General features: G+C 34.2%; 4 protein-coding genes and 1 pseudogene across 7 annotated transcripts; 4 read left to right on the forward strand and 1 right to left on the reverse strand.

Annotated features, from left to right (window-relative positions):
• Window positions 1–5,159: 5,159 nt before the first annotated feature.
• LOC121219929 (myosin-16) lies at window positions 5,160–18,847 on the forward strand. Of its 4 annotated transcripts, none has more exons than XM_041098698.1 (26): window positions 5,160–5,496; window positions 5,585–5,701; window positions 5,823–5,966; window positions 6,053–6,198; window positions 6,280–6,436; window positions 7,845–7,903; window positions 8,344–8,503; window positions 8,611–8,760; window positions 8,853–8,986; window positions 9,078–9,224; window positions 9,319–9,420; window positions 10,901–10,958; window positions 11,038–11,139; window positions 11,899–11,936; window positions 12,098–12,224; window positions 12,314–12,484; window positions 12,656–12,787; window positions 12,874–12,983; window positions 13,109–13,169; window positions 13,491–13,668; window positions 13,877–14,079; window positions 15,163–15,369; window positions 16,377–16,586; window positions 17,454–17,593; window positions 18,111–18,309; window positions 18,503–18,847. In XM_041098698.1, exons 1-26 carry the CDS (start codon window positions 5,494–5,496, stop codon window positions 18,659–18,661), a joined length of 3,414 nt encoding a protein of 1,137 aa, XP_040954632.1. In that variant the 5' UTR covers window positions 5,160–5,493; the 3' UTR covers window positions 18,662–18,847. The 4 variants fall into 4 exon arrangements, with proteins under 4 accessions (XP_040954632.1, XP_040954634.1, XP_040954633.1 ...); XM_041098700.1 differs by having other exon boundaries at window positions 5,161–5,496; window positions 18,059–18,309; XM_041098699.1 differs by lacking the exon at window positions 5,160–5,496 and having other exon boundaries at window positions 5,576–5,701; window positions 18,059–18,309.
• A 2,503-nt stretch (window positions 18,848–21,350) lies between these two features.
• On the forward strand, window positions 21,351–22,659 carry LOC121219930 (NAD(P)H-quinone oxidoreductase subunit H, chloroplastic-like; annotated as a pseudogene).
• A 5,182-nt stretch (window positions 22,660–27,841) lies between these two features.
• On the forward strand, window positions 27,842–28,954 carry LOC107939949 (uncharacterized). Its single transcript, XM_016873336.1, has 2 exons — window positions 27,842–28,121; window positions 28,239–28,954. The coding sequence occupies exons 1-2, from the start codon at window positions 27,842–27,844 to the stop codon at window positions 28,952–28,954; spliced, it is 996 nt and encodes a 331-aa protein (XP_016728825.1).
• Window positions 28,955–55,198: 26,244 nt separating this feature from the next.
• On the forward strand, window positions 55,199–56,436 carry LOC107939953 (LOB domain-containing protein 16). The gene is made up of 2 exons (XM_016873339.2): window positions 55,199–55,498; window positions 56,272–56,436. Exons 1-2 carry the CDS (start codon window positions 55,199–55,201, stop codon window positions 56,434–56,436), a joined length of 465 nt encoding a protein of 154 aa, XP_016728828.2.
• A 6,400-nt stretch (window positions 56,437–62,836) lies between these two features.
• Window positions 62,837–63,771, reverse strand: LOC107939952 (LOB domain-containing protein 29). The gene is made up of 2 exons (XM_016873338.2): window positions 63,462–63,771; window positions 62,837–63,382 (listed from the first exon to the last, which is right to left on the reverse strand). The coding sequence occupies exons 1-2, from the start codon at window positions 63,738–63,740 to the stop codon at window positions 63,011–63,013; spliced, it is 651 nt and encodes a 216-aa protein (XP_016728827.1). The 5' UTR covers window positions 63,741–63,771; the 3' UTR covers window positions 62,837–63,010.
• Between the last annotated feature and the right edge of the window lie 8,318 nt (window positions 63,772–72,089).

Raw genomic sequence — 72,089 nt, forward strand, 5'->3', positions numbered from 1 at the left:
GGTCCATGATTAAGCCCGGTCTGGTATTAGACATAATACGGGCTAGGCCCAATCAGGCCTAAATGAACTCAACATATAGCACCACAAACTAAAGGTCATCGCAAGGAATAATATTTGACTTTTATATTAAAGCCGATGTTTAAATGTTTTTTTACTTTTGTGGTTGGTGAAAATTATCAAAACACTTTTATTTATATCAATCATTTGAAAGAAATATAAAAAATTTGATTAATTTATATTTTACATATAAATATATGGGCAGATTATTTACTATTTTAACTAAACTAAGCAAAGGAGAGAGAGTGTTACATCTATAATCGAATTATGGACATAAATGTGGTATTGAAATCTAATGGTTCTTGGATTGATGGCTTTGTGATAAGGCATCTCTAGGTCTTCTTCCTAGGATGATAGATTTGGATAAACAATGTCCCTACCCTTTTCTACTTCCATAAGCGTAGGGTTTTTATTGAATCAATTCCATTCACAATAGTCATTACATGCAACTCCCTCTTCAGAACAACAAACCCGAACAACAAACCCAAATGAGCCTATGTAAAGAGCTTTCCTTGGTCTCCTTTTGCCAACGATTTGAAGCCAAGTTGTTTCTGTAGAGAAATAAGGAGCTCATGACTCTTTTTATTCACCTAAGACATAAAATAAGCTTTTGAAAAAAATAGGTTAAGGGAGTAACCGAGAGACTAAGAGTTTGATAGTGCACAAATTTTTTCAAGTTAGAAACGTATATGTGTGCATTATTTCTGTAAGCAATCAAGAGAGTCTAGAGTTGCAAAACTAAGCTTTCAATGGGGAAGCTTAGTGGGGAGTGATCTAGTCTTTGTACAACGGTGAGGTCACTAAATTGGTGAGAGTTAGACCAGTGTTAGGACTTAAATAATTGGTTGTACTGTAAGAAAGATAGTAGATCATTGCTCTAGGTAATGCCTCACAGACATAGACTAAGGTCGAACTGCATAAATCATTTCGGTGTTTAACTTTACTTTTTCTACACTTTGGATTTCATGGTTGAAAGTGTGGTCTCGGTTTCATTACCATCTCATTAAGCCTGCAATCAGATTCCAAGTAAACATGCGAAGGAAGTTGTCTTATCAAAGGGCCGACACTCGTAACTCAGGGGTCTTTCCAACACTAAATTGATCTACCAACCGCCACAAACCACACTAGATTGTCCCGAAGTAAGGGCCAACCCTTAGAGAGAGCCCTCCAAAGAAATAAACCCCACGAAATACTATCCGACAACAGCTCCTTCATACCATACTTTGAACGGAGAACCCTGACCCTTAAGGCATTATCATTTGAAATCAAATTAAACCCCAATTTCATCAAAAATAGATTTGTTGTGATACTCCAAACAATGAAGCCCAATACCTCCACAAGAACGAGGCTAACAAATTGAACCCCAATTAACTAACGTTAATTTCTTCCTTCCATTCAAAGATCCCTAGATAAACTGTCTGGCCAAGCACTCGATCTCCTCACAGATGCCTTTAGATATCATTACAGACTGCATAAAGTAGTTCGAAATGAATAGAAGCACAAATTGTGTTATGGCGGCTCTCCTAGTTGGAGACATTTTAGAAGATTCAAATAATGTGTGATTAGATCATTTTATATAAAAAATTCATAAAAGAAACCCATTCAAATGTAATAATTTATATAATTGGTAACATTTTGTGTAATTGTAAAATTATACAAAATATTATACAAGTTGCAATGTAAATATAGTTGAGTACAAAGAGTATAATGGAGTACAAAACATTATAAAAGCTGTAATGTATTTTGTTTGACCTTGGATGGATGTCACGATCGACTTACAAAACCATCTAGATGTAGTAAGTCTTTTTAAAAAGGCTAAAATACATCCTATTTTGTTAAGACGCTCATAACTTTGGTGGAAAGATGGAGACTAGATATTTTTTACATTCCATTTTTCATGTAACAATGACAATCATTTTGGAAGATGTAATCTTAATCATGGTTCTTGGACAAAAATTTTATGCTTGAAAATGGGTTTAGGTAAAAAAATTAGATCCATTTAAAATGTGAGTGGGGCTCAAACTTTAAAGACCCGAGGCCAACTCAACTCAACCAATTTTCTATGTTTATAATAAATTATAGGGATAATATAATTTTGGACCCTAAACTTGACTTGATAGCTAGATTTGCTTTGGTACCTGTATTTTTTTTTTACTTTACTTTAATACTTGATTTTGACAATTAAATCCATTTTAATTTTTAAACTTGAAAAATATAACTTTCATTTTAAAAAAATACATGTATAAATTTTCAAATGATCTCGAATGCCCAACTTGGCAGCCAAAGACTATTGATGAAATCCTAATTTTTTTGTGAGTAGGGAGATGATGGTAAATTAGTAATTCTCGTTTGATGTAAGTAAAGGACCCAAAAATGGAAATAGAGTGGGCAACTTTCCCTATCTGAATCACAAAGGACCTGAGGCCCATAGAAACAAACATGGCCCAAAAGTTTGAAACTCGGAAGACCCTTTTCTACCCAATCCAGCTGTTGATTAGACCCACCATTTTCAACCATTGATTCGTTTACTTTCCAGTGTACAATAACTATGACTTACTCATTGGAAATTACGGCGGTCAGCATAAACGAATCAAAATCTTGTGCCGAAAGTAAGCTGCCAATTGGTCGGTGTTGAAGCTTCTATATTGCCTACATAAGCAGCACTTGTATACCTCGTCTTCCTTTAAATCAAATTCCTACTTCACCCATTATTCTCTCTCCTGCTCATCGTCGAACATCAATGGCGGCCTACCATTATAGGATCACTTCCAAAGCACTTGTTATCATGTCGGTGTTGATTTTAGCCTGGCAACTAGTTGCAGCTCGTGTGGTTCCTACCGACCATTCTTCTGCACCAGTTATCGGTTGTAACGCGAAAGGGTATACCCCTGTTTATGGAGAATCATGTCCTCCTCCAAATGTGCTTCCTACTGAACATTCGTCGGCACCAGTCATCGGTGGTAACGTTACAGGGCATACCTCTGTTTATGGAAAATCAGGTCCCTCACCAAATTAAATAAACTCTCTTATGGTTTTCTCCATCTCTATCTCTTTATATATGTATTATGTATGTGTATGTGCATGGGTGTTCATGTAACATGTTGGTGGATTGGTTTTAGAGTTTTTATATGGGGTTCATCTGTTTGAGCCTTCAGGTGTAATTGTTTCATTTTCAATTCAATGAAATTGCTTTACAAAAAAGAGAAAAGAAAAGAATCTGAATCTGAATTAATTTTAGGGTTCCAAAAAGAGATGATAAAAAGGTGCCCGAGAGAGAGAGAGACGTGGTTTCTTTTGTCATGCATATTTCTTTTCTTTTTTTAACTGATGAGAACTTATCGTACTTATCGTACTTATCGTAATAAGTCATTTACGAATCAAGCGGTTATCAGCCTATCATTACCAACTCTAAACAGTAGACGCCATATTCATATCAGATTTGGGCACCACAAGGCCTACTCCGGCAACAAAATATAGAGGGTAAGCTTTGGGCAAGGGAAAAGAAGACCTGGCAATGAACCCAAACGGTGGCAGGAGCGGCGGCTGGACACGGAAAAGATCTATTTCGGAACTGCTTCGGGAACCCCAAGCACTGGTAAGAGATCAAGAGCAAGGGGAACAAAAGAGGCAGCTGCGACGGGACATGTGGGATTTTCCCGGCATCGTTACAAAGCCAAAAGTGCCTCCTCCACCGCCGCCATCAAAACAAGGACCCAAGGAAACTGTTAAACCAAAAAAAAAAAGTAAAAAGAGAGGAAGAAAGATGCAACGATATTGAAAGTTTCAACAAGAGGAACAGAGAAACCCCCGCCGGAAGGAGGAGACAGGTGGCGTTGAGCGGCGGCCGGCCGCGCCACCGACAGTAGAAACCTAGATTTTCTAGGTTATGTAGCGTTTTCCTTTGATCTGTTCCAAATTAACGATGGGTGAGGCATCCACGCAAGTTGAAGTCTGTGTTGCCACCTGTAAAGCTTTAGTATCTGTTGGTGGGTCCAAAATTTGGATCAGGCTCTTTACCCGACTCGCCTAAATATGGGTGTATTATTTTTGGTTAAGCCCGGTCTGGAATCAGATATAATTCGGGCTAGGCCCAAATTAACTCAACAAAATATTGTTTTATCGATTAAATTAACAAAAATTTACGTATATTAATCACTAATTCAATAAAAATATATGTTCATTAGTTAAAAGTGTTTGTTACGTGTCATATTAGGTTCGGGTTTAACATTTTTAATCTGAATCAGATTTGGATAAAATTTTAAATTTATTTTTTCAATCCAGACTCAACTTAAAAAAACGAACTTAAAAATTTACATAAACCCGACTCAACTTAACCCATGATCAAATTTACATATCAACAATGATATGATCAAAATCCTAGTAAGATTATTAGCTCTTTAAAGTATTTGATAACCTTGTAACACTATGTCTAACATCCTCCAAGTAAAAGAACAATGCTTGCAATATGCTAGAACACCAAAATTAACATTTCTAGGAAAACAATATCTTGAAAAGGGGAAACGTAATTACCGCCCACCAAGAAAATTTTAATTTTGAATAATTATTTGGTATATTGCAAAATTTAATTTGAAAATGCACCTTTATAAATATAATTAGATTTAATTTTGAATAATTATTTGGTATATTCCTAAAGAAAACACAAATTTTAAATATACCATAAAATTTTAATTAATATTTAACAAATAAATATAATTTAATGTCGATTTATTTATTTAATTTGTTAATTTATTGTTTTTTTTGGTTAAAATAAACTATAAATTACAGATTTGAAATTTAACCCTACTTTTACTTTTAATTATTTAGTCTTTTTATTTTTTAAATATTAAAATTTAGGCCTAATTTACTGTTAAATTTGTTAGTGTGACATTTTAAAATAAAAAAAATACTCACTTACTAATCATGTAACTAAAAGAATGACATGAATCTGAAACACACAAAAAAATTAAGGGGTTAATAATTGACTTTGTATTTTTAAGTCTGAAAATTAAGGGACTAAATTCTAAATTTATGAAAAGTACAGGAACTTGTGTCAAATTTTAGCCATTTTCCCCTACAGAGTGTGATTGTAAGGGGCACCCTCACCTTCTCCGTTGAAAACGTATAAAAGGAAAAGGAAAAACGAACCACACGAGGCTCCAAGAGAAATGGCGAAATCCATGGAGTGCTCCGATTATCGCGTTTTGCTCAAACCAATCCCAATTCCAATCTCGACCCAACCAACAACATGCTCTTCCTTCTCTGGGAAAGAAAAAAAAATCTTTATTTCTGCCTTGTTTTTCTTTTACTTTCTTCCTTCGAACCCATCAATGGTGACATTCCTGTTGCATCGGCTTTTGGGTTAGAACCCTTATCCAAAGTGATGGGTTTCATTTGATTTCAATCAAACTCCAAGGAATTTTACATTCACTGTAAGGAATGGTAGGTAGAGTTCATGTAATTTTCTTCAAAGCATACAATAAGATTACTAATTTGATCTCCCTAAAAACTGGTGCTGTTGATGCCACAGGAAATTACTGTAGGTTCCCATGTATGGGTTGAAGACCAGGAATTGGCTTGGGTTGATGGGGTTGTAACTAGTGTTAATGGAAATGAAGCTGAGGTTGAAACTATTAATGGGAACCAGGTAAGACAGATTTATGCTTCTTAAAAAGCTTTACATTTTGGTTCAGCTTTTTCAGTACTATTAATTGCAATGGATCTTAATAACCCAGTTTTTCAATTTTTTTCATCATAATGTTGGTTAGGTTACTACAAAGTTATCTAAATTGTATCCCAAGGATATGGAAGCACCCGATACGGGTGTTGATGATATGACTAAGCTATCATACTTGCACGAGCCTGCTGTGCTTCACAATTTGGCCACCAGATACGGAATCAAAGAGATTTATGTAAGATCAACCTCATTTTTGGTTTTGAACCATTAAGTATTGCTGCTATGAATCTGCTAGTGATACCTTTTCTGACCTTGTGGCAGACGTACTGTGGGAACATTCTCATTGCCATCAATCCATTCCAAGCAATCTCACATTTATATGATACTGAATTGATGGACAGCTATAAAGGGGCTCAACTAGGGGATCGGAGCCCTCATGTTTTTGCGATTACTGATGTTGCATATAGGTAACTATGTCTATGTTTTGTCTGTGTATAGTTTAAAGATAATGGAGCTGGTTGACTAAGAATTGTATAACTTTCAACTAGGGCTATGAATAACGAAGGCAAATCCAATTCTATACTAGTCAGTGGTGAAAGTGGGGCAGGTAAGACTGAAACCACCAAAATGATTATGCGCTATCTTGCATATTTGGGTGGCCATGCTGCTGCTGAAGCACGGACTGTTGAACGAAAAGTTCTAGAAGTAAGCTGGATGATCTAACTCTATTCTGAACTGAAGTAAGCTAATATTTCAATCTTTATCTTTGGCTTAGAGTCAAGTAAATGCTTGAAGCACACAATATGAGGACTAAAAAGTTTTGGAGCTGTCATTATGTAATTAATTAAGGCAATAATACATCATTGTTCTCTAGCGTGTTCTACAAGAGGTGTTAATGTGGTCATAGTTGTTGGGTGCAATGACTATGTTATGGTGTGATGTTATCCAAGAGTAGACTTAGCTATGCCTAAAAGTATTGGTGTTAAGACATATAGAAAACTATTTTGTGTTTCATGCTTTGTGCTTTAATTTGTAAGACGCAACAATCTTATTACAGCCTTTTTAAACACAGGGGATCTACTCATTGGATTATGGAAAAAATAATCTACTTATTTAACAGTGTGACAATTCCTCTAACATCGTCAAATGAGTAAGAGAAAAGTACACAAAAATAATATCCTTTAAATTTCCTTTGATTTCCTCTTCTAAGTTTATCTAGAAAGACTAGAATGAAAGAGTATCTCTAGGATAAAGACTAAAAATGGAAAAAAGGGTATATTTCCTCAAAATTTTAACCCAGGTATTATCCTTAAGATACTAGCATATAATGAAGAATTAGCATTGTGTGAGAAATCTTGCGCTTTAGTAGAGGGGCCTAACAAGCTCAGAGAGGATATAGAATGTGCAGTAAGGGAGCAGATGTTGGCATTTTAGCAGTAGTTTACAAGCTCAGAGAGGATAGAAAAAAAAAAGGGCTTGAACAGTTGCTTTTTTGCGTCTCTATATTCAGCTATTTTTCTTTGTCTTTTGGGGTCCATTTCTGAAAACTGCATGCGAATCAGTAAGATGGTTATTTTACTTGTTCAGACTACAAAGTCAGATTTTCATGTAATTTTGCCTTCATGCTGGATTCCACAAATGTTGATCTGGAGATGTAGCACACTATGACATGGTTGACAAACAAAAATATTGAATACAAATCAGATGAGGCAGTATGTAATATGTTAACTTTCTTGAAACCAGATGATTAAATGCATAGATCTTGAAAAGTAATAATTTTGTTACCATTTTATTGTTTTCGCATTTGTTTTAGTTATATCTTCGCCTCTATTTTACCTTTCATGAAAATCTATATGTACGTTTAACGAATTCTGGATCTGTAATAAACTACCTGCAAATAGAATCAGACACCCAAAAAGTACAAGGAAATTCAACTTTACGTGTAATAGTTATTCATTCTAGTTTTTCTTTTGACAAATCAATGGCGCCTAAATCTCCTTTTCCATTCATGTAGTTAAAATTTGAAATTATTAGTAGGTAACCTGGTTCCTCATTTTTTTCGTATGCATTTTTATCTACTTCTGAATGTTATGCACTAAATGTCTTGATGCAGTCAAATCCTGTTCTTGAAGCATTTGGAAATGCAAAAACTGTCAGGAATAACAACTCAAGGTGAGAAATTCGTGTTTGAAAACTTTCCAGTTATTTGGCTAGTCATTGAACCCAAAATTTTAAGTTTTATTGACTGGTTTGTGCCAAAGACTAACTTCTTATTTTCATCTTCTCATGCAACTTGTATATTATTCATTTCTCCCCTTTCAATTTATATTTTGTTAGCTTTTCTAGTTCAAGCTGTAAAGGTAAAAAGGTTGTTGAATAATGGATTTGCTTCCGTAGTGGCATCTTTGTTTAAATCACTACATTAGAAGTTCTTATCAAGCCTGATACTTCTTTTGAGAAAGTCAAACTAATAAAATCTCTTAGCTTCTCTCTCCTTGTAGCAAAAATTCTTTCTGCTGATAAGATTGAAGTGTTATAGTTTCAAATTTCAATGATCACTTGTTCATCATGTAATTTGCATAGTTTCTGACATTCTTCATGAATTGGCACAGTCGTTTTGGAAAATTTGTTGAGATTCAATTTGATGCATGTGGACAAATATCAGGGGCTGCCATCAGAACTTATCTCCTAGAAAAATCTCGTGTTTGCCAAATTTCAGAGCCTGAACGGAACTACCACTGTTTTTACCTTCTTTGTGCTGCACCACCGAAGGTTTATATTTAGCTTGATTCTACATTGTTGATTGCATAGCTCTTTAATAATTTTTCATGAAACTTTATCATAGCATTTCATCTGACCAGTTTTTTAAGTCCTGTCAGGAGATCGAGAAATATAAGTTGGGAGATCCTAAGTCGTTTCATTACCTTAACCAATCTAGTTGTTATGAACTGGTTGGTGTAGATGATTCCCATGATTATCTTGCCACCAAGAAAGCTATGGATATTGTTGGGATAAGTGTGGAGGAACAGGTCTCCCATCTGCTATGTAGCTTTGATGTATTTTGCTTGCCTGTCTTCTTTATGTAACCAGACTGGGAATAATATCTCCTTCTCTTTTTCAGGATGCAATTTTCAGAATTGTGGCTGCAATTCTTCATCTGGGCAATATTGCATTTGCTTTGGAGGGAGAAGATTCATCTGTGTTAGAGGATGACAAAGCCAAATTCCATCTTCAAGTTACAGCAGAGCTACTCATGTATGGCTATGTCCTAGGTTTTCTCTTGGCTTGCTGTTTCCTTTCCTATCCTGTCTCTCTGCATTAGGAGATCCACTGATCCTCATTACAGGTGTGATCTTGAAGCATTGGAAACTGCACTGTGTAAGCGCAATATGGTCACTCCAGAAGAAGTTATCAAAAGGAGCCTTGATCCACTTGGTGCAGCAATTAGCAGGGATGGTTTAGCAAAGACAATATATGCTCGTTTGTTTGACTGGTAAAATGCTAACTTCTGAAGCATTTATGCAGTTCCATAACTCATTTTAAACTGGATGGGTTTCTTATCAATGCCTCATTTGTGTTGCATCCAGGTTGGTTAAGAAAATTAATGTCTCTATTGGGCAAGATCCTGACTCAAAATGTCTCATTGGAGTCCTTGACATATATGGTTTTGAAAGTTTTAAAACTAGCAGGTAATGCTCAAGGACACCAGTGTATGTATTCTTGTCTGGGCATGAAAAATAAAAACCTTGTAATTTGCATCATCGATAATATTTTATCACTTTAGCTGTAGCTGCAATTCATTATTCATATTAAGTTACCTGTATCAGAAACAACCATTTTTTACATAAAAATGTGCTTTTGCAATTCTAAACTTCTAATTCCCATATTATGAATGTAATGCTACCCATCGTCCAATAAAGGGTTATTAACCAGTTATGATCCTGCAAAAAGGCAGGATCCTAAGTACTAGGTTGGTTTCTTGGAAATATATATTGCAGTTAGTAGATTTTCCTAGAGTAGCCATTTTCAAAGACAAACTGGCAGTATTTTTATTTTGGGATGCTTGCAGATCTAATGCATTTACTGCCTTACTAGACGATGGTCCCTACTCTGCATTAGAATTAGGTAGCTAATTTTTAAACCAGTTACTTTTCTCTCAACATCCAAGGTTAACATCTATCTACCAATAATGCATGGTTATAAGATGGGCTATCAAGAATTCATTTGAAAACTCCTTTATTCTTTTTTCTGATGTGAAGTTGTGATTGGGTAAAGAAGTTGGACATAGACCTTCTAATACTGAGTTGTTTCTTCAAGCATCTTAACATTTTGGAAACAATGGATCTGTGTTGTCAAGGGTGCAAGAAACACTGTAGGCATTAAAACAACTTTATAGTGCTTGAGATGCAAGGCAAAAATGTGTTTTTCCAAGTGAAGTAACATGCATGTGTTTTTGTATGCGTGATTGTGTAAATATAAAATAAACTTAAGATATATAGTGACAGTTTTAAACTTAAAAGAGTGGTCTAGCTTATCCTATAAAACATGCAGATTTCCTTTTCCTGTTGTTAGCCAACATGTATGATTTCCTTGTGGCCCCATGTATGTTGTTGAAAATTCAAACATTAGGAAGTGGAGAGTTTGATATTAGCCCTTTTTTACTAGTAAAGATACAATTAATAAATAAAAATTAAAATTAAAGAGCAGCCCTAGGTCCATGTGTGGTCAAATGCACCTCGTTAAAGGGGTATGAGGAGCTTTTGTTGTTTGAAGCTAATGCAAAACGCCTAGCTGAGATTGGGTGTATACCCTAATAACACTGCAATGGATTGCATATAATCTCTCCTTCACTGCCTTCCTGTAGTGTGATATTTTAAACAGTCTCTGTAGTTTTAACCAATGGACAAGTGTGGACTAAGGGGCATAATGGACCATATTTTTTAATTATTTTAAGTATTATTTTTGGGGCTTCTGTATTTATTTTTTATCTTTTGGGGATGGACAATTTCATTGTCTGAGTTGTTTAGACTTACAAGTTACAAGAACTGTTGAGATATTAAAGAAATCCAAGGCTTAGTTGTGATTTTGAGAAATTTATGAATTATAAAGTAACAGAAATTAATAATATTCAGGGCTAATTATTTTGGTTTTATGCATTATTCTGTGCAGTTTTGAACAGTTCTGTATAAACTTCACCAATGAAAAGCTGCAGCAACATTTCAACCAGGTATGAGGTTAGTCTCATGTGACAACTTTAGTTTTAGTTCAATCTTCCATTCTACGCACTGATATGGTTATACAATCAGCACGTGTTCAAGATGGAGCAATCTGTATACCAAGAGGAGGAAATAGATTGGAGCTATATAGATTTTGTTGATAATCAAGATGTTTTGGATCTTATCGAAAAGGTTGCATACTGTCCTTTTAACTGTTCACAGCACTTTGAATTTGACAAGTGTATCTACTTTTGTCTTTGTTCTTCACCTTCCAGTTATCGCTTAATCTTTGGTAGTCTCCCTACTGAAATTTTACCCTAAAGAAAAAGTATCTAAAACCCCTGGAATGAAACATAGATGTCACCACATAAGTGAAAGGATCTTGTTGGGACATGACACTAGTCAGTGTTATAAACTGAATGTGTTGAGAAATGCTTCATACTGGGGCTAGCATTGCTTATTTTATCCAGAAGATTAAAAGTGTCATAAGCATTTTTAGATTTTGATGGTCAAATTGTGTATGGTTTCATTCAGATTAATGTATATCATGATCTCTAATCTGTTCATGTATACTTATGGTGCATTTGTCTTAACTTCATGATTTTCACAGTGGTCTATCCGCCTTCTATATGCAAAGTGTACATTAGAAAAAAAAAAACATATAATCACAATATTATCAGCATGAATGGTAAAATATTATCGCAATATTATCAGCATGAATGAGTATGAAAGAAAAAGAGGTAATTGCATGCTTTAAGTGGTGGACATCTTTCAGCTTTATACATACGCATTAGTCTTTTTTGCCAACTTGTAATGTATATCCTTCTGTATCCTGGTTTTGAGTTATTATAGGGGTATATTTTTCTGTTCCATATTTTCTTAGTATGTGCACAAGATCTGCTGAATAGCAAATTTTTTTTCACAGATTTCTAATTTCTAATGCTTCTGCAGAAACCAGGGGGGATCATTTCTCTTCTTGATGAAACATGGTATGAAAACTTTTTTTTTTCACAATTACTGTGACATTGAAGCAATGCTGCATTTGAATTAATGTATTTCCTAATTCAGTATCCTGTTCATATGTGATGCTTATGAAGTGTAATGTTTTCTTTTTTATCTTCTTACATGGTTGGTATTTTTTGTTATACAGCATGTTTCCGAAATCAACCCATGAAACCTTTGCCCAAAAGCTCTATCAGACATTCAAGGATCACAAACGCTTTGTAAAGCCAAAATTGGCTCGCACAGAGTTCACCATTGTCCATTATGCAGGAGAGGTTAGTTATGAGTCCTCGTTTTTACCTGTTAAGAGTCTCACAGTGTTAGTCTTTGCATATGAGGTCTATTATTCTGTGAATATTTTCAGGTCCAGTATCAGTGTGATCAGTTTTTAGACAAAAACAAAGACTATATTGTTCCTGAACATCAGGAGTTGTTGAGTACTTCCAAATGTTCCTTTATAGCTAGCCTTTTCCCTTCACTTAATGCGGAGACACCTAAATCTGGCAAGTTCTCATCTATTGGTTCTCGTTTCAAGGTATCTTAATTTTGCTAGCATTTCCATAAACTAGTCATGGATTTATATTTATGCATATATATTCTTAAATGTGTTGAAAAATAAATGATTTGTTGAGCCATGCCATGTGTTCTGAAGATTTCAATGTCTCAGTGAAAGGTGAAATCTTATGTTTTGGCCTCGTTGCTGCAGTTACAGTTACAACAGTTGATGGATATACTAAATTCTACCGAACCCCACTATATAAGATGTATAAAACCAAACTCTGATTTAAGACCTGAAATATTTGAGAATGTCAGTGTCTTGCAGCAACTACGTTCTGGTGTAAGTATACTTGGTATTGCATCACAATATCACAATTATTTATTTGTCAATTTGTGTGCATTCTAAACTAATTGTTAGTTGTATAGGGTGTTCTAGAGGCAATCAGAGTCAAGTGTGAGGGATACCCTACTAATAGAATCTTTAGTGAATTTCTAGAGCGATTTTCTATTCTTGTGCCAGAAGTTTTGAAAGAGAAGTGAGTATTCCTCTACATAACTGATCAGAAATGGGAAAAGAAAAACATATGCATTTTTTTTTCTTGGATCTAAAAGATGCTGTTTGGTTAAGTTCTGCTTATGAAGTTCTTGCATTCATCTTTAGTGTTGAAGAAAATGTTGCATGCAAATCAATTATGGAGAAGGTGGGGCTTTCAAATTATCAGGTAATTCAAGAACTTTCCTTTTTCATTCTCTTTTTGACAACAGAATTGAGATTACATCGATAGAAATGAATAAGTGAAATGGTTACATATATCAAACCTGGTTAGGCACAATGTTTGAGAAATTGATAGCTGGAGGGCCTTGAGATCATGATCATTGTTTAAGTTTTTTACAGTATTTACCTCACTTCTAGAATGGCCATAAAATGTATTTGAAGGCAACTTCAGCCTTTGCTTCTTGAAAATATTTGTGGTTATAGATGCTCGTGTATTGAGATTCTGTTGCAAGATGATGTATTCTATGAGCCATGAGTTGTTTTGCAGATAGGGAAAACTAAGATTTTTTTGAGAGCTGGTCAGATGGCAGAGTTAGATGGACGCAAAGCAAAATTACTTGGAGAGTCAGCAAAGGTTATTCAAAAGCAAGTTAGATCCCGTATAGCTCGTAAATGCTATGTTCGTATCCAAACGGCTTCTATTTGTATACAAACTGTTTTGAGGGGTGAGTCTATGTGCTAAAATTAAGTCATATATAGAACCAGTATCGTTCAGCTTATTTATCATGTTAAGTAATTTGGTTCCTATCAAATATCTAATTAACCCAGGTTCTTTTTATTTTTCTTCTAATTTTATTTTGTTGTCGTCGGCTTGTAGGGATGATCACTGCATGTAATAATTTTTTGCATTGATCTTATTTTTGTATCTTCTAGGACAACTAGCTTGTGAATCACTTAAATTCAGGAAAAGAACAGCAGCTGCTGTCAAAATTCAGAAGTCTGCCCGCAGAAAATCTGCTAGTAGGAAGTACACTAATATCAAATCTTCAGCAATTGTCGTGCAGACAGGAATACGTGCCATGGTTGCTCGTAATGAATTCAGATCTAAGATGCAAAACCATTCTGCAACTATACAGGTTATTGTCCAACTTTTCTTTAATGCCTAAAGAATTATCTTATCATGTTTACAAGTTGATTATTTCAAGCAAAACCCTGTGGGTATTATTGGCGATGTCATAATGCTGTTTCATCCTATGCGATAAAAAAGGTATCAGTTCTTTCACAAAGCATATTACAGTGGGTATTGTTTTACTTTGTTTGTTAAGTTTGTAATTAGCATTTAATATTTGCAGAACTTATTGAACTGCGTTCTGGCTAACTCTCATTTCCTATACCCTTAACATCAAGCGAAGCTTTTAACTTTTCGACAACTTTATTTATTGGTTTCTTTTTTCATGTTCTATTCTCTTTCCTTGTCTGTTGTCATATCTAAATGCTGTATATATGCTTTCTATCAACTATCTCCTTTATTAGCTTCGGCCAGTAGAATTCCACCCTCCCTCATCTTGGTTAGCTTTGTGCTAGGTGGCTCAATGTCATTCTAAAGCACCTTCCTTCGAAAAAGGAGTTCAGAATTGGACTCCTCCCTTTTCAAACTTAAAAAACAAACTGCTCGTAGATATGTGCTGGGTCAAAGTCTTTAACTGTTTTCATATGTTTGAATTATTTTCTTCTGTAATAAAAAGCTGCAAGTTAAAATAGTTGAGTAGCTCTACTTCTGTAACTTCTCACCAAATCGTTGGTGAGCTTTGGGTTCTTTAGCTCATTACCTTTGTTGCACTTCAAAATAGCTGTATGTACATTAGGAAATATCAAAAGGAACATATAGGAGGGAAACTTGGTTTCTTCTTATTTCCCTATTCTTATGAGTTCACTACATATTAATGCACTATCACTGTGTAGGCTTGTCACTATTAGGCACTTAAACATGCAATGTCACTGTCAGTGACATTCTGCTGATCTTTTTCTATATAAGTGCTTAACATAATTCAGTAAAATCAAGAATTATTCTGGGTTGAGCAATTCCTTTTTCATCTGTTCTCATAAGACCCATTGTGGAATCATACTTAACCAAAGAGTGGAAGTAGTAGCCTCTAACTACTTTAGAGTCTTAATCTCCTTTCTTTGCCTGCAATAATGTGCATTGCAATTTTTCTTAGGCTGCTACAGAAGAAGAAGAAAAGGACAGTGGAAAAGAAGAAGAGGACATTGGAAAAGAAGAAAAGGACAATGGAAAAGAAGAAAAGGACGTTGGAAAAGAAGAAAAGGACGTTGGAAAAGAAGAAAAGGATGTTGGAAAAGAAGAAAAGGACAGTGGAAAAGAAGTCGAGGAACCCGAAGATAAAGAGCCAGAAAAGCAACCAACTGTAAGATACATAAACATGTCTGAAGATACCTGCTAGCCTTCATGTCCTGTGTGCTAAATGTGAATGTTGATGTTCTCTATACTTTGACCCTAAAAAAAAAGTTGCAGTTCATTTAGTTATAGGTAATATATTGGAGCTCAGGATAATTTTCTTCAAAACTGTTTCCGGAGATCTAGATTTGCACAAATGCATAGTAAATTTTATCTACATTGGATTTTCTGTACTCTTCTTCCTGAGAAGAAGTATTAGACTTTTAAATAGATATCTTTGAAAATATTACAATACTTGAAAACACAAATAAGAAAAAAAGTTAATTTTAAATTTATGCCACTAGAGGTTGGTATTAGGATCAAGGAAGACAGGAGACTGAAACTAGGAAACTTTATAACCAATAAAAATTAAAATTTTGCTGGCTTTTTTTTTCTTAATTTTGAAATAATTTTTTACTGACTTATTTCTAATGCAGTTAGGAAAATAAAAGTAGATCTAGAATTAGAAACTAAGCAACCAAAGTTCAATAGTTTTAGTCAATAACTGTCGAAAGATATAAACATTGATGTCCTTTTCTGTCCAAATGAAAGGTTTTGTCTAGATAAATCTGTATATCAGTTAAAGGCGGTGAGCACTATAGATTATATGTATTAAAGATCATATATACAAACATAAATGTATATGCACTCATCTATGTATGCATATACAACAATTATCTGCATGTGTGGTATCTTTTAGTGAAGACACTTTTAAGCAGGGTACTTTAAAGTTTAAACTATGAATTTCTGAACTGTCTGAGAATTTGAATTTCTGCACTGTCTGAGAATTTGAAAGTTGAGAAATGGAGAAGGGTTTTCCTCCATTGCTTTGAATTGGATGATGAGAAGAAAATGCTTAGCAGACATTATGACAGTGTTGATGACGCTGGCTGTTACGAGGGTTGACAAATTTATCATGATTAAATTTGTGTCATTTAGTTTTCATGATCTCTAACTGAACTCCTATTATTTGTATAGGTCGAAGTACAAGAGAAAGAAGAGCTACCGGATCCTCCAGTAGCTGTACTTGAGCAGAACAAACCTGACAAAACCTATGTGTCTCCTGACAAAGAGCAAGAGGTCACGGAGGAATCAAATGAACCGTATCATATTGTTGAAGAAATATCAAGCCCCATCCAAGATGTTTTAACAGCTGAGGAGCTTCCATCAGAAGTTGAACAGCTAAAGGTACTGCTACGATAAATCTGTTCTTTGATTAATCCATTGTTCTTCACATATGCTTCTCAATTGTGTTTCCAGATAAATGCAAAGGAATAAAAAATTGTGTGGCCTAATAAATTTTCATTAAAAAAACGTTGCATGCTATCTCAAAGTTATGGTGAATTACTCCTGACCTGTAAAGCGGCCTAATCTCAAAATTGTGATGTGAGAGAACCCTGCAAAGTGTGCAGATATAAGGAATGATGAATGTGCAGAAATTAAACAAAGCATCAGAAAAAGGTTAAATAACATAGACACATACTTTTGAGTTATTATTAAAAAATTTGAATTTGGAATGACCAATAAAGGAATAGATGGTCCTTTATCTTTCAGGTTAGAACCTAGTGAGCACTTAACCATCTTTGTAACTTCTCAAGCTCATTTTCCTCCGGTCCTGGATTGGTGGAAATAAAATCGAGAACTTCTGAATATCTAACATTAATTTCAACTTTGCATCTTATGAAACTCTGCTACTAAGCTATGATAGTGTTGCTTCTCATGCCACTGATGGAAACCTTAGCAGCACCCATGTCCCATTTTCTAAGCACAAGGAAAAAAGGTGTTCATTTGAGATTTCCTTTTTTTTACATCAATTAGTTCCAGTCCGAATTCTTAAAACTGAAGACCATGCTTTAGCCACCCAGATGTTCATTGAAATTGCCATTAAGCCATGGGAAACAAAACATAAGTTATTAGGATAGAGTTTTTTCATTGTATGTTTTCTTGTTTGGCTTGACATGCTTCACCATATCTTAATTGAGATAACTATTTACAAGCTTTGAATTTTGAACCTTTTAATGTTGTTTTCACTAAGAGTGCTTTTTTATCTTACAGGTCCTCTTGATAGGAGAAAAGAAAAGAGCTGATGAATATCAAAAGAAACATGCTGAAGCCCAAGAATTAAGCGAGCAAAGACGCAAGAAATTGGAAGAAACTGAAAAGAAAGTACATCAGCTTCAAGAATCTTTGAACAGGTGGTGTTTTTTTATCACCCTTTACGATTTATCATACAATTTACTGATGTTAGCTGGATAACTTGCTATGTTTTTTGTTTAGAAATTGTTCTAGCCTTATATTTATTGGGCAAACAGCATATCCTCTAAGAAAATACAATGATATATGATTAAAAAGTTTTAAATTTTACGTAAATATTTTTTTATGGTTTGAGATCATTGATGAAATCACACTCTGTTCAAGATCAGTGGTGCAACTTGCTTTTGGTGAAACAACACTGCAGGGAAAATGGGGATATCACATGAAAAATACAAGGGAAAGAAATCATTGGAAACGATAGTTACCGAGTAGAGCTGCATTACATTGATTATAACTCTAAGATTGTTCTGATAACTGCCTTATGGTTACAACCATGCTAGTTAACATTCAATAAAGCTCTTGCTTCCTTGTTTACTTACACTAGTTCTGGTTTTTCAATGTCTCAGGCTATTATTCAGTATGTCTGAGCAATTTTCACAACTTAAAACAATTTTACAGACTCCATCAAGTTCAAAACCAGCCTCTCCACCCATTGCTCGAGTTGATTACTTTGATAATTCGGACAACTCTGATGCTTCATCAACTGGCTCAGATTTTGCATTTCCAGCTTCAGGTCGTGATTCAGCCAACAACTCTTGTCCCCGTCCTAAAGCTCCCCAGGTGCATGTTAAAGATGCTACAGCCACTGAAATTACAGGTTAGCCTTGATTTCTTGATGCAAATGCGGTTTGGACTCAGAATTAGCTTCATTTTAGAGTAACACCTCTCTTTAGGGACAAAAAAAATTGCCTGGTTTAGCAGATTCATTTTAGTTAATATTTGATGATGGGAGGATGTGTAGGTAGCAACTGTTTCATTTTTCTTAGTTTTCGGAGACCCGCATTGTGCAGGTACTGCGGACAGTGATAAGGAGGGGGCATTTGATGACTACTTCTGATGGATCTTTGTGCTTCTGCTTCATCTTATCTATAGATGACAGATATAAACACAATTTTAGTAGAGAATTACAGTGTAGGCATGCAAAACACAATCCAAATTCTTACACATAAAAGATGCAAGATTTGTATATAGGAGTAAGATTCTTAGGGTTCTTTAGGTCAAATAGTTAGCTAATCCTTTCAAAATGCCATTCCCCTAGTGGATATGCATTAGTTTCATTTGTATCTTCACTAACAGTCGCCATGACTTGTCTCTAACAAGTATATTGAAAATGTCTCAAAATGAGGTTCTCTGCATTATCTGTGTTATATATTTTTGTTAACGAATAACAAAATGAACCATATACGATTGAGATGTCTGTTGTGCTTCATAAAGAAGGCAAGCATTGTTGGCCCCAGAGCTTAGTCAGTTGGTTCATGTAGCCATCCTTAAGAAGTTGCATCCACCATCTCTGTGTGGTTCATATCTTAACATCTACAATCTTTTCCGCTTCTTTGGACTGGAGCTTCCTTTTGTACCAAAAAACGTGGAAAAAGGCATTGTTAAGAAAGTAGGGAGGAGGCTGCAAACACTGACAACCAAAGAAGCATCAGAAGGGAACTATAGCTTCAGGTTGGCTGGCAAAGGCCAATTCTATCATGGTTTGAATTGGCATGTTATATGCTATGTAATATATATATATATATAGCCATTGATGTATTTCTTTTTTCAATTCAAACATGAATTAATTAGCTAGCAAACCCATTTAATAATTACAAAACAATGAAGCAAGGCAGCATAATGCCTTTTACACTTTTGAATTGATTGGGAATATTTCTTTTCACATGCTGTATACCCCTTTTCGGTGCATACATATATTTATATATACATACATATCTATATGCTATTTCATCATTGATCTCAGAGATTAGTAACTTCTCTTTTTTTTTTTTTTATTTCTCTTATCCATGTATATCCTATGAATTAAATCCATCTTTTAGGTAATTAATTTAGTCTTGATTCGATCAAGAATCTCCACCTTTAGTTTAGTTTCAAAATTTTATTCTAAATAATTAAGCACCAGTGGTCTAGTGGTAGATTAGTACCCTGCCACGGTACAGACCCCCGGGTTTGATTGCCGGCTGGTGCAGTCACATTTTTTTGCTCTATATAGCTATTGAAATTTTTTCCCCAATAACACAGGAAAAAAAAAGGTTCCAAACGAAAAACAAATTATTGGATTAGAGAATCGAAATCAAGAAGAAAAAGAACCTATAGGTGAAGGGGGTCTTGTATCAGATGCGCAAAAACAAGGAAATTTTAAATCCGCTCTCAAACTAAGAAAAAGATGTTGAAGAAGATTATGATAAATCAGACAAAAAAAAACGTAGAAAGAAAAAGTAATACAAGAGCAACACGGAAGCAAAGCTTGATTTCTTCCTAAAAAGGTATTTGCGTTTTCAATTGAGATGGGATGATTCTTTAAATTAAAGAATAATCAATAATATTAAAGTATATTGCCTCCTGCTTAGACTGATAAATCCAAACGAAATTGTTATATCCTCTATTCAACGGGGAGAAATGAATTTGGATATTTTGATGATTCAGAAGGATTTAACTATTAGAGAATTAATGAAAAAAGGAATATTGATTATTGATCCAGTTCGTTTGTCGGTAAAAAATGATGGACAATTTATTCTATATCAAACTATAAGTATTTTGTTGGTCATAAAAATAAACACCAAATTAATCAAAGATACCAAGAAAAAAATTATATTGATAAAAATCATTTTTATGAATTTATTGCAAGACATCAAAAAATGACTGAAAATAAAGACAAAAATCATTATGATTTGTTTGTTCCTGAAAATATTTTATCCCCTAACCACAGGCGAGAATTACGAATTCGAATTTCTTTCAATTCAAGGAATAAAAATGATATGCATAGAAATGCAGTATTTTTAAATAATGTAACAAGTTGTGGTCAAGTTTTGACTAAAAACAAATATCTTGATAGTGATAAAAAGACACTAATTAAATTAATGTTCTTTCTTTGGCCTAATTATCGATTAGAAGATTTGGCTTGTATGAATCGATATTGGTTTAATACTAATAATGGCAGTCGTTTTAGTATGATAAGGATCTGTATGTATCTGAGTCTGAAAATTCGTTAATGGTCCACTTTAATGGTACCTTTTCCCCTATATTATGTATGTATCGTGCCGGGTATATGAAAATAAATAGATGGTCACAAGGATTGTCTTACATTTTATTCTGATACACGATACTAATTTAATGACATACATATCAATTAGATCGACAAATGAATCAATAAAATCCTCTAATTTAAACTCTCATATTTTCTCTTTTGTAGAAATCTCACTCTTTTGTATCCCTATACGAATCAAATCGAAACCCGGATTGATTAATTTTATTTGAAAAAAATGATAAAGTTCATAACGAACTTAAAATTATCGTGTATATCAAAATGACTGGTATTATTATTACTGATCAGTAAAATTCACATTCAAAAAAAGGGGAAAACTTTTTGGTTTTATGGTAAAAAATTCATTCCTCGTAGATATTTTTCAAGAAAAAAAAAAGAAAACAGGGGGTTTGTTGAATTTCAAATAGTTAGTTTCACCAATAAGATACGAAGACTTACTTCACATTTGAAATTGCACAAAAAAAACTATTTATCTCAGAGAGGTATAGGTAAAATTCTAGGAAAACGTCAATGACTGCTATCTTATTTATCAAAGACAAATAAAACACGTTATAAAGAATTAATTGGTGAGTTGGATATTCGGGAACCAAAAAATTGTTAATTTGAAAATTTTGAATTAGTCGATTTATTAGATTTTCATTTTGATATACTTGTTTTCGTTTTCAACAATTCATGTAAGAATGAATCGAGGAAAAACTTATGAATCTATCAGCTACAGAAAAAGACCTTATGATAGTCAATATGGGGCCTCACCACCCATCAATGCATGGTGTTCTTCATCTCATCGTTACTCTAGATGGTGAAGATGTTGTTGACTGTGAACCAATATTAGGTTATTTATACAGGGGAATGGAAAAAATTGCAGAAAACCTAACAATTATACACTATTTGCCTTATGTAACGCGTCGGGATTATTTAACCACTATGTTCACGAAAGCAATAACCATAAATGGACTAGAATAGTTGGGGAATATTCAAGTCCCTAAAAGGGCCAGCTATATCAGAGTAATTATGTTGGAGTTGAGTCGTATAGCTTCTCATCTATTATGGCTTGGACCTTTCAGGGCAGATATTGGTGCACAGACCCTCTTTTTCTATATTTTCAGAGAAAGAGAATTAGTAAATGATCTATTCAAAGCTACCACCGGTATGAGAATGATGCATAATTATTTTCATATCGGAGGAGTGGCAGCCGATCTACCTTACGTCTGGATAGATAAATGTTTGGATTTCTGTGAATATTTTTTAACAGAAATTGTTGAATATCAAAAACTTATTACACGAAATCCTATTTTTTAGAAAGAGTTGAAGGGATAGGCGTTATTGGTGGAGAAGAAGCAATAAATTGGGGTTTATTCGGCCCAATGCTACGAGCATCTGGAATCAAATGGGATCTTCGAAAAGTTGATCATTATGAGTGTTATGACGAATTTGATTGGAAAATCCAGTGGCAAAAAGAAGGAGATTCATTAGCTTGTTATTTAGTCCGAATAAGTGAAATGACGGAATCTATGAAAATAATTCAACAGTTCCTGGAAGGAATTTCGGGTGGTCCCTATGAGAATTTAGAAATGTGATGCTTTAATCGAGAAAGGGATCCAAAATGGAATGATTTTGAATATCGATTCATTAGTAAAAAAACCTTCTCCCATATTTGAATTACCGAGACAAGAACTTTATGCAAGAATGGAAGCCCCAAAGGGAGAATTAATAATTTTTCTGATAGGGGATCAAAGCGGTTTTCTTTGGAGATGGAAAATTCGCCCGCCGGGTTTTATCAATTTGCAAATTCTTCCTCAGTTAGTTAAAAGAATGAAATTGGCTGATATTATGACGATACTAGGTAGCATAGATATCATTATTAGAGAAGTGGATCGTTGAAATAATAATTTATACGACAGAAGTAGAAGATATCAATTCCTTTTACTCATTACAATCTTTAAAAGAGGTCTATGGGATCATATAGATGTTGGTCTCTATTTTGACTCTTGTATTAGGAATCACAATAGGTGTACTAGTAATTGTATGGTTAGAAAGAGAAATATCTGTAGGAATACAACAATGTATTGGGCCTGAATACGCTGGTCCTTTGGGCATTCTTCAAGCGCTAGCAGATGGAACAAAACTGCTTTTCAAAGAATCTAGAGGCAATACTTGTTTATTTAGTATTGGACCGGCTATAACAGTCATATCAATTTTACTAAGTTTTTCAATAATTCCTTTTAGCTCTCACCTTATTTTATCCGATCTCAATATCGGTATTTTTTTATGGATTCCTATTTCAAGTATTGCTTCCGTTGGACTTCTTATGTTAGGATATGGATCAAATAATAAATATTCCTTTTTAGGTGGTCTGCGAGCTGCTGCTCAATCGATTAGTTATGAAATACCATTAACTCTATGTGTTTTATCAATATCTCTACGTGCGATTCGTTGAAATAGAAACTTTTATTTTACCCATTCCTTTCATTCTAGAAAATAAGCTGAGTTGATAAACTAAATTAGATAGTTATATATGAGTGAAAGAAAGCAACTTATAAATTCGTAGTAAATTAAACAAAAAAATAGAATCTCATTTCCTATGTACAAGAGTTAAGTGGAAGAAAATGTAAGCGCATTAAGTCTTTACCCCAAGACGGGTTAATTAGTCAATCTAGCTTGAAGCGGGCTAAAAAGATCAATCGTATAGAGTTTTTACTATCCTTTGTATGGATTCCCATATATGTATTGCTAAACAAACGGGGGATTGAACAAAAAATGAGTGGATGGTTAGGAACACCAAAATACATAAGGGATTGGTAATGGAGATTATGTAAATTATATAAAAAGAGGCTTCTGGATAACATAAAAAGAATACTAATTGGGGCTTTAAATTCGTAGAAATGATTAGGCGGTACTCCCCATGATTCTGGTCCAGAGTATCCTCCTATCTGCCGATTAAAGCAATGACTATTAGGAACGAAATAATCCTTTACAATTTTTTAGTTTAAGCTCCATTTGTGATTTTATCAGATTCAAAAGCAGAATAGGAATGAAAAAGAAATCTTTTTTTTTATTCTTTCTTTCATAAATATAGAGAGATCTAATAATTTCTTATACCTATGGGTTCTTTTTCTTTTTGATTTCGATTCTCTAACCCAATTGTAAGGACTCATTTTTGCCCGGAAGCCCAGACCCAATTACAAATAAAAATAAAATACCCCAGCCCAATTACTAAACCTAACCCAAGCTCAAACTACCCAACAGGCCCAAAATTAAAAAAAAACCTAGCCCAATAACCTAAAACACTTTCAGCCAAAGGGAGGGACAGAAACCCTAGGGCGCGCCGCATGGCCGCCTCACACGCCAGCCTCAGCCTTGCTACCACCACCGTTCGTTGCACGTCCCATCAGCATCGCACGTCACTGCCACCATGGCCTCCTTCACGCACGTCTGGCACCTACAAAACACCCATAACACGCCAACAGAAACAACAAAAAGGAAAAAAACAAAGAGAAAATAAACCAACAAGCAGAGAAAATCCAAATCGCAAAACGACAAAATAAATAGAAAACTAAGTAGTTAAATCGGCTATAAAAGCCGAGATCTAGGTATTGTAATTTTTTTGGACACTTTAAAATATTGGAAATAAAATAACAGAAGGTTAATGCCCTATTTCATCTTTTTTTTTCCTCTCTTTTCGATCTATCCATTAATTGTATTTTATTTATTTATTTTTTACAAATCTGTTCTAAAAGGAAACTATTAATAAAGAAAAGAAAGGGAGAAAGAAACATACCCAAATCGCTCCACAAGCGCCGTCGCCGGAGTCTTTCGGGTCGCCAAAATCGGACCGAAAAGGGTGGCGTTTGGGGTTTCTTCTCACGGCCCTACGGCCATGAAGGCTCGGCCTTCAGTCGGTCGTCAAAGCGGGGTTAAAAACCCAGATTTCTGCTACTCCGGCCACCGTCTACGACGGGGTCACGACGGCGCAGGCGACAGCCCTATCGGTCGGATGGAGGGGCTGAGAGAGAACTAAACTATTCTCTGTTGTTTTTTTTTGGAAAAATGAAGCTGGAAGTTTTTTTTTCTTTTTTTTTTACCATTTATATAGGGTATAAAACGAAGCCGTTTTGGACCTTAATATTGGTGGCCAAAATGACGTCGTTCAGCATTTAGACCCGAAATTCACACGACCCGCAAGGAGGATCCGCGCGTTTTCGTTAAAGGGGATATTTGCGCGATAAGTCCCCCCATTTTTAGGCACGTTCAATGTAGTTTTTTTTATTTTTCGATTTCAGACTTAAATATTGCTTGTGTTTCAAATTGGTCCTTAGACCATGTGCAGACTTTAGCGCCCTAAACGGTGTCGTGTTGGGCCTAGTAAAAGGGGTTATTTTCGCGGTTGGCCCTTACGAATTTGATTTGAATTTCAATAACGCCCTTTCAGTTTTTTTAAATTTGCCTATGATTTTATTCCCATTCCATTTTAACCTATTACGAAACGGTGCACTTCAAGGGCTGGGGAATAATTTCCCATTTGGCCCCTACAAATTTGGGCACGTTTCGTTCAGGCCCCAAATTGCTCTTTCTTTTTTTTAGATTTGCCCCTTTAATTTCTGTTTTAATTCCAATTCGGTCCTGGGACCATTAAATTTGTTTTTTAAAATCATTTTTAGAAAAAAAAACTGTTATTTTTATTTTGTTAAAATTTTTTTATATATAAAAAATCAAAATCAAATGCCTTATTAATTTAATTTATGTATTTAACACTTCCATTATTATGCCTTCATATTTTTGTTTATTATTTATTATCTTCGTTTATTGCTCCTATTATGGTTGCTTATATGGTCATTATCATTATTATTATTATTATTGTTCCATGTTTTCTTATTTGTATTATTATTATTGTCTTTGTTCATGCATGTTAATATTGTGATTCGTTACTATTAATGCCATATGTTTTTATATTTTGCAATATCGTGTTCTTATTATTTGGAATGTATGTTGTACTATCGTTACGAGTCATGCATAACCTTCTTGTACATATTAAACAATTTCTTTTAAAGCATAATCAAATAAATTACGCGCATATTGATAGATATTTCATCGACTTTCACCCATTGTCCAAAAAAGGAAAAAGTTTTAAAATAAGGGAACATTTCGCGTTTTTGGGATTCGAGAAATTGTACCCTAAATTGCTGGGTCTCAATTTTCTCGTTAAACCTAAATAGCAAAATATCCTTTTAAATTTCCAAACACATAAAATTTCAATAAAAATCAAAGGCAAACTCATTCTCAAGGGTTCAAATATCGCGTCCTAACTTACGAGATGTGACATATTGCTATCGCGGGACGAGTGGACCTTTGCTGCTTAACTCAAGCGTTTTTTTAAATTAACATTAATTAAGAAGAAATCTTGCCCTAACTTACTGGGCATGATCCCTTTTCTTTCTCAAGTTTTAAATGATCTCGGGAATTACAAAAAGATTGTGTCCTAACTTACTGGGCATGATCCCTTTTTCAAATCCGAGATAGCTAAATATCTTTTAAATAGGTAAATTTTTAGCATTCATTCGCGCATCGGGAATTCAAGACATTGTTTCCTAACTTATTGGATATAATCATCTTTCTTGATTAACGTGAAATATGCCTTCTTTCCCAAAAATTTTTAACATTTTAATAAAGGATCGTATTTTAAATCTCTTTAAAGTTTTCAATCTTCGACTCTAAGACATTAATTAATCAACTAGGTACCGATTTTGGGCGTTACGAGGGTGCTAATCCTTCCTCATACGTAACCGACTCCCGAACCCGTTTTTCTAAATTTCGTGGACCAAAATTGTTGTTTTAATAAAATTAAATCGTTTATTAAATACAACCACTTTTCTAGGTAACCCGATCTCACCTTATCAAAAAGGATTGGTGGCGACTCCTGTTTTCGTTTTCGTTTTCAAAATCCAAGTCGACCCTGTTTTCACAAAAAAATGGTGTCAACAGCTTGGCGACTCCACTGGGGACGAAAAAGAGAGTCAAGCCACGTATTGATTAGTTTTTGTCTTTTTGTCGAAAATCGAGAATTTGATTAAAATTTACGATCCTTTCATGGCATTTCATTCGTCTTTATTACGATCTTCATCATTGTGGTTTTATAATTATTGTGTTGGTTTAAGTTTTGATATATTTTTGCACATTGCATTACATGACCGTTGGTCACACATTTTTAAGTAGGAGTGAGAAGCTACTCCTTCGTGAGGTTTTTACCTCCGTGCAGGATAGTGGATCGCTTTCGGGATACATCCGTACTTATGTCTTCGTGAGATTTTCATCTCCGTGCAGCCATAGGGAAATGTATTCCCCTGAACCGAACTCGGTCCGTATGAGCCCATAAGGGGTGAGGATCGAGGAATCTGCCGGTTCGGGTACCTCAACTTTAGAACCAATCCACATGTAGAAGACCTTAGAAGCCTACCCTAGGTAGAACCACGCCAAACCTAGTAATCACCCAAATAGACGCTTTGCTTACTCTTTTTTTATGCTTTGGGTTCTAGTTTGGTGCACAATACTAACTTATTCTATTTTGCTTTGATTGCATGACATTTGCATTTCAAAAGAGGTGTTGGTTCACGTTCGGTATCTAAATAGAGAGCTCAACATGGAAAGGAAGTTTCTTGGTAAAGTGGAAGATAATGCGGCCGTCCGAGTTTGGTCTGAAAAAGTTTAGCAAGAAAAGGGTGATAGCCTCGTGGAAGGATACGTGTCAGAATTATGGGACTTCACTCGCATTAGCGTGACTCAGAATAGTTTGCAAGAATTAAAAGAGATATGGGATCAGTGGGATAACAACATCAAGCAGCTCTTTTACAGTAACTATGGTGATCTACCTTATTTGCTTAGTGTAAAGGTAGACAAACACTTATTTTGAGCCCTCGTGTAGTACTAGAATCTAGCCTACAGTTGTTTCACGTTTGGGAAAGTAGATTTGGTACCCACAGTAGAAGAATATACGACCTTGCTACGGTGTCTGAAGATTCAAGTCGATAGGGCCTATTCAAGAGCAGCCTATGTCCCGACATTTTTGAAGAAATTAATGAGTATTACAGGAATGAGCGAGCAATGGGTCGAGGCTCGGATTAAGCAAAAGAGAGGTAACAAGTGCATACCTTGGAAAAATCTACGAGATCTGATCTTGGCACATCCGGATGTGAGAAAAAAGGTTGATATTTTTGCCTTGAGCATTTATGGTTTAGTCGTCTTCCCCAATGCGTTAGGGCATGTGGATGAATCAGTTTCAGATTTGTTCGACAGGCTTGACAACAGGGTCACACCGGTCCTAGCGATTTGGGCTGAAACCTTCAGATCTCTAAATGCGTGTCAAAGAGCGAGTGAAAGAAGGTTCATCGGATGCGCGCAACTGCTATTGGTGTGGTTTCATAGTCACTTTTGGAAAGTAGAAAATGTCTCCTATAGGGTATTCTCATAAAACTACTCCCCATTAAAAGAACTAGTGGCTACACCAAGACGAGACGATATCACGGAAGAGAAATGGATGGTGATTCTCCAAAATCTTCAAGAGGAGGATGTCGAATGGAGAGCCCCATGGATGACCCCTAATGAGATTTTGTATCGGTGTAGAGAGTTCGATTGGGCTCCTTTACTCAAAATTTGGGGAGCCGTTGGATACGCCCCTTTGCTAGTCTTGAGGCAGTACAGATTTAGACAGTTCATACCAGCAACACAAGGGTTGGCTCAGTGTGAATTTTCATCCAAGGAAGATAATTACAAGAATAAGGTTCATGAAATATCGAATGCTTGGAACCAAACCCGCAGAATGAAGATACTTGCTGTAAATCCAATGACAACTCCCGAGTATAGTTGGTGGTGGGAAAGAAGGATCAACGATAACATTCCCGTGTCGAGCCAAGAAGATGCTCGACCAATAGAGGAGCATCTACAAGTAGTTCCATCAGAATTAGAGATCATCAAACAGGACTTCGAAAAAAGAAGTTCGGAGCTGGGAAAGAAAATTGAGCAGCTAGAAGAGGAAAAGATGCGTTTGGGACTAGATGTCGATATCCACAGTTTGGAAGCCGAAAAATTAAGGAAAGGGAACAACAAGGCTGAAGAGGATTTAGATAGTCTAAGAGCTAATTATAAGAAGTTACGATTGTCGATAAGAACTGCTGGTCTGGGTAAAACGACAGAGCAATGGCAGTAGGAGATCAAGGAATAAAGGACCAAGGCTGATCCATGGGAAAAGAAATTTCAAGATGCCCAAGCTCAAGAGAGCACTTTGGAGAAAAGCTTGTTAGAATGCCGGAACGAAGAAGCAAGATTAAAGGCCCGAGTAGCAGAGTTAGAAAAGTCGCTCTACCTGTACCGTAGTCGCAACTCTATGATCGAGTTGAGAGCAAGTTTAAGTAAGATAGAAGAATTAAAGGGAAAGATAGTAGAGCTCGAAGACGCATTGCAAAATTCTGTATTACGAATAGAACTTCTTGAGAGGTGTAACGAACAGTGCCAGGAGCAGCTCCATCATTCCTAAAGTCAGATTAGAGACATGGATTACGTTATGGGTAAAGCTGTAACCCAAGTGCGGGAAGTAACTGATCATCTGTAAACCTTAGCAGTTCAGGCTGATGTATTGAGTTTAAAATATAAGTCAGAATCAAGCTGAGGTTAAGAGCTAGCTTGGCTCCTTAGGAGTGTTAAGGTTTTAAGTATAAAGGCGAAGTCGTATATGTAGTCCATTTTATGTAAAGAAATTTGTTTTCTAAATCGAGTTCTTCTAATGAAGTTGAATTAGAATCAATGCATCTTTTTTCCATTTATGCATCTACATTACATTTCATTGCATGCATTAAGTTTCATAAAAGAGCCCTAATTAATCAAAAATTGTCATAGAAGTTACCCTGAAAACTAACAAAAATCCATCAACAAAATATCACTACGGTACTTGTCCCCAGACAAAAGCAATGGATCAAAGATTAGGAAGATTGGAACAATTACAAAAGGAGATGTAAGATCAGATGCAGGAACGACTGGATAAAATCCAACAAGACATGCTAGAAGCCCAAAAAACCATGATGAGCCAGTTGGCGCAATTATTGGCTGGAGGGAATGATAAAGGAAAAAGCCCTGTAGTTGATTTTGGGGTTTATCATGAGGACCCTGTTTATCCTCTAGGTTTCACCCCGACAAGCACCCAGGCACAACCATATATGTGTCCGCAAAGAATACCTGTTAATATTAGACCTCAATATTAGGCTAGTACCTCGGCACCAATACATTTTCAAACGGGCTCGGGTTCTAACCCCGGGGACAACCCTACTAATCCTGTGGTCCCTGATCTCGATGACGTGGCAGAAATAGAAAAAGCAAGAATGGACCTGCCAAAACAACTTGAGGATCGATGTAGATGACTAGAGGAAAAATTTAGAGCCATGGAGAACACCGACTACCATTGTGGAGTTGACGCCAAGGATCTGAGTTTGGTCTCTGATTTAGTACTCCCGCCTAAGTTCAAGATGCTGGAGTTTGAAAAGCATAACGGGACTAGTTGTCCTGAAGCTCATATCACTATGTTCTGTTGAAGGATGACAGAATACGTCAATAATGATAAACTGTTAATCCACTACTTTCAGGACAGTTTGATTCGGTCTGCAGCCAAGTGGTACAACCAGCTGAGTTATGTTAAAGTTAGTTCATGGAGAGACTTGGTGCAAGCTTTTATGAAGCAATACAATCATGTGACAGATATGACACCCAATAGAATCATGTTACAGAACATGGAGAAGAAACAAAACAAGAGCTTCAGGCAGTACGCCCAACGATAGAAGGAGGTGGCAATGCAAGTCCAGCCACCCCTTTTGGAAAAAGAGGTCACCATGCTTTTTATCAATACTTTGAAAGCCCCATTCATCAACCACATGTTGGGGAGTGCTACCAAGAGCTTCTCGGATATGGTAATGTCCGTAGAAATGATTGCAAATGCAATAAGAAGTGGTAAAATAGATGCAGGGGAAAGATCCAAAAGACCAACCTCAAGAAAAAAAGAAAAGCGAGGTGAACAACATAAGCACATATAGCAAGAGTTATTCGAAACCAATCACTGTTGGCCCTCCAAGAACGGTAGCCACTAGTCACCAGAGCCCCTCAAGGCAAGAGCCCAACACAATGCCCAACACAGAAAGACTTCAATTCACGCCCATTCTAATAACATATAGGGAACAGTATCAGAATCTATTTGATGCACACGTGGTGTCTCCATTTTATCTGAAACTCATGTAACCTCCGTACCCCAAATGGTACGACCTAAATGCCCAATATGAATACCGTGCAGGGATAGTGAGGCACTCGATTGAGAACTATACAGTATTTAAGAAGGTGGTTGAAAGACTCATTAAGAAAAGGATTGTAAAATTAGACGACCTATCAGGACCAAACTTAGTAGGAAACTCGTTACCCAATCATTCTGATAAAGGGGTAAACGCGATAATTGAGAATGAGAGAAGGAGAATCAAGGATAACATAACGGAGGTAAATACCCCACTAAGTTGGGTTTGGAAACGAATGATAAATAGAGGTTTAATCAAACAAGAATCAAAGGAAAGGCCCAAAGAAGTAGGGAGATATTGTGAGTTTCATGCCAAAGAGAGCCATGACATTTAAAACTGCACTGAGTTCAGGGCCATAGTACAAAATCTGATGAACAACAAAGAGTTGGAGTTTTATGAAGAGATCAAAGGATTGGAGGAGGGAGAAGTTTATGCCTCGGAGGAAGGATCTAAGGGAAAAGCCCAAAAGGTTAATCACCCGATGGTGAAGATTTCACGGCCAAGGAGCACAGAAGCTGGAATACAAATGGCATCGAGAGTCATAATCCAAAAACATGTATCCTTTCCATACAATGATAGCAAAAGGGTCCCTTGGAATTATGACTGCAACGTGACGATCCCGGGAGAGGAGAACCCGGTAAATACTTCAGAAGAGAGAAATGATGTAGGCTTCTATACCTGTAGTGGAAAACGCTGCAATCCAGCAAATGCAAGAGTGGAGCCCATAAAAGGAAAAGCCTTGGCGATTGAGCAAGAAAAAACAAAGACTACCAGAACTGAATCGCATGTTAACAAACCAGTGACTGAAATCGAGGCTAGGGAATTCTTAAAATTCTTAAAGCATAGCGAGTATAGCGTGGTGGAATAATTTCATAAGCAGCCAGCTCGTATCCCAATGCTCGAGTTACTTCTAAGTTCGGAGACACATCATGATGCGTTGATAAAAGTGCTAAATGAGACTTATGTTGCTAACGATATCTCAGTGAACAAGTTGGATCGCCTGGTTAACAATATAAGTGCTGACAATTTCATCTTCTTTAGTGATGATGAAATACCGCCAGGAGGGAGAGGAGCCACCAAAGCCCTACATATTACCACTCGCTGTAAAGGATACACGTTGCCCGGGGTGTTTGTCGATAATGGATCTACCTTGAATGTTTTACCTTTATCCACCTTAAACAGGTTGCCAGTAGATAGCTCTCACATGAAATCATGCCAGAATATAGTGAGAGCATTTGATGGCACTGAAAGGAGGGTAATGGGAAAAATAGAAATTCCCCTCTTGATTGGCCCGAATACATACGAATTAGATTTCCTAGTGATGGATATCAAGCCTTCGTATGATTTCCTGTTGGGAAGACATTGGATTCATTCAGCAGGAGCAGTGCCTTCATCATTGCATCAGAAGTTGAAATTGGTAACAGAAGGCCGATTAGTTACGATAAGCGCTGAGGAAGACATCATTGCATCGGTAACCAATGACGTACCATATTTAGGAGTAGATGACGAGATGATCGAATGTTCCTTTCGGTCCTTAGAATTCGTGAACGTAACCTTTGTGGTTAAGGGGAATAAGATCCCGATGTTCATCATATCTAAAACCACGAGGATGGGACTGCAAATGACGGTTGGGAAATGAGCCGTGCCCAGGAGAGGACTCGAAAGATGTCTTCAAGGAAGGATATAGGCACCAATGATGAAGGATAAATGAGACCGCTTTAGTTTAGGATTCAAGTCAAATGAGAAGCAAAAAAAAAGAGTTGGAAAAGAGGCATGAGAGGCGGAAGGCGCATTTGAGTGGAGAAGAAGTCGATTGGGAACCTATGACCTTCCCCCACATATCTAGGACCTTCGTATCAGGGGGAACCATTTATCCTGAATGAAAGACACCAAGAAAGGATGTTACAAAGGAAATACTAGGAAACCTGAACATCAATGTCATATTTAAAGAAGAACTCGAAGGAGAAAGTATGTCAAGCATCCGCCTTTACAAGCCTGGAAGTGTTCTAGACAATTGGACTGTAGAAGAGATCCCTGTAACATTTAGAACTAATTCAGAGTAATATTTAGAACTCACTTGTTGCCCTAAGCCTGAGGGCAATAAGAATCTTTTGTAAAAGGTATGCCCAAAATTTTATTTCAATGAAATGCATCGTTCAGTTTCATTTTGGACAAATATTCTTTCATTCTTTCTATTCCATTTATAATCATACTGTGCATACAATTATTCTTAGATTCTTTTTCTTTGGACCTTCTTGCATCCCGATTACAAGACTTCAGATATCAATGATGTGAGCGACACTGTTATTGACTCAGAATCCCTTTTTGAACAAGACATGAGTATGGATGATTCTCAGGATTTTGAAGATGACCAAAACAGCGTCCTATCTCCTGATTTGTTAAGGATGGTGGAGCAAGAAAAGAAACAAATCCTACCCTACAAGGAATCAATAGAAGTCGTGAGCTTAGGAGAGGGAAAAGAGGTGAAAATTGGAGCTTGCATTAACAAAGAGACGAAACGAGATCTCATTGAGTTGCTACATGAGTTCAGATATGTCTTCGTATGGTCCTATCAAGACATGCCCAGGTTAAGTACTAATATCGTGGTACACCGAATGCCTATAAAGGAAGAATGCAAACCAGTCCAACAAAAGCTCCAAAGGATGATGCCTGATGTCCTACTAAAAATAAAAGAAGAAGTTAAGAAGCAGTTTGATGCTGGGTTCTTACAGGTGGTCAAGTATTCAGAATGGGTAGCCAACATAGTCGCTGTTCCTAAGAGAGATTGGAAAGTACGAATGTGTGTGGACTATAGAGATTTGAACAAAGCCAGTCCCAAGGATAATTTTCCATTACCCCATATTGATACCTTAGTGGACAACACAGCCGGATACTCACTGTTCTCCTTCATGGATGGTTTTTTCGGGTACAACCAAATTAGGATGCATCCTGCAGACATGGAGAAGACCACCTTCGTAACGATGTGGGAGACATTTTACTACAAAGTGATACTGTTTGGACTAAAAAATGCGGGAACGACATATCAGAGAGCCATGGTAACCTTGTTCCATGATATGAAGTATAAAAAGATAGAAGTCTATTTTGACGACACGATCGCAAAGTCTAGAACAGAGGGGGAACATGTGCAAGTCCTAAGAAAACTATTCCTAAGGTTAAGGAAATTCCAACTAAAGCTTAACCCAGCCAAATGTACTTTCGGGGCTAGATCGGGAAAGTTGCTAGGATTTTTAGTCAGCGAAAAGGGAATTGAGATTGACCTAGACAAAGTCAAAGCCATACAAGAATTGCCTCCGCCAAGTACTCAGAAAGAAGTTCGAGGTTTTTTGGGAAGACTAAATTACATCGCTCGGTTTATTTCACAGTTAACTAAGAAATGTGATCCCATTTTCCGTCTCCTTAAGAAACACAATCCAGGTGTATGGGATGAGGAGTGCCAGAAAAATTTCGAAAAAGTCAAGCATTACCTGTTCAACACCCCAGTACTGATGCCACATTGCCCAAATAAGCCACTGATACTATACTTGGTAGTCTTCAAAAATTTTATGGGGTGCGTGCTCGACCAACATGATGAGTCAGGACAAAAAGAAAGAGCAATCTACTATCTCAGCAAGAAGTTCACTGAATGCGAAACAAGATATTCGTCGATTGAAAAATTACGTTGCGCATTGGTCTGGACCACTCGGAGATTGAGACAACACATGTTATACCATACGACTTGGTTAATCTCAAAATTGGACCCTCTGAAATACATGATGGAGTCAACCGCTCTAAATGGAAGGATAACCCAATGGAAAATTCTACTGTCTGAATTTGACATAGCCTATGTGAATCAAAAGGCCATAAAAGGGAACGCAATAGCAGATTTTCTAGCTAGTACAACCTTGGAAGATTATGAGCCTTTGAACTTCGATTTCCCAAATGAGGATCTGATGTATGTGGCAACTGCTGAAACAAACACACAAGAAAGCAATGCTTGGAAATTGAACTTTAACAGAGCCTCAAATGCTGCGGGTAACGGGATTGGGGCAATCTTGGTATCTCCAGACGGTGATCATTATCCATTCACTAGCAAACTAGATTTTGATTGCACAAATAACATGGCAGAGTACAAAGCATATATCATGGGAATCCGTGCGGCTATTGAATGCAAAATCAAGGTACTTGAGGTATATGAGGATTCTGCATTAGTGATTTATCAGCTCAAAGGCGAGTGAGAAACAAGAGACCCCAAGTTGATTAGTTATCGAAAGCTAGTCCTGGAATTAATTGAGGAGTTTGATGACATCACCTTCTGTTATCTCCCTCGAGATGAGAATCAGATGGCTGACGCTTTGGCTACATTGGCTTCCTTGGTCAAAGAAAATAAACAAGAGGATGTGAAGCCTATCTAAATGAGCATTTATGAGGCTCCAGCCCATTGTTGTAACATTGACGAAGAAGAAGAAAAAGATGACCACCCTTGGTATCAAGACATATTACGATACGTGAAAAATCGCGAATACCCAGACCAAGCAACTGAGAATGACAAGAGAACGTTGATGAGGCTGGCTAGTGACTACGTCTTAGATGGAAAAATCCTATACAAAAGAGGAAAGGATCAGGTGCTGCTAAGATGCGTGGATGCTATTGAGGCTAAGCAAATCTTAAAAGAGATCCACGATAGTGTCTGTGGAACACACACTAATGGTTTCACAATAGCTAGACAGATCATGAGAATTGGATATTATTGGTCCACCATGGAAGGAGACTGTATCAAGTATGCTAAGAAATGCCATAAGTGCCAGATTTACGGAGACAATATCCATATGCCTCCTTCACCTCTCCATGTCATGACTTCTCCATGGCCATTCTCAATGTAGGGTGTAGAGCCCAATTTAAACCCAATAAACCAAATGAAAAACCAAAAAAAAGAAACAAAATACAGTCCAAAATCAACCCAATACAGTGGCCCAAGCGCTTAAATGCTAACCCATTAAGGCCCATTAAAATTTAAACCCAGTTACAATATGGCCCAAATTACCAGCCCGATAGCCCAAAACAAAAAAATCAGCAGCAAGGAACCCTAGAGGATCCTCGCGTCTCAATCAGCCCCTACCCTCCTCTTGCTACCAGCCACCGCATGCGTGTGCGCCATCGTACAGCTAGCCTTCGTACATGCTACATCTCTAACACCGTACGCTGTACCTGCACACAAGCAACAAACAAACGAGCAACAGAAGCAGCAAAAAAGAAATAGAAAAATAGAAAAGAGACAGAAAAATAAGGGGATTTTTCGTCTTCATTTTTCTTTTTCCGATTCGGTTATAAAGCCAAATACTACAATGTAAAAAGGGGGGACACGCATACTGTAGAAAACACGAAATGAATACAAAAAGAAAAGATTGAAAAGAAGGGTTTTTTTTCTTCTTTTTTCTCTCTTTTTCATTCTGTTCTCTTTCCGATTCATACTTCTTTCTTTTTCTATTTTTTTTAGATATATATGAGAGAGGTTTAGTTTTTTTTTTCGTTTTTTTATTATAGTCTAATAGAGCTTTGAAGTATTCTGGTTTTAGGGTTTTGAAGGGCATTTATACTGGGCATAAAACGACACCGTTTAGCCTGTACCAATGGCTCTAAAATGGTGCCATATTGGCGTCCACCTGATGACCTGGTCCAACTGCGGCTAGATCCGCGTGTTTGGTAGGGGGAGGGGTAATTGCGTACCGAGTCCTCCTTTGTTTTGCACTGTTTCAGTTTGGTTTTCTTCTATTTTTTAATTTATACCGCATACTTGGTTCCGATCCCAGATGGATCCATGTTCAAACGGTGCCGTTTCCCATGTTTGATTGTGAATATCTGGATCTGTGGGTCTAATTGCTGTTTTAGTCCCTGGGTTTTGAATCGATTGCAAATATAAACCTTCAAAAATATTGATTTTAATTTAAGTCTTTTTTTGTTATGTTCACTATTATTTTAGTATTTTCTTTAATTTTATAAAAATTTTTAGTATTTGCTAGTATTCTTTTTTTTATATTTTTTATATATCTTTTACTTACCTCTTTTCATGTTTATTATTAGTATATTTCATGATTTTAAATTTTTTTGTAAAAAAGGACATTCAATTTTGTTATTTATTTTTATTTGTAAATCAAATTCTTTGTTTTAGTATTTTAGATTTGTCATCATGCATTGTTTTTTTAGATTTGCTATATTATTATTAAAACATTGTTTCATTACGATACATCAATATTTTATCATGTGTTCCTATTATATAATATTATTTTTATAATAATTTAATGTGTATAATCTATCAATGATTTCAAGTTATATTCCTTTAAACCAATTTCTATGTAATCTACTTATTCAAAATATTCCAATATTGCATTCATTCCAATGTTCATTATTATATATTATCATTTACAATATGCTTATGAAATATTTATTCTAGTTCCATGCTTGTACATTTTATAATGTTCGCTTCAAAATTCATTCAAATAAATTTTTATTATTTAACATCATTCTTAATTTTCTTTTAAATCTACTCCCAGACTCAAATGTACTGTTACTTTTTAAATCATTGTTGAGATGATATATTTTTTACCTTAATGTGTCTTTTGAAATTGATTATTAATTCTTTTAATTTTCATTTGTTAATATTTGTATTTGCTTAATGTGCTTAAAATTATTGTTGCTATTCTTGTTTGAATTTATCTATTGTTTGCTTAATATTTTGTGTATGATTAGATTGCGAGTTATCCTATTACATTGTACATTGGTGTTCAATTATACCGTATTTGTTTTAAAATTAATGTTTTACAAAAGCATTATAATCATCTTATTTCAAAATTCCTAAAAGGGGCTTGGTGTTTATGAGCTCTCGAGAGAATTATGTCCTAACTTACTGGGCTTCAATTCTTCTTAACGAGTTTACATCCTCAAGTACCCATTTTATTAAAACCATACAATTGTTAAAATAAATTAATTAAGATTTCAAAATGTTGGATCCCAACTTACTGTATACAACATTTTGTCATCTCGTTTTTAAAATAAAGGCCATATTTGACGTTTAGGAATTTCGAGAGATAGAATCCTAACTTACTAGATTCTGATTTCTCGATTAACTTAAGTAATCAAATATCCTTCTTAAAACACATGATTTTTTTTAATTCTTAAAAAGGGATGAATCTAGCTTTGAAGATTGAACTGTTGCATTCTAACTCACTGAGCGTGGCGGTTTATTTCTTTGAAATAGGTCCGCCTATTTAACCAATGCAATTATTTAAGTTTGCATTTCAAAGGATTGTATTTTAAATCTTTTCAAATTTTCGGCTCTAAGACATTAAACAATCAAATTCGTTACCAATTTTGGGCGTCACGAGGGTGCTAACCCTTCCTCGTGCGTAACCGACTCTCGAACTTATTTTCTCAAAATTCGTAGACCAAAATAATTTTAATGGTGAACCGGTCACACCTTAATAAAATATCGATGGCGACTCCCCATTCTCATTTTCAAAATCGATACCCATTTTTCAAAATTCAAAAAAGTGGGTAGAAGCTTCGAATGGGCAACGGTTCATCTTCGTAGCCATCGACTACTTCACCAAGAGGGTAGAGGATACCTCTTATGCCAACGTCACAAAGTCGGCAGTTAGTAAATTCTTAAAAAAGGAGATCATATGTCGGTATGAGATGCCAGAAAGGATTATATCTGACAACGCTTTGAATTTAAATAATAGTACAATAACAGAGGTCTGCAATCAATTCAAGATCAAGCACCACAACTCATCGCCATATTAGTGGAAGCATCTAATAAGAACATCAAGAAGATTGTGGGGAAAATGACAGAGACTTATAAAGATTGGCATAAGAAGTTACCATTTGCCCTTTATGCTTATCGAACGTCTGTCAGAACCTCTACCGAGGCAACACCTTTCTCATTGGTCTATGGAATGGAGGCGGTTTTGCCCATCGAAGTTGAAATTCCTTCCCTCCGAGTTTTATCAGAACTGAAACTAGATGAAGCAGAATGGATTCAATCCCGATAAGATCAGCTGAACTTGATTGAAGAAAAGAGGTTAAGAGTTATCCATCATGGTCAAATGTACCAGAAACGAATGATACGAGCTTACAATAAGAAAGTTCATCCTAAGGAATTCCATAAAGAGGATTTGGTACTAAAGAAGATCCTTCCCATACAAAAAGACTTCAAAGGAAAGTGGATGCCAAACTAGGAAGGACCTTATGTAGTAAAGAAGGCATTTTTTGGAGGAGCGTTGATTTTGACTGAGATGGATGGAAAATGCCTGCCTAATCCTGTGAATTCGGATTCAGTGAAGAAGTACTTCGCCTAAAAAAAAAGGGGCCAAGGCGAAAACCCGCAAAGGGTGCCTTGAGACCAAAGGGGTTTTGAATTGAAAACCCAAGAATGAACAATTCAAATTTTTTGATCAAAGTTAAGGGCATGTGGTAGTCTAGCCCTCTCCAAATCAACCAGAAGGAGGGATGCTACATCGTGGGGCATCAACAAAATCTTCTAGAATTTCTAGACACATATCAAGTTCAAAAGGGTCCTCAATAAGTTTGGGCAGAGAAGCTCATGCTGCGATATCTGAGGCCCCTATTTTACTCGTTTTGTATTTTGGAAAAATACGCCATCTTGATTAGTTTATTCTCATTTTTGTATTCTAGCACAATTTGCTATCTTGATTAACTCATTCATTTCGAGCTTTGCTCTTAACGAAACTTCGTCTTGTCCACTTTGATAATCTTTTTCAAGCATTTTTCATTGAAATAACGATTAATGGACTGAAATATATTCAAGAAAAGGAAGTTTTACATATTACTTTGAAAGCTTCTAAATAGTACAAGGACCTGAAACAGAGCTATTGTTTAGAACTAACCAACATAAGGTTTAGAGGCATTAGAGGAATAATAGTCTAAATTGCGACTATTTCTTTGGTTTTTCTGTCAAAGATGACAGCTGAACAAGAAGGCTTCGGTGATAGAACTTTGATGAACAATGAGTAATGACAACCTAAGCATTGAAAAGGGATCATTCTCATGACTTTCTACAAATATCATACATACACATCTAGTTAGGAGTGTAATGCCCAAATTTGCCCGGCCCGATACAAATATTAGAACCCAAATAAATAAATAAAATAAACCAAATAAATGTCCAGTTTATTGCAACCAAGCCTAAACCCGATTACAAAACCCAAAATTCCCAAGCCTAAAATGTTAACCCAATACTTAACACTCTAGGCCCAAATCACTCAGCCCAAATTAGCCTAACATGGGGAAATCAGAAACCCTAGCCCTAGCTACTGCTGGCCGCCGCTCCTGCCTCTGAACAACTCTAGTGCCACACGAGCCACTCTCCACGCACGTAGCAGCACTCACACGAGCCGCGCCACGTCCCAACTTGTCTCCATACACCTGCAGAAAGGACAAAAGAAACGCAAAAACCACGCACAAAATAGCAGAAAATACGCACAAAATGCAAAAAAAAAAGATAGCAGAGAGGATTTTCTTTTTCTTTCTATTTTATTTTTTCTGGAATTCTGGCCATAAAAGAGGCCATACGCATATTGTAGGAAAAAAAACGAAATCAATACACAAGAAAGGTTTTCTTTTTCTCTTTTCTCGATTGGGTTCCTTTTTCTTTGGCTTTTCTTTTTTCTGTTTTGCTGTTAGCCCTATACATAAGCATATACATATAATCAAAGGGAAAGGAAGTACTTACCTCGGTGACCCCGTCGTCGTTCTCATCGGTTTCGTGGATACCAGAGAGGTTAGGCACGGTTTTAGCCTGAGAACGGCGCAAGAGGAGAAGGGAAAGGCAAAGTTTTTTCTGCTTTTTTTAAGTGGCCGAATAACCTTGTTTAGGGTTTTAAAATTGGTTCTTTTGGGGTGTTGAAACGGCGTCGTTTGGGGCCTGAATCAGTGGCCACCAAAACGGCATCGTATTTGCATACCCGCACGTCCAACCCGACCCGAACCAACTAGATACGCGCGTTTTGGCCACTGGTGGTATATTTTCACACTTAGTCCCTCGCCTTTAAAGCGCATCCAAATCAGTCTTTTTATTTTTTTTAGATTTTGCCTGATATGTCACTGTTGTTTCATTTTGGTCCCTTTTGCCAATATGCGTTTTGAAGGGCGGGGAATATTTCCCATTTAATCCCTCATGTAATTCGCAGGTTTCATTTTGCCTTCTAATTTCCTTTCCTTTTATCTATTTTTAGATTTTTTTTCCTGAATCACTGTTTTAATACCAATTTAGTCCTCTGTTTTGTTATTATTGCTATAAAATTGCTTAGTTAATTATTATTACCTTTGTTATTATTGGTATTACTATTATATTAGTTCATATGTTCACTTTTTTATATATACGTAAATTACTTTATTAAATACTGTTATTTTAATTTTTTTATATATAATATACTAGTATGTATTTTATGTTAATCTAATATTATCTATCTATTTTTAATAATTTTATTTTCATGATACATTTTTAGTTTTTATGTATATACTTTCATGTTTTAAATGTCAATAATATTTTTGTATAATACTATTTCATATGAATATATATGCACCATTTATACTAAATTATTTTGTTGTATGTATACACAATATATATTTAATTTCATATTACTATACATATACATATTTTTTTCTATTTCATAATATGGATTTCTTTTTAAATACTCTATTATATATTTTGCTCATTTAAACCCTTTTTATATTGCCATATATACTATTGTATAAAGCTTTTCGTTCTATTATTTATTTCAATTAACTTATGTATATTATCTTATAAATTTTTATAATATTGACCGTAAAATTCATTCACGTTTTACTTATTTTCATTGATATTTTATATTTCAAACCTTTGTGTATTTCATTTGAATTCTTTTATTCATACAATTTTCAATTCTTTTCTTTGTTATGTTTTTGAATTAGTGTGCATGATGTTTCACTCGAGATTAATTTTCCACTTCGTTTAGCCTTTAATTGTTAATATTGGTGTCCTAACGCATTGGATATGACATATTGTTTTCTCGAAACGAGGATTTTTTTTCTAACGAATGAATAAAGGCAATATTCGATATTTGGGATATTTTGAAATCGAGCCCTAACTTACTGGGTCTTGATTTTCTCATCTAATCCAAATAATCGGATATATTTCTCAAAACGCATGGGTTTTAAAAGTTAAAAGATAAACCTAATTTTGATGATTGAATTGTCGCACCCTAACTCACTGAGTGTGGTAATTTATTCAAAATGAGTGCATCTTATTATTCACCGCGGTTTATTCAAATTTAAGATAAAGGGATCACATTTTAAAATCTTTTCAAAATTTTAACATTAAGACATTAAACAATCGATTCGGTACCAATTTTGGGCGTTACGAGGGTGCTAACCCTTCCTTGTGCATAACCGACTCCCGAACCTATTTTTTCTCAAAATTCACAGACCTAAAATTATTTTAAAGGTGATCCAATCACACCTCAATAAAAGATCGGTGGCGACTCCAATTTTCATTTTTTCAAAGCCGATCCCTGTTTTTCAAACTTATAAAAGATGGTTTCGACAGCTTGGCGACTCCGCTGGGGATGATTTAGAAAGTCAAGCCATAAAATTGATCGTTTTTGTCTTATTGTCGAAAATTAAAATTTGATTTGAAAAATTACGATCTTTTCTTTGCACTTGTTTGCATGATTATTGTAAATTAAGTTGTATATTTTGGCATCATTTTGTATAAGACTGTTTAGTCTTGTCCTTTTAAATGGGAGTGAGAAACTAGTCCTTTGTGAGGTTTTCACCTCCGTGCAGGATAGTGGATCACTTCCGGGATACATCCGTACCTATGTCTTCGTGAGATTTTCATCTCCGTGCAGCCATAGGGAAATGTATTCCTCTGAACCGAACTCGATCTGTATGAGCCTATAATGGGTGAAGATCGAGGAATCTGCTGGTTCGAGTACTTTGACTTTAGAACCAACCCTCATATAGTGGACTTAGAAACTTAACCTAGGTAGAGCCACTCCAAATCCCTAGTGGTTACCTGATTAGGTACTTTCTGTTTTCCTTGTTTGCTTTTATTTTGTACTAACCCCTCTTGTTGTGTTTTGATTGCATTGCATTTGCATCTTAGGAAAGAGATATTGATTTAAGTCCGATTACTAAATTAGAAAGTTTGTCATGGAGTACGAATTCCTTGATAAAATGGAAAACAATACGACTTCCCGAATATATTCTAAGAAACACAAGAATGGCGATGAAAGAGTTCGTAACCCTGCTTCGTGGCCTGAGGGTTCAAGGTGATTGTCTAAGAGCCTTCGACGTTCCAACTCCTTTAAAGAAGCTGAAGAGCTTTATGAAGATAGACAGGTGATGGATCACGACCAAGATCAAGGAAAGGAGCTAGCCATGGCATCTATTGGCGAGATTACCTCAAACGTGCGGATGGCGAAAAAGATCGATGTTGTTTCTTGGAATATGAGGGTGAGGCCGTATATGTATCCGTTTTATGTAAAGGAATTTACTTTCTAGAAAAGTTTCCTGAATGTAATTGAATCAAAATCAATGTCTCTTTAGGCATATGTTTCATGCATTCGCATTACATGCATTAAAGTCCATTGAAAGGGTCTAATTAAGAAAATTTATTTCAGTTAATCTGGAAATCGACAAAAGCTCACACATTAAGCATCAATACGGTACTCGTTGAAAAACAAAAAAAAATGGATAAAAGATTAGAGAAACTGGAGCAAATGCAAAAGGATATGCAAGAACGGTTACAAGTACAAATGCAAGAGCGACTAGATAAAATTCAAGAAGACATAACGGAAAAATTGATGAAGGCTCAAAAAGATGCGATGGCTGAATTGACCCATCTACTGAATAAGGGAGTAGATAAAGGGAAAGGTCCTATGGTAAATGATGAAGAAGAAGATAAGGATAGACCTATCTATCCTCTAGGCTTTACGCCTCTACATGCGCAGATTCAGACCGAGGTACCTCCGCGTAGATCCTCTGTTTCAATTGAGCCTCAGCGGTTTCAAACTGATGTTTCAATGCCGATGAACTTTCAGGCTGGATCAGGTTCTAATCCTAGAGATAACCCAGTGAATCTTGTTATTCCTGATTTCGATGAAATGGTTGAAAAAGAGAAGGCAAACGTCGAACTGTCAAAACAATGGGAGGATAGGTGTAAATGGCTGGAGGAAAAATTCAAAGCTCTGGAAAGCACCGATATTCACCATGGAATCGATGCGAAAGATCTGAGCTTGATTCCAGACTTAGTACTCCTTCACAAGTTTAAGATGCCTGAATTTGAGAAATATAGTGGGACCAGTTGCCCAGAAGCCCATATCACCATGTTCTGTAGGAGAATGACTGGGTATATTAACAATGATCAGCTATTAATACATTATTTTTAGGATAGCCTCATTGGAGTTGCGTTGAAATGGTATAATCAGTTGAGCCGTACCGAGATTGGTTCATAGAGGAATCTAGCACAGGCATTCATGAAACAATACGGTCACGTAACGGATGTGGTTCCCGATAGAATCACCTTGCAAAACATGGAAAAGAAATCGAGTGAAAGTTTTAGGCAGTATGCACAGAGGTGGAGGGAAGTCGCAGTCCAAGTTCAGCCACCCCTCTTGGAGAAAGAGACGACCATGCTCTTCATCAGTACACTAAAGGCCCCGTTCATTACGCTTATGTAAGGAAGCGCAACAATAAGCTTTTCTGACATAGTTATGAATGGTGAAATAATCGAGAATGCTATAAGAGCCGGAAAAATTGAGGTAGAAGAGAGTGATAAGAGGTCAACCCCAAGGAGAAGACAAAATAAGGTGAACAACACAGCTTACTCAAGGTCAATAAGTCATCCAGGTAAAGGGATCGCTAGTCAACAGGGTTTATCAAGACAAGAATCTTATGCGAAAAAAGGCACTGAGAACCTCCAGTTCACACCTATTCCGATGTCGTATAAGGAGCTGTATCAAAGCTTATTCAACGCGTGCATTGTTGCCCCTCTCTATACAAAACCTCCACAGCCTCCGTACCCCAGATGGCACGACGCAGATGCACAATGCGAATATCATGCGGGAAATACGGGGTATTCCATAGAAAATTGCATTGCCTTTAAAAAACTGATTGAAAAGCTTATCAGTATAGGCGTCGTTAAATTTGATGATTCTTCCAGTGCGAAAAATCCATTACCCAATCATAATTGATAAGTGGAGTGAATGCAATGCAGAAGCAACTGAAGAAGGGACCTTGTCAGATATCCGTCCTTATAAACGTGGAAGTGTTATAACCAATTCGACTGCGGAAGAAAACCCTATAGTCTCTAGAGCTTTTTAAAGTAATGTTCAGATAATTTTTGTTGTTTTTAGCCTAGAAATGATAGAAATTCCTTTGTGAAATAGGCTTATTTCTGAACGTTATTATTTTAATGAAATACATCTTTGCGATTATTTTTTAGCCAATCTTTTTATTCTTTACGGATAATTCTATATTCTTTCATTCTTTTGGATTTTCTTCCAAACCATCATTCATTCATAATCATATTGTATTATTTATGAATTTACACATTCTTTTACATATTCTTTGGTACTTATTATGGGTCCTCAGATATCAATTAAGTGAATGACTCTGCTACAGACCCAGATTTTCCTTTTGAGCAAATCATGCGTTCAGAGGGATCTCAGGATTTTGAAAATAACAAAAATTGTAGCTTACCTCCGGACTTATTGAGGATGTTTGAGCAGGAGGATAGACAGATCCTACCTCACAAGGAATCATTAGGAATTGTGGGCTTAGTGAAGATTAGATTTGACCTGACGTCAAGGATGAAGCAAGAACTTGTTCAAAGATGTCTTTGTAGGATCATACCAGGATACGCCCGGGTTAACCGCAGATAATGAAATCTGCACAATGGCGCGATGGCAGAACTTTGCAGTATGAACGATACAATTCTTTGCCGGGGCAATACCTTTCTCGTTGAGTCAACATAGCTTTGCTCATTTGAAGTTGAGTTTCCATCCCTTCAAGATGTTTTCTCTATGAAAGAAATCAAGGTTTTTCGCATACAAGATGAAAGTGAGAAATCTTATTGATTCTGATCGAAAGGGTTCAGATTCAATCAAAAAAATCAAAAAGGGAAAACAAAAAAATCAAAATCAAAATCAAAAAGAAAAGAGAAAAGCAAAAGCAAAAAAGAGAAATCAATCAAAGTCAAAATAAAATATGAAAAGAGAAAAAGAAAAGAAAAGGAGAGGCCAAGGCGAAAACCCAAAAAGGGGCGCTTTGTGACCAAAAGTGGTTTTGAGTTGAAAACTTGAAAAGGGCGACTCAAATTTCGAGCAAAATGGGGCATGGACATCACCATTATCAAAGACTTCTAATGGGCATTGCTTCACTATTGAGATCATTAATTACTTCATCAAATGGATAGAGGCTACTGCATGCGTCAATCTCATCATATGTCGATATAGAATTCCAGAGAGGATGGTATTGGAAATTGCATTGAACTTGAATGACAGCACGATAGCTGATGGCTGTAATCAGTTCAAAATTAGACACCACGGTTTGTCACGATACTGCAAGACAATGGATTTCAAAAAAAAAAAAGAAGATGAAAAATGAAAATGAAAAATGAAAAATGAAAGAGTAAAAATGAAGAGGCTAAGGGGAAAACCTGCAATGGGAACCTTAGGCCAAAGGGGATTTGAGTTGAAAACCCAAAAAGGCGGCTCAAATATTGATTAAAGTGAAGCATGAAGCGATTAGAGCAATTCAAATTTTGATCGTATTGGGGCATGCGGTGATCTTGCTATATCTGAATCAACAGGAAAGGATAGGCGACATCTTGGGGCATCGACAAAGCGCTGTAGATCTCCTAAGCACATGTCCAACTCAAAATGGTCTTCAGAAAGTTTGTACAGAGAAGTTCAAGTTGCGATATCTAGGGCACCCAAGTCTCATATTATTTGTTGTTCTTGGAATACCTTTTTTCTTTTCCAAGATATACATTCCCAATTAATTCCTTTGTCATCCTTCTTTACTATTTTTGATAATTTGTTCTTTCGAGCTATGCTCAGAACCAACTTTATTCTTATCCATTGTTATGACCTTTTTTGCAAGCATGTTGCATTGGAATAATGATTAATAGACTAATAAAACTTTCACAAAGGAAGTTTTTCATATTACTATGAAAAGTTTCTAAATAATATAGGAGCCTGAAACAGGACTATTATTTAGAACACACCAAATTTAAATGTTGGAAATTTGGGAAGGAATAGTCTAAATTTAGACTTTCTCTTTGAATTTTTGTTGTCAAATGCGTTGATTGACAAGGCGCCATGTTGGTGACAAAGCTTAAATAAATAAGCAGGCAATGATCATCAGACAATAGGAAGAGGTTACCTTGGAAAAGAGAACATTCATTTGCACATGAGTACGACACTCTTGAATTGAACAAGAAAGGATTGAGGAATGCCATATTTCTACCCTTGGATTATAGTGGGAGAATGATGGTACAAATTTTGTGTCCTAGAGGATTTCACAGTGGGGGCAATCTGACCAAGTGATTCTTTGAAGAAGCCGATCAAGCGAGAAGACGTTGTAGCACGTCAGCGTTAAAGCCTCGATAAACCTCGAGTAATGACAACCTAAGCGAGATCGTTCTCGGAAAAATAAAATTCTGCATTCATGAAAACACCATTCACACATATCTAGTTAGGAGCATTTGATTCATTTTGATCATGCCATCCTAATCATTGGGCATAATTAAGTTCATTAGACAAGTCATGTTCCCCAGAGAACAGATCAGTGAAGATAGCAGATCTTGCCTTCCTGCATTGACAGCGAAGCAGATCGAAAACAAAGCCTTGCCTCCATCGGTTGTAGTGGAGCAGGTTAAAGATAGCAGATCTTGCATTCCTGCGTTAACAGTGAAGCAGATCAAAAACAAAGCCTTGCCTCCATCGGTTGCAGTGGAGCTGGTTAAAGATAGCAGATCTTGCCTTCCTGCGTTAACAGTGAAGCAGATCGAAAACAAAGCATTGCCTCCATCGGTTGCAGTGGAGCTGGTTAAAGATAGCAGATCTTGCCTTCCTGCGTTAACAGTGAAACAGATCGAAAACGAAGCCTTGCCTACATCGTTTGCAGTGGAGCTGGTTAAAAATAGCAGATCTTGCCCTCCTATGTCGACTGTGAAGCAGATCGAAGATCACAAGTCCTATGTCCCTGACCAGCATTGGAATAGGTTGAAAATTACAAGTCTTATCTCCCTGAGGTTGCAGCGGAACAAACTGAGAAAACAAGCCTTATCCCCCTAAAGTCACAGTGGGGCAGACTGAAGAAGCAAATCTTATCTCCCTGAGGTTGCAGTGGAGCAAATTGAATTCGATAATCCTATCTCCCTGAAGTTGTAGTGGAGCGGATTAAAGTAATGGATCTTATCTTTCTGAAGTTGCAGTAGAGCAGATCGCATCAAGTCTTGCCGACTAGAGATAGCAAATTTTGTTCCTTTTTAGAAGCTACGAGTTGTGAATCCTATCTCCCCGACGTTGCGGTGGAGTGGATCGAAGCACCAATTCCAATACCTCGGAAGATGCAGCAGGATGGAATGAGGCCATTTGAAGAAGAAGAGCACCAAGGTCCAAGCACGACAGGGCAAAATTAGTCCTCTTTAGTCTTTGCTCTATTCTCGTTACACGACAATGAGCAAAGAGGGGCAGCTGTAATGGCCCAAATTTGCCCGGCCCGATACAAATATTAGAACCCAAATAAATAAATAAAATAAACCAAATAAATGTCCAGTTTATTGCAACCAAGCCCAAACCCGATTACAAAATCCAAAATTCCCAAGCCTAAACTGTTAACCCAATACTTAACCCTCTAGGCCCAAATCACTCAGCCCAAATTAGCCTAACATGGGGAAATCAGAAACCCTAGCCCTAGCTACTGCTGGCCGCCGCTCCTACCTCTGCCCAGCTCCAGCGCCGCACGAGCCACTCTCCACGCACGTAGCAGCACTCACACGAGCCGCGCCACGTCCCAACTCGTCTCCGTACACCTACAGAAAGGACAAAAGAAAAGCAAAAACCACGCACAAAATAGCAGAAAATACGCACGAAAGGCAAAAAAAAAAGATAGCAGAGAGGATTTTCTTTTTCTTTCTATTTTATTTTTTCTGGAATTCTGGCCATAAAAGAGGTCATACGCATATTGTAGGAAAAAAATTAAATCAATACACAAGAAAGGTTTTCTTTTTCTCTTTTCTCGATTGGGTTCCTTTTTCTTTGGCTTTTCTTTTTTCTGTTTTGCTGTTAGCCCTATACATAAGCATATACATATAATAAGAGGGAAAGGAAGTACTTACCTCGGTGACCCCGTCGTCGTTCTCATCAGTTTCGTGGATACCAGAGAGGCTAGGCACGGTTTTAGCCTGAGAACGGCGCAAGAGGAGAGGGGAAGGCAAAGTTTTTTCTGTTTTTTTAAGTGGCCGAATAACCTTGTTTAGGGTTTTAAAATTGGTTCTTTTGGGGTGTTGAAACGGCGTCATTTGGGGCCTGAATCAGTGGCCACCAAAACGGCGTCGTATTTGCATACCCGCACATCCAACCCGACCCGAACCAGCTAGATTTTTTTCCTGAATCACTGTTTTAATACCAATTTAGTCCTCTGTTTTGTTATTATTGCTATAAAATTGCTTAGTTAATTATTATTACCTTTGTTATTATTGGTATTACTATTATATTAGTTCATATGTTCACTTTTTTATATATACGTAAATTACTTTATTAAATATTGTTATTTTAATTTTTTTATATATAATATACTAGTATGTATTTTACGTTAATCTAATATTATCTATCTATTTTTAATAATTTTATTTTCATGATACATTTTTAGTTTTTATGTATATACTTTCATGTTTTAAATGTCAATAATATTTTTGTATAATACTATTTCATATGAATATATATGCACCATTTATACTGAATTATTTTGTTGTATGTATACGCAATATATATTTAATTTCATATTACTATACATATACATATTTTTTTTCTATTTCATAATATGGATTTCTTTTTAAATACTCTATTATATATTTTGCTCATTTAAACCCTTTTTATATTGCCATATATACTATTGTATAAAGCTTTTCGTTCTATTATTTATTTCAATTAACTTATGTATATTATCTTATAAATTTTTATAATATTGACCGTAAAATTCATTCACGTTTTACTTATTTTCATTGATATTTTATATTTCAAACCTTAGTGTATTTCGTTTGAATTCTTTTATTCATACAATTTTCAATTCTTTTCTTTGTTATGTTTTTGAATTAGTGTGCATGATGTTTCATTCGAGATTAATTTTCCACTTCGTTTAGCCTTTAATTGTTAATATTGGTATGTATATTATATGGGATTATTGCTTGTGTATGTAAGTATTACGTTGAAAGGTTATTTGTATTCATTAGGGTACACTTTATCTTACGAATTATTATTTTGCATCATCAATCCATCCCACTTTATTTGTTTAAAAGATTACGTTTAATATTATTTAAGTATCAAAACCAATTTATTCAAAAATCGTTAAGATAAAGTAAAGTTCGGTATTTGGAGCCTTCAAAAGAATTGAGCCCTAACGTATTGGGTTCCAATTTTCTTCATTGAATCTAAATGATCGAGATTTTCCTTTAATTAAAACGCCAATAAAAAGCTCATTCTCGAGAATTCAATACGTGGTGTCCTAACGCATTGGATATGACATATTGTTTTCTCGAAACGAGGATTTTTTTTAATGAATGAATAAAGGCAATATTCGATATTTGGGATATTCTGAAATCGAGCCCTAACTTACTGGGTCTTGATTTTCTCATCTAATCCAAATAATCGGATATCCTTCTCAAAACGTATGGGTTTTAAAAGTTAAAAGATAAACCTAATTTTGATGATTGAATTGTTGCACCCTAACTCACTGAGTGTGGTAATTTATTCAAAATGAGTGCATCTTATTATTCACCGCGATTTATTCAAATTCAAGATAAAGGGATCACATTTTAAAATCTTTTCAAAATTTCGACATTAAGATATTAAACAATCGATTCGGTACCAATTTTGGGCGTTATGAGGGTGCTAACCCTTCCTTGTACATAACCGACTCCCGAACCTATTTTTTTCAAAATTCGTAGACTTAAAATTATTTTAAAGGTGATCCGATCACACATCAATAAAAGATCGGTGGCGACTCCAATTTTTATTTTCTCAAAGTCGATCCCTATTTTTCAAACTTATAAAAGATGGTTTCGACAAGGAGCATTTGATTCATTCTAATCATGACATCCTAAACACTATGCATAAATAGGTCCATGAAATAGATTTTGCAGGGCATGTTTCCAAAGATAACAGATCAATGAAGTTACCCATACCCCTGAAGTTGTAGTGGGATGGATTGAAGTCATCATATCAAGTCTTATCTCCCTGAAATTGCAGCAAAGTAGACTAAAAATAGCAGATCTTATCTTTCTGTACCAGCAGCGAAATAGATCAAAGACACCAGCCTGACCTCCCTGAGTTTGCAGCGGAGCAAACTGAAGATAGCAGATCTTGTCTTCCTATACTAGTAGCGAAGCAGATCGAAAGCACCAGCCTTATCTCCCGGAGTAGCAGTTGAGTAGGTTGAAGATTGTAGATCTTGTCTTCCTGTACTGGCAGTAAAGTAGGTTAAAGACACCAGTCTTATCTTTTTGGCATTGCAGTGGAACAGATTGAAGCTATAACGGCGAATCTTGCTTCCCCCAACATTGCAATTAAAAAGATTGAAGCCACAACGGCGAATCTTATCTCCCTGAAGTTGCAGTGGAGCAGACTAAAGCTACTAATCCTATCTCCCTGAAGTTGCAGTGGAGCAGATTAAAACGATGAATCATATACCTCTGAAGTTGCAGTAGGTCGAATTAGATCTTATCATATCAAACCTTATCTCCCTGAAGTTGCAGTGGATCAGGTTGAAGATACAAGTCTTATCTCCCTAAAGTTGCAGTGGAGCAGACTAAAACCACGAATCTCATCCCCATGGAGTTGCAGCAGAGTAGATGGAAGTCATATTTCTCTGAAGATAACGCGAAGTGGATCGAAGCAACAAGACGTAGTGGATTAGAACGAGGCTACTTGAAAAGAGAGGCACAAAAAAGTTAAGACTCGGTGAGACCAGGAAAAATTGGTCCTTCTTAAAAGTCTTTGCTCCATTCTCGTTACACGACAATGAGCAAAGAGGGCAGCTGAAATGACTCATTTTTGCCCGGAAGCCCAAACCCAATTACAAATAAAAATAAAATACCCCAGCCCAATTACTAAACCTAACCCAAGCTCAAACTACCCAACAAACCTAAAATTTTAAAAAAAAAACCTAGCCCAATAACCTAAAACACTTTCAGCCAAAGGGAGGGACAGAAACCCTAGGGCGTGTCGCATGGTCGCCTCACACGCCAGCCCCAGCCTTTCTGTCGCCGCCGTTCGTCGCACGTCCCATCAGCATCGCACGCCACTACCACCATGGCCTCCTTCACGCGCTTCTGGCACCTGCAAAACACCCATAACACGCCAACAGAAACAACAAAAAGGGAAAAAAATAAAGAGAAAAGAAACCAACAAGCAGAGAAAATCCAAATCTCAAAATGAAAAAATAAATAGAAAACTAAGTAGTTAAATCGACTATAAAAGCCGAGATCTAGGGCTTGTAATTTTTTCGAACACTTTAAAATATCAAAAATAAAATAACAGAAGGTTAATGCCCTATTTCTTCTTCTTTTTTCCTCTCTTTTCGATCTATCTATTCATTGTATTTTATTTATTTATTTTTTTACAAATCTGTTCTAAAAGGAAACTATTAATAAAGAAAAGAAAGGGAGAAAGAAACATACCTGAATCACCCCGCAAGCGCTGTCGCCGGAGTCTTTCGGGTCACCAAAATCAGACCGAAAAGGGTGGCGTTTGAGGTTTCTTCTCACAGCCCTTGGGCCATGAAGGCTCGGTCTTCATTTGGTCGTCGAAGCGGGGTTAAAAACCCAGATTTCTGCTGCTCCTGCCACCCTTTAATTTCTGTTTTAATTCCAATTCGGTCTTGGGACCATTAAATTTGTTTTTTTAAATCATTTTTAGAAAAAAAAACTGTTTGTTATTTTTATTTTGTTTAAAGTTTTTTTTATATATATAAAAAATCAAAATCAAATGCCTTACTAATTTAATTTATGTATTTAACACTTCCATTATTATGCCTTCATATTTTTGTTTATTATTTATTATTTATTATCTTCGTTTATTGCTCCTATTATGGTTGCTTATATGGTCATTATCATTATTATTATTATTGTTCCATGTTTTCTTATTTGTATTATTATTATTGTCTTTGTTCATGCATGTTAATATTGTGATTCGTTACTATTAATGCCATATGTTTTTATATTTTGCAATATCGTGTTCTTATTATTTGGAATGTATGTTGTACTATCGTTACGAGTCATGCATAACCTTCTTGTACATATTAAGCAATTTCTTTTAAAGCATAATCAAATAAATTACACGCATATTGATAGATATTTCATTGACTTTCACCCATTGTCCAAAAAAGGAAAAAGTTTTAAAACAAGGAAACATTTCGCGTTTTTGGGATTCGAAAAATTGTACCCTAACTTACTAGGTCTCAATTTTCTCGTTAAACATAAATAAAAAATATCCTTTTAAATTTCCAAACATATAAATTTTGAATAAAAATCAAAGGCAAACTCATTCTCGAGGGTTCAAATATCGCGTCCTAACTTATGAGATGTGACATATTGCTATAGCGGGACGAGTGGACCTTTGCTACTTAACTCAAGCATTTTTTTAAATTAACATTAATTAAGAAGAAATCGTGTCCTAACTTACTGGGCATGATCCCTTTTTTTCTCAAGTTTTAAACGATCTCGGGAATTACAAAAAGATCGTGTCCTAACTTACTGGGCATGATCCCTTTTTCAAATCTGAGATAGCTAAATATCTTTTAAATAGGTAAATTTTTGGCATTCATTCGCGCATCGGGAATTCAAGACATTGTGTCCTAACTTACTGGATATAATCCTCTTTCTCGATTAACGTGAAATATGCATTCTTTCCCAAAAAAATTCAACATTTCAATAAAGAATCGTATTTTAAATCTCTTTAAAGTTTTCAATCTTCGACTCTAAGACATTAATTAATCAACTAGGTACCGATTTTGGGCGTTACGAGGGTGCTAATCCTTCCTCGTATGTAACCGACTCCCGAACCCGTTTTTCTAAATTTCGTGGACCAAAATTGTTGTTTTAATAAAATTAAATCGTTTATTAAATACAACCACTTTTCTAGGTGGCCCGATCTCACCTTATCAAAAAGGATTGGTGGCGACTCCTGTTTTCGTTTTCGTTTTCAAAATCTAAGTCGGCCATGTTTTCACAAAAAAATGGTGTCAACACCAATAATAACCAAAACAGAGTTGGTAGCTTGAAAATTGGGAAAATATGATATTTTATGTAAATGTAGGATTGTTTTGGCCAAAATGTAAAACTTAATATTTGATTTAAATAATTAAGTTAGAATAGAGGATATGATATTTTATGTTTAAATTCCATTATTGATACTTGTATTAAGTTAGTATTCATTGAAACTTAAATAATCTATTAAGATTTAAGTTTTGTGAAATTTATTAATATTTTTTATGGACAATTATTTTATACACAAAGAATAAAATAAATAAAAATTTTATGAGTGAATTTAAGATATTGTCACATGCTCTTTTACAAATAAAACATAATAAAAAAATGACACATATCAACCTTCTATATTCGCTTATAAAATTTTTTATTCCATGTAGAACAATTATCCAATTTTTATAATAATTAGAACAAATTAATGTTACATTACAACCCTACATATCTCCTTTAATATCCCCCCATCACATTCCCTATAAGACTACTCCATTGCTCTTTAACACCCTGTCTCACCACCCCTTTGAGGATCCTATAAGCTTTGAAAATTCTCAACATCATATCTCTCATACAGTCCTTTCCCATGGCATCATCATCATCATCTAGCAGTGGTACTGCCTCCCCTTGTGGTGCGTGCAGGTTCCTAAGACGAAAATGCACCCATGACTGTATTTTTGCCCCTTATTTTGGTTCAGAACAGGGCCCTGCAAAGTTCGCTGCCATTCACAAAGTTTTCGGTGCTAGCAATGTCTCCAAATTGCTGTTGCAAATCCCACCACATGATCGTCCCGAGGCGGTTGCCACCATTGCTTATGAAGCTCAAGCAAGGATTCAAGATCCTGTTTATGGCTGTGTTGCTCATATTTTCACCTTACAACAACAGGTTCCAACTATTTTTCTTATAGGTTAAAATATGCCATAAGTACTTCCTGTGCTTTTTAAAAATCTAGAATTTAGTCCTTGTACTTTTATTTTTAGAATTTAATCATTCTACTTTTCAAATTTCAAATTTCAAGTCTAATTGTTAACACTATTAAATTTGTCGGTGTGACATTTTGAAATAATAAAACAATACTCATTTGGTATCCAAGTAACTAAAAAAAATGACTTTTGTAATGAACTTGAATTTAACAAAAAAAGAAAAAAACAATGTTAATAGTTGAACCTAAATTTTGAAATCTAAAAAATAAAATAAATAAATTTTTAAAAATAAAAGTACAAGGATTAAATTCTAAATTTTCAAAAAAAATACAAAGACTTAGTATTGTTGAGTGTTTTCCTGTATATCTCCTCAGATGGGTTAATTTTGTGTATTTATATGATACGGTCACTGTTCATAAATGTGACATGCTAAGTAGGTCTCCATACATAATGACACGTACCCTACCTTAGGGTTATCACGTGTACACTCGACGTGGGTTCGCACTATGTGTAGGCAAACTCATAAAAAGTATTACGCGTCTTCGTATTGGACTTGCTCATACTATGTATGTGCAAACCGATCCAAAATGCGGGTCAAGACCCAACAAACTAACGGGTCAATGAGTTGATAATAGTTAGTGTCATAACAAATATATTTAACCTTTCTTTATAATTAAGTGCAACCATTTTTGTGATCTTGCATATGATTCTATTTTCTTGATTCCATATCTGTAGGTGGCATTCCTGCAAGCTCAATTAATGGAAGCCAAAGCTCATCTAGCTCAAAATGGTGTGACTTCACATAACAACATTGAGAATATTTTTGAATCAGCTCAAATCATGATGAATATGCAAGAAAATACAAAGCAGAAAGGAGTTTTCTTTCCAAGCTTATCATAATAAAAGATGGGTTGAAATCGTTAAATATTTTTTACTTTAAATATTAGGAATTATGAATAATTTAGGTATTGTATGAAAAAGATGATATGGTAATCTTTCTTTCCTTTCCTTCTATCTAATTATGGTTTTAATCCTTCTATTATGTTAAAATTAAAGATTTAATCTTTCCAATTTAACATCATTTGATTATTTACTTTTATAATATTATTAGTTGATCTAAATTGATAACACCATTAGTTGGTAATAACAATATTTTTTTTTATTTTTTTCTCAACTAAAAGAAATGTTTTATTATTAAATGAAAGACAATTAATGAAAAAATCGAAAAAACTCTAAAACTAAGCTCTTAAAACAACAACAAACAAAAACACAAACACTAAGACCACTAATAAAGGTATCAACTATGTTTGAATAATAATAAATTTATTTATCAACCGAGTGCTAACAACAACAACTAATATCATCAATTTAAACCTCAAAATATTAAAGTAGAGGTAGGGATTTTTTTTTCAAAGAAGGATGCGTGTACGAACAACAATTCCCAAAAAAAAATTAGTATAAAATATTACTAGTTTTCTTATTCATGAATTGCACGGGATTATTGAATGCATGTAATAAAATTTTATTTAAAACAATTTTATATATCGCACATTAAAAATATATTATAATTTTAAAAAAATATTTTTTAAAAATTGAACTCTTTTAAAGAAAAATATATATTGTGTTTAAATAATTTTACCTTTAAATTTTTACTTTTTTTTATTTTAATTTTGATCTTCACAATCGCACATTTAATAGTTTTTCAAATGTGAAAGTTAAAAAATGTAAATTGAAGTGTATATATATTAGATTAGGTATCATCATATCCCTATAATGTTTGGCAATTTTTTACTCTTTGTTCAATCAATTTTTTATTACAACTTGGGATTAAGCTTTATCTTCAACTCTTGAACTCATATAATTGGTGCAATTAAATTACTGGGGCTGCCTAATTGATTATTGTCTTTTTCTCATGTAATTGGTGCAATTAAATTACTGGGGAGTGGTTAACTTTTCTTTTCATACTTTACTGTTTTTTGAGCCACAATAATACAACCATTTTCATTTGATAATCTTCAAATTAACCCAATGATTAGATTACACATCTACAGACAAATTTCAACCTATGTTTCCTTTTAATATTATATAAATATGTGATACCCTGATAGTTTGTAATTTTATTTATGATCAGTGTTGACACCATTTTTTGTGAAAATGGGGTCGACTTGGATTTTAAAAAATAAAAACGAATATGGGAGTCGCCACCATTCTTTTTTGATAAGGTGTGATCGGGCCACCTTGAAAAGTGGTTGTTTTTAATAAACTATTTGATTTTATTAAAACAACAATTTTGATCCACGAAATTCAGAAAAACAGGTTCGGGAGTCGATTACGTACGAGAAAGGATTAGCACCCTCGTAACTCCCAAAATTGTTACCTAGTTGATTAATTAATGTCTTAGTGTCGAAGATTGAAAACTTTAAAGAGATTTAAAATACGATCCTTTATTGAAATGTAAAAAAATTTCAGGAAAATAGTATATTTCACGTTGATCGAGAAAGAGAATTATATCCAGTAAGTTAAGACACAATGTCTTGAATTCCCGATGCATGAATGAATGCCAAAATTTACTTATTTAGAAGATTTTTAGCTATCTCGGATTTAAAAAAGGGATCATGCCCAGTAAGTTAGGACACGATCTTTTCTTAATTCCCGAGATCGTTTAAAACTTGAGAAAAAAAAGGATTATGCCCAGTAAGTTAGGACACGGTCTCTTCTTAATTCTCGAGATAGTTTAAAACTTGAATTTGAAAAGATTCGTGTATTTAGATTTATTGTGAAAATCAAACCCCAGTAAGTTAGGGTACGACCTTCTCGAATCTAAACACGAGATTTTGTTTATTCAAAAATCATAATTTAAGCATTGAATAAAATTAATCTAACACGAAATAGTAGAAACGAAACATGGTGTCAATATGCGTAACAAAACAACAATGAATTCGATAATATGAGTACGAAAAAAATATGAACAATCATCAAAAATGAAATAAAGAAATATAAAAGACAAATTAATCATATAATTGCAAGTAAATAAGCAAATAGCATTAAAACATTCTTTCAAAATAATAATGAACATGTAAATAACAATAAAGAAAATGATTAAAATTAAAAAAAGTAAAGAGATATATATGTATATATATAAGATATAAAGTATAAATAATATATAAGTACGTATATATATAAATAAATAAATAAATAAAAGTTATGTAGGTATATATATTATAAAAATGTATGTATGTATATATATACATAACAAAATTTGAAATTAACAAGACATAAATGAGTAAATAATAATAATATCAAATTTATTGATTTTAATAATAAAAGAACCAAAATAACTAAAAAAATGGGGCTAAATTGAGTTTTAAAACAAAATTTGGGGGCAAATCTACAAATAAAATAAAAGGGAGGACCTTTCTGAACGCGCGCATAACATGAAGGGACTAAAAGGGAAATTTTCCCTTCTTCTCCAAACGGCGTCGTTCCAGCGAGGACCAAATTGACACTGCTGAAAACGCAGGGCAAAATTTAAAAAAATAAAAACCTAATTTAAAAAATATTAAAAACGGAAGGGCTGAAAGCGCAATTAGCCCATTAATCAAAAACACGCGGATCCCCTGAGCTGGATCGGGTCGACGCGCAGGTCAGGGCCAAAACGGCGTCGTTTTGGCACCTAAACCTTAGTTGCAAAACGGCGCCGTTTTATGGGGCTATTTAAGCCTAAATTTTTTTTAAAAAAATTTCATTTCTTCCTTCCCCCCCCCAAAAAAAAACTCCCTTTCTCTCAAATTTTCTCTCACCCAATCTGATACCGGTCCAAGATTCGGCTGTAGGCCACCGCGTCGGCCGCCGGTCACCAGCGCCGGCCCCACTGTCTGCGGTGGCCGGAAAAAACTAAAACTCCGTCCTAGCCCTTTTAACCCTCCTGAACTCAAATCCGGGCCCAAAAACTTCCAAAAACGTCGACAAATGTTCCAAAAAGGCAAGAAACCTTTCAGTTTTCGGTCACCTATCCTCAGAGGTGACTTCCTTGGCCGTCCTAACAGAGGAGAACTTCCCCCAGGTATGCCCTTTCGGCCCTCTTTCTTTTTATTTATTATTAGTATATAGAAAGAAAAAGAAAAAGACAGATTGAAGTTTAAAAAAAACAGTAATCACCTTGAAATTTTTTTGTTCTTATTCCTTCAAATTCGTAAAAAAAAAAAGGAAACCCCTTTACATTCGGTTCAAATGGCTTTATATAGGCATTTTTACAATATTTAAATCTATACTTTTTTTACTTGTCATTTCTCTGCAGGCAAGTGGACGACAGCGGTGGCAGAGAGCAGGTGGCGGTGGCAGGAGTTGGTGGCTGCTAAAGGCGAGGTGGTTGACCAGAAGGCCCTAGGTGCGGCGCACCTAGGGTTAGGGTTTGTTGTTTTCTGTTTTTTATTTTGGGCCGTTTGGGCCATTAGGGTTTAGTTTTAGTTGGGCTTAAATTTTGGGTTTAGGTTTGGGTTGGTTTAGGTGGGTATTGGGTTGGTATTGGTTTTGGGTGTTTGGGTTTTGGGCCCCGAGTCAAAATTGAGCTTGTACAATCAGTAAATTGAATAATAAAATATCATTTAAAATCTTTAAATTATGTATTATCATTTATTCACTCTCACAATAAAAAAAATCATAAAATGTTAAAACTCATTTTATCTAGCCGATTGAGTCTTAATTTAATTGGTATGGATATTATTGTCAATACAGAAGGACGTGAATTCAAGTGCATTGAAGCACAGTATCCTCCTATTTATAAATTAAGGAAAGACTATAAATAATTTTAAATATGTCATAAAAAACATAACCTATAATTAAATTGTTTAAATAAAAATAAAATCATTTTAACTAGGGTTTTATGTTTTAATTAACAGATATACACAAAACAGTACCAATATATATGTCTTTTATTAATATTTTATGAACAAAATGTTCCCTTGACTCAATGCACAAATATTGTCTAGGAGGATAAGCTTATTAATCTTATCTTTTCATATATTGTCGTTTGTCTCAGCGCTTTTATACAGAGCGTTGAATAATAGCATTGGTAAATTTTTATATATACACGATTGAATTTTAGTTTGATTGGTATAAATTTTATTGTCAATGTAAAAAAATGTTGATTCGAGTATGCTGAAGCACATTATCCTTTTATTTATGGGTTGGGAGGAGATATGAGTAATTCTATGCATCGTGTCAAAAAAAAATATGACCAGAATCTATAAAAAAAATCCTCATATATAATTAGTAATATAAAAATAATTAGGTTAAAATATGCTTATAGTCCTTGTATTTGTATTTGCAAGAATTTAGTCCATCTACTTTTCAAAATTCAGTTTCAACTATTAATACTGTTAATTTTTTTTGTTAAATTCAGGTTAATTACAATATTTTTTTTATTTCAAAATGTCACAGCAACAAATTTAATCAAAAAAAATTAACTGTGCTAATAGTTAAACTTGAATTTTGAGATTTAAAAAGTAAATAAACTAAATTTCCAAAAATACAAGTACAAAAATTGAATTTTTAATTTTCGAAAGGTACAGGAACTATAGACACATTTTAACCAAATATTAAGGTCAGAAACTTATAAAAGACCTAAATAAAAAATTTTCATTTTAGGAGGTCAGGCCCTTGCCAGTACCCTAGCTCCGCCACTGGCTGCTTGTATGAATAAATTATTAATAATTCTATACAAGCATTTTTATGTTTCTTACTATTTTGGGCATTACAAGCCATTTGTTAGAATCATATCATAAAAATTAGTCACTAATGGGTTAATAGACAACCATATCCAAATGGTCTATAATTGGTAACTCATCAAATTTTAGTTGGGCTTTTCTTAATGACACAACTGCAACCAAGACTAGTTGCTAGTAAATTCTTTTGATTAATGTGATCGGATTAAATCAAGACTTTGTTTTAATTTTTAATTTTATATGTGAATTTTTATTTGGTATAATTATACACATAAAACTTGTATTGTTGTTTACATATACACATAAAATTTTGATTTTGATTTAATTGTACACATTTAAAAAAATGAATACATACATCTACTTTCATATTTGATTAATATAATTATTTATGTATGTAATATTCAACGCAAAATGGTGCTAATTTAATAACGTTGTTAATGTGTTGGCATCATTGTTATTAAAGTCATTTAAAAATCACGAGTTTAAATGCAGTTAAATACGTATATGTTTCAATTTAAGAATTTAAAAGATTATCTAAAAAAAACTCGAAAATTATGAGTTAAACAAACTAACATTAAATAACTAATTGTCTAGAGATTTAGATTAATATTGCAACAAGTAAATAACCAATTGTTAAGCGATTAAATCAACACTACCTCATGTTCATAATGTGAATTTACACATATGGGAAACATTGAAGATTAAAAAATGAAAAAATTAAAACCGGGTGGATTAAGACCAAAATTAGGTTCCTTGGGATCATAATCATGTATACTTTAATGGAAGATATAAAACATATTAATAGTGCTCTACTAATATCTGTTAAATTCATATTTAAAAAATAAAATTACAATTTGATTGAGTTTTGATTCGATTGGTATGAGTACTTTTATTAATATAGGAGGACGTGGGTTCGAGTGCACGGAAGTGTATTATCCTCCTATTTATGAGACGGGAGGGACTATGGATAGTTCTAAGCATTGTGTCAAAAAGAACATATATGATCAAAACTTATAATGAGATTATTCAAAAAATAAAATAAAATTACGAATTTATATTTAATTATAATAAAATCTCGATGAAATTTAAATTTAGACATTATAATTTTTAAACCTTCCATTTCAAAACTTCATTTAATTCTTATCTAAACTTTTCATTAATATATTCTTAAAATTTTCATAAATTAAGCTAAATCATAAACATTTTTACTTAGATTAAAATCAAAATATGATGTCAATCGACACTTTGTTTTAATAAAAGTTTTTTTTTATCACACGATCTATCGATAATATTTCGAATAATAAAGTTCATAAAAAAAAATTGCGTAAAAACCGAATGATTTTTTATCATCACAAAAATAGGAAAGAGGTAGACAACATATAACTCGAACCGACTTATGATGCCAAAAACAATAATTTTATCATATCAATCATGACTCAAAATAATTAATTAATTTAGGTCGACAGTTTTAAACCGCAAAAGAATTACTCTTCATAAATCATAAAACATTGAAGATATGTTGTTTTAAAAAAAAATCTCCAGTTTTGTGAGAGAGAAGAAATAAACTATTATTCTATCAAATCCAATATCCAAAGATTACACTAGATCTTATAGGTGAAAAAGGGAAAAAATTAGGTTTCCCATTGCATATAAACATTGATTTTCTAGGTTCTAACAAAATATGCAGCATATTTAACTTCAAAACTGAGAAAGCTGGATCTTATGCTAAAAGACCATTGATATAACACAAATCATGAGTGGTGAACAAAGCCAAAAGCCATTGATTGAAGGTCATCAACATCCTGGAAATTACTCCATTGTTCTTCAAAGGAAGCCATGGAACAAGGAACAGCCTCCCCAAAAGCATTAAAAGAAGATCGATCCTCACCTGATGATGATGAAATCACCGATGAACTCTCATAATTCACCAACGAATTCGGATCCAAAAACCCATTCTCAGAGAGATTCGGGTTCAAGTTGGGTGCTGCCATGGTTGAGTTATTATGAAACCAGCTTTGAAGAAGAACATTATTAGGGTTTCCAGAACCAGAGGTGCCATTAATAAAAGTAGAAGAAGCTGCTTGTTCTTTGAGACAAGCAAGTTGTGCCTGCAGATTCACAACCTGTAAGGGACCAAAATTTCAAATTAGGGTTTCGAATCATCAATTCACATCAAACAAAACAAAGGGTCGAAGTCAAAACCTGCTGTTGAAGAGCAAATATATGAGAAACGCAGCCATAGATGGGATCTTGTAACCTAGCTTGAGCTTCATATGAGATAGTAACAGCAGCTTCACAACGTTCATTTACAGGGAGATGAGTGAGTAGTTTTGAAACATTGCTTGCACCAAAGACTTTATGAATGGCTGCAAAATGGGTAGCACCTTGTTCATGGCTAAAATAAGGTGCAAAAACACAGCCTTTAACGCATCTTCTTCTTAAGAACTTACAAGCACCACAAGGGGAACCAGCACCAGTCATTTTTTTGATTAATCCTTTGGGTGTTTTTAGTAGTTTTATTTAGTTTTTGTAATCGGGGGTGGATTTATAAACACTAGAGGACGATGGAGGTGGAACATTTAATAATAATTTGTTACTTACTATTGGTCTCCTTATTGGGTTACAGATTTCATATTTTCATAATTATTTATTATTCTTTTTTTACTTTTTAAAAAAACCTTTTCGCATTGCATATACTATTGTATTGTAATGTATTTATTATTCTCTCAAATCATATTCCATTTTGTATCTTTTCATCCTTATACCACATAAACAAAGCTGTTTTCTGATAATCCGTTTGATTATTAATTATTGTGAAGTTTATATATAAAGTAGTTAGTTCTGTGTCGTGTATTTTCGATTAATGTAATTTTAGATGTTTTAATTATTGATTCGAGTATTGAACGAAATGTTATACCTATGAGTCTGTAATGTGGGTCAACCCTATTAGACTAGTACCAGTAGGCAGCATAGAGAAAGAAGCACTACGCCATCAAATAGAGTGACGATTAAAATGAATATTGATTTATTGAGTATAAATCATGAATCAAAAATGAAAAATCATAAAAGATGGAAAAAAGTGTTCAGCTCTAATCATTGTATTATATTGACAATTCCAAAAAATTGCTCATACTATGAGCATAGTACAGTCGCAGGCAAGTATGCTCCTATCATCTAGTGGTTCAAGACATCTCTCTTTCAAGGAGGCAACGAGAATTTGAATTCCCTTAAGAGTAGGATACTACGAAAGGAAGTTGATCATGAATTATCAATACATCTAGAGTTGATTCTTCGAAGGTAGTTTATTTATAAAATATAATACTGAAGACGTAATCTTTAAACTTGAGTATATATGCATCCCAAATACAAATAGTACCACAATATTAAAAAAAAAAAACCTAGGGTTTCGGATTTCAAGAGTTGGATAATTATATATAGTTGTGAAAGCATAACAAGGTCAAAATTCCTTACACAAATCTTAGTTTTATATAAAGGCGTTTGGCAGTTTAACTGAACCTTGCTAACATGTGGAGCAGTGATAAATTTTGAAACATATATGATGATTTCGTTGTTGATGTGAAGGTCTGAAATATTGCAGAGCATGCGTGGCTCATTATTATAAGGTAAAAATAAAAATAAAAGGAATTTGTGCAGTCAAGAGGGTAGCTGAACCTTCATGAAGCTGATAATATAAATATAGGACCATATATTATTATTAACAATCTAATATTTGATTGGGAGATTATAAATATATATAATCACACTCCTTTCATCTACCCCAAAATTAATTAATAATCATGAATACTTGGTATGAAATTTGTCTCATTTTGCAAGATTTTATGAGGTCCCCTGCCCTATTGTATTGCTATTCAAAGATATGGTTGCAATCTATTAGGGTTGAAATAGTGGTCCCAATTCCCTAATTTGCTATATTTGATCCACCTGAAAGTGCAACTTTGAAAAGAAAAAGTAAATAAAATCCCCCCAATCCCCAAGTTGGGTAAGTTGAAAGTTGGGTTGATTTAGGATTAAGTTAACTTCTATTAAGTTATTTTCGATTTTAAAATTTTTAAGTTGTTATTTAGGTCGTTTGAATTTATGATTCGAATTTTCAAATTTAAAATATTATGAATTAGATGTGTTGAAATTGTTAACCTTTTATGATTAGGGCTCCTTTGAATATTTCGGTAGTTCATTAAAACGCACTTACATCTATATATATTAGGCAAAGCACTAGTCTTGTGAGTTAAGGCTAGTTTAGTATTATTGTTGAGAAGTATTCCTAAACTGGCTCTGAAGTGTTTAGTATTGCTGTAGAAAAGTTCTTTTAAAAAGATAAAATATATATTTTAGTCATGATGATGTTAAGGAAAAAATGTATTTAAATGATACTAAAATTTATTAATGTTATTATATATGAAATACATCAAATTAGATTATAATAAAATATTTAAAAAAATATTATAACTTATTATTAATATTTTAATACATGAATTAGAAAAGTTAAATATATTTAAAATAAATGTTATTATATATTAAATACATCAAATTAGATTTTGGTTGGTGTGTAGTAATAAAAAATACCGTTGGCATGTTTAAAAGAAGGTGAAAAAGTAATTCAGTACCCAAAAGTGATCTTGGTTGCAATAAAAGCTCGAATTTTTTGTTTCTGCGTCTGATCAATTTTTGGCGTTTGAAAATCACTTTTTCTCTCGAAAGCATCTTGTTTAGGAATATTTTCTTAATCTCAAAAGTGTTTTTTATCTCAAAAATACTTCTTAGCATTGCTAAACTAACCCTAGATGTCAAAATTTTGGCTGCAGTCCATTGAGTACTTCATAACCCTAGTAAGAAGACTAATTATTATTTTACCCCATTCATTTATTCTTGTACTATTTAATTTATTTTTTTTGTATAGATATAATTTAAGTATTAATTAATATAATATAAATTTATTATATTATATTATGATTGAGTATAAATATTATATGAATACTTTTTAACGATTTTTTTAATATAAATTAACTTTAATTATTTTTAATTATAATTTACCACAATTATAATTATAATTATAATTTTTTATTAATTTAAATATAATTTTGTTATTAATTTATTATATATATTACCAACAAATGTTGGATACACTAGTAAGGCATATTGCACTTCCAAGGGAGAACGCATATTCGAACATTGGAGATGACATTGCAGACATAGAGGATACCTCGATTATACCAAAAATATATATACATTTTTTATTTAATGTCCTTAATAGTCATTTTTTATTTTTACCTAATTTCCAAACGCACTCCCACCACTGATTTTAATCTCATTGCTATAGTATACAATCTCACTGTCATCGTTGTTTTTAACTTTACCAAAGACAATCTTATCGATAATTCAAAAGAAGCCTAAATTGCATTAAATTTATTTTGAGTACAAATTGATTGTGCAAGGTATTCAAGTTTAAGTCAAAACCGATAATCTAACATATTTTCTTAAACAAACAAATCAGCAATGATAAATTTTGCTAACCCTAAAAAACCTTCCGACTTTCAAAAATCCCCTTCCTTTGAGGCAAGCTACTTGTTGCCGGTGGCATGTCTCCTCCATCCCACTCTCTATTTCTTTCTCCTCTTTCAATGAATAACCATCTGGCTTTGTTTTGTGGGCGGTCCCCGTTTTCCTAAGAGCGACTTTATTGGTGTCATCCACAAGGGTTGCAAATTTGATGATGTCTTTAGTGTGTTCTTCGATTTCTCAGTACTGTGGTCTATCCAATGTTGGCCTGAGCCCTTTGGCTTTCTATTCCGCCCTTTGATCCAGGAGATTTGAGGAGGAGATGTTAGCCCTGACAGTTGACTTGATCATGGGTCGGGCCGATACAGAATTTTAGGCCTTAATCGAACAATAGGCCTAAAATTTTACTCAAACCCAACCCATATTAAAAATGTTAAATCTCGAGCCCAGCCCAACCTTGCCTGATGGCTATCATAGTTGGTCTACCAAGGGCGTAGCTCAACCTTTACCCCTTCATTGTTTTGGCATTCTTCCCGGCGCCAAAGCAATTCCGGAGTCGTCTTTAGGCTTTCAATGATTTAGCCTCACTTGGAGATGCTAATGTCGGGACTAGTTGTAGTGGCCACTCATTGGACCTTAGGGTCCTCTCTTCCTCCTCATTGCTTGGCAGTGACGGTCGTTTGGGATACTAGGGTTTTCTGTGGGTGTTCTTGGGCCTTGCTATGGGCTTTCTATTGTAATATGTTGGACTTTAGGCCCTTCTCTATGTAACCGGTTTTTTTTATTGGTTGTAATTTCTGCTGAGATTATCAATGTTTTCTGGAATCGTTTATATTCCTTTTCTTTGTACTAACGTTACAATAAATGAAATCCTCGTTTGAAAAAAATCAATAATAGTAATTAAATAATGATCTTTCTTGGCAAAATAAAAAATCAAAATTAAAAGGTAGCCCTATGATTAGATATTATTAATCATAGTGATTAAGAAAATTATATATAAAAATATTGTAAACATTAGACATTAAATAGTGGATTACTAGTTAATACCAGATCAAAGTACAGATAATCAAAGTGCAAAAAAGGGATCAAATTATAAAGAAAATATATATATTGCAGACAAAAGCACCAAATATATTCCAAAATTGAATGAAAACAAACACTTGAATGAGGAAGAAGATATTAATATTTATTTGGGGGGAAAGGAGATTAATTTATACTTAATAGTATTAATTTGATTGGTTCAAGTATAGCTGGTAGGTCAGGGGTTGTCGAGCAATACAGTATATTTATAATAATTAACTACTCTTTTATTATATATAGGTTAAATTTGCTATTAGTCTATGTATTATGCACAAGCTATAGTTTAGTCACTGTAAATTTCTCAATTTTAGGCTCTATATTTTTCAAATTTTAAAATTTTAATCTTGACCCAAACAATAGTAATTAAATATGTTAGGTCAGATTTTGTTATTAAACGAGTTGTAAACTTAGTCCATGTCAATCTAATCATTTTTAATCCCTGTACTTTTTGAAATTTAAAATTTTAATTATAACTCAAACGAGTAACCATCAATTCATTAACTAAAATTACATTACTTGTTTTTAGTATTACGTGGAAAACGTGAGTCGCTATTGCATAACACATGTGATATAATATATTTTTTGCATAAGATTTTGGAAATAGCAAAATTTAACTTAATGAATTTAGCAGCTACTATTTGGTTTTTAGAATTTAAATTTTAAACTTTTGAAAAATACAAAGATTAAAATAAAAATGATCAAATTAAAGTATAAAGACTAAATCTATAACTTAAACATAATACAAGTACTAATAGCAAATTTTATCACATATATAGTATAAACTTTGTTTCAATCACACTTTCTCTTGTCAATATTCGTAGCTAGGCAGCCACTAACATGTTGTAGACATTGCCCCACCCACAATCCAACCCCCAATCATAACCATAATGGCATCCCAATTTCACCTAATTTAAGATTTGTTTTTTTATAAATATTTTATATAAAAGTTTAACATTTTAAGTATAAATTTTAATATTATTCATGACTCGAGTTTTTATATATGTTGATACAAAGTACAAGAAGGAGGAAAATAATGAGGAGATTGTGGTGGTGCTAAAGAGGCCGATTCACTTTAACAAACAGAGAGTTGAAAAAGACAAGAGAACAGGTAGAAGGATGATAAAGATGGATTATTGAGAATGAGTACTCAAGGTTACTCGAAGGGCCAAAAGATCTTTTTCTCATTGTTTGGGAGGGTATTTATAGGAGAGCTCCTCTTGTCTACTAATATAATGTGGTAGGTTGTTACAGATGAAGTTGTTATCATGGAGTACGTGAAGGGTGTGCCTAGTGGAGTCCATTTTGTTATTCATTTACGCAGTACAAGGTTGTTATGCATAAGTGAGTCTCATTAGTTGCTGAAGAGTATGTCTACACTTAGGGAGCATTCGCACTGGAAAGTAAGTTTTTAAGCCATGGTGTGCAGGTATCTAAACAGAAGGAGGAAAGTGCCTCTCATATTAGCGGATGGATTGTAGTAGGCTGAGAGTGAAGTCGACCGAAGACAATCCAGACGAATGGGAGCGTGTGGGTCACTTTCTATTGTCCACATGGAGTTTTTCGAAAATTTTGCATATATGACCCGAGTGGTAATTATAACAAAATTAAATTGGTGCGAGCTCAATTCAACTTAAATAATAAAAAATATTTTTTGAATATTAATAAATATTGCAAAATGTTATTAATATATCTACTTATAACTATATCAATTCATAAGAAAGGATTGTATGCAACTGTGATTCCATGTCATCCTTAACCATTTCCAATGACAAATAAGATTTTTCCTCCTGGTTTTTAGCATTTTTAGTTGGATTTGAATTTTTTCAGAGGGAAAAATCTGATTTGTCATCCTCTCATTAGAAAGGGATAAGGATGATGTAAAATCATAGTTTCATACAATCTCTTCTCATCAATTCATACCTCTATATATACTGTTAGAAAAATAACATGAAGATTTTTTTTTTCATTTGCAACTCAATTACAAACAAAATATTTCTTTTACAAAATCATAAAAATTTTAAAATTATTAACTCCGTATAAAATAAATATTAACTCTGTTAAATTTTTATTTTTTATTTTTATAAATACAAAAGGCTAATTTAATTTATTTAATAAAAAAATTAATTTCAACTAATTCTATAACAAAGAGTCCTCTTTTTTTATGCATCATTGTTTTTTGTAGCCTTTTATCTGGAAGCCTTTAATAATTAACCAATTTATATATGAACTAAAAGAAATAATAATTAACCATTTTGTTCCTTATTACGAGCTGCTCGGCATGAGAAACATAGGGATTGATGAACCTAAAAGTGTTTTTATTTTTTAACTTATTATTTAATCAATGTTATTTTATATTTATAAGAAAATTTATAGTGTTTTAAGTTAGAAATTGCATTATGGTAATATTTTTATGAATTTATCCAAAAGATAAAACCACTCTCATTTTAATATTTTTTATTTTGTAAAAATAATGAGTTGATGTTCGGTTAACTTGTTACACAAGTTCAATAAAAAACTTAAATAATAATATAGATGTAACGATAAATGTGTCAAAAGAAATTTATAACTTAAAATATTTGGTTAATCATCGAATGAGAATTATATATACAGGGGCGAAACTAGAAATTTTTTCTTGAGGGCTAGGATTATGTTATATATTTTTATAAAAGTTAAAATACAATTTTATCATTGTATTAACTTTTTTTATTACAATTTTTAAAATTAAATCAAAATTTTATTATTTTGAGAGACTAAACAATAATCTTATAGGGAGTCAAGACTCTGCCTCTCTACCTCTCTAATTTACCCTATATATATTATTTAAGTCAATTTTTTAAAATAATTATTTATAATTTAAATTAATTTAATTCGATCTAGAATATTATTTAAAAAATTTCGAGTCACGATATAACTTAAGACTCATAAATACCACATATGAAAATAAACATGAAATAGCAATGATGGCAAAGGCTAATCTAAATAAGCAAAAAGTGGAGTAAAGGTAGGGAAGGTGGACGTATAGACAAAGGGTTTGTGCATGGCATTGGCAACCATTAATATATCCCACCATTTGGAAAAATAATTAAATATTGTTTTATTTTTTAAAAAATATTAATTTAAGTTAATGTGTGTGTACTTTGTTGGCCACTTAACCCATGAAAAATTGCAAAAAGGGAAGACTTATCTTTGGGGACAACAAGGCATGTTTTTTATTTTATTAATTGGGTTTTTATGGGGATTATTAAAATATTAATCACCTTTAGACAAATAATGTAGCAGAGGGTTTTCAATTAACTGATTATATATGGAAAGGAACATTCCCAAGAAAAAACATTAAACAAATTAAACTCATTTCTTTGTTTTTTTGTTACGGATTTCGGCACCTGAAAATAATAATATTATTTTTTAATATTTAATTCGGTTTTAAAGCTGATTTGATGAAAATTCGTTAATAACATTAACGATTAGCTTTTATCATATCAATCCTAAAACACAAATTAAATACAAAATTAAATAAATTCACAATTAATATTAAATTTATTGTATTAAAAATTCAAAACTAAATATTAGTAATTAACTTTCATCAAATCAACCTTAAAATCTAAATTAAACGCTATAAAATAACTTTACCTTAAGGTACCAAAATATACAACTTTTGTCAAATAAATATATTTAATTGGATCAAAAAATAATACAAGTACCACATTAAAAAATAGCTTGAAATTATTTTTATTTTTTAATTTATTTGTGCATTATAATAATTTAATTATATGGTTATAATTATTCAAATATATATTATTTATAATTATATTTTACGATTATACTTGTAATTATAATATTGCTCGTACCTTCTCAAAAGCATATGTAGGAAGAGATTCATAGAAAATAGTCCCTTTTGGATTCTAAAGAGACTCCTTTTTTTTTTAACCATAAAATATGTGTACTTTTATAAAAGAAGTTATAGTTTAGACTTTAGAGATGAAAATTCAATCTTAGAAAAATTTAAATTTCAAAATTATACATTAATTTTAATTTAATATGTAATTTAATACATGAACTTTGATTCAGTGTAATTATACATATGAAATTTTTATTATTGTTCAAGTGCATACATAAAACTTTAATTTTAGTTCAGTTATATACAATTTAAAAAATAAATATATCAATTTAATTTTATATTAGATAAATATAATTAATTATGTATGCAATATATAAATATAAAATGATTCTGTA

Source organism: Gossypium hirsutum, chromosome D08 (genome assembly GCF_007990345.1).
Source record: "Gossypium hirsutum isolate 1008001.06 chromosome D08, Gossypium_hirsutum_v2.1, whole genome shotgun sequence".
In the NCBI taxonomy this organism is placed as follows: Eukaryota; Viridiplantae; Streptophyta; class Magnoliopsida; order Malvales; family Malvaceae; genus Gossypium; species Gossypium hirsutum.

What these genes read in the sequence shown, in the direction of transcription:
- LOC121219929 (XM_041098697.1), top strand. Translation starts at nt 5,576, where the DNA reads ATGCCACAGGAAATTACTGTAGGTTCCCATGTATGGGTTGAAGACCAG. An exon ending in TATGCTCGTTTGTTTGACTG is followed by an intron (nt 9,225 to 9,318) that starts GTAAAATGCTAA and finishes TGTTGCATCCAG; the next exon opens with GTTGGTTAAGAAAATTAATG. An exon ending in TTGTCCATTATGCAGGAGAG is followed by an intron (nt 12,225 to 12,313) that starts GTTAGTTATGAG and finishes GAATATTTTCAG; the next exon opens with GTCCAGTATCAGTGTGATCA.
- LOC107939949 (XM_016873336.1), top strand. Translation starts at nt 27,842, where the DNA reads ATGAGCGAGCAATGGGTCGAGGCTCGGATTAAGCAAAAGAGAGGTAAC. An exon ending in AAATGCGTGTCAAAGAGCGA is followed by an intron (nt 28,122 to 28,238) that starts GTGAAAGAAGGT and finishes CCCCATTAAAAG; the next exon opens with AACTAGTGGCTACACCAAGA.
- LOC107939953 (XM_016873339.2), top strand. Translation starts at nt 55,199, where the DNA reads ATGGCATCATCATCATCATCTAGCAGTGGTACTGCCTCCCCTTGTGGT. An exon ending in TTTTCACCTTACAACAACAG is followed by an intron (nt 55,499 to 56,271) that starts GTTCCAACTATT and finishes CCATATCTGTAG; the next exon opens with GTGGCATTCCTGCAAGCTCA.
- LOC107939952 (XM_016873338.2), bottom strand. Translation starts at nt 63,740, where the DNA reads ATGACTGGTGCTGGTTCCCCTTGTGGTGCTTGTAAGTTCTTAAGAAGA. An exon ending in TATTTGCTCTTCAACAGCAG is followed by an intron (nt 63,383 to 63,461) that starts GTTTTGACTTCG and finishes GGTCCCTTACAG; the next exon opens with GTTGTGAATCTGCAGGCACA.